The sequence below is a fragment of the Mytilus galloprovincialis genome, chromosome 14, assembly GCF_965363235.1.
Source record: "Mytilus galloprovincialis chromosome 14, xbMytGall1.hap1.1, whole genome shotgun sequence".
NCBI lineage: Eukaryota > Metazoa > Mollusca > Bivalvia > Mytilida > Mytilidae > Mytilus > Mytilus galloprovincialis.
In genome coordinates, this window is record NC_134851.1 from 69,188,155 (window position 1) to 69,260,243 (window position 72,089).

At 31.6% G+C, this 72,089-nt stretch overlaps 1 protein-coding gene and 1 long non-coding RNA gene across 2 annotated transcripts; both read left to right on the plus strand.

The window, feature by feature from the left end:
* The first annotated feature begins 1,401 nt into the window (after positions 1–1,401).
* LOC143058709 (uncharacterized) lies at positions 1,402–16,347 on the plus strand. Its single transcript, XM_076232167.1, has 7 exons — positions 1,402–1,469; positions 4,931–5,028; positions 7,578–7,670; positions 8,797–8,976; positions 10,463–10,570; positions 11,836–11,949; positions 15,612–16,347. Exons 2-7 carry the CDS (start codon positions 4,953–4,955, stop codon positions 16,298–16,300), a joined length of 1,260 nt encoding a protein of 419 aa, XP_076088282.1. The 5' UTR covers positions 1,402–1,469; positions 4,931–4,952; the 3' UTR covers positions 16,301–16,347.
* Positions 16,348–25,788: 9,441 nt separating this feature from the next.
* Positions 25,789–51,345, plus strand: LOC143058245 (uncharacterized). Its single transcript, XR_012972966.1, has 29 exons — positions 25,789–26,605; positions 27,349–27,417; positions 28,181–28,345; positions 29,089–29,157; positions 29,921–30,084; positions 30,828–30,896; positions 31,660–31,824; positions 32,568–32,636; positions 33,400–33,564; positions 34,308–34,376; positions 35,140–35,303; positions 36,047–36,115; positions 36,879–37,043; positions 37,787–37,855; positions 38,619–38,783; positions 39,527–39,595; positions 40,359–40,523; positions 41,266–41,334; positions 42,098–42,262; positions 43,005–43,073; positions 43,837–44,000; positions 44,744–44,812; positions 45,576–45,740; positions 46,484–46,552; positions 47,316–47,480; positions 48,224–48,292; positions 49,056–49,220; positions 49,964–50,032; positions 50,796–51,345. It is a non-coding gene; the product is annotated as an uncharacterized LOC143058245 (long non-coding RNA).
* Positions 51,346–72,089: the final 20,744 nt, after the last annotated feature.

Consider the following 72,089-nt stretch of genomic DNA (forward strand, 5'->3'; position numbering starts at 1 on the left):
AATGGCAAATTCACATAATTTCAATTTAAGTTTATTCATTGGTGTCAAATCAATACAAACTGAACTGTAAACAAAACATTAAGCTAAGGCTTCCTAATTCACGTACAAAACAATGCAAAAATTTCACAATGTTTTATTATAGGATAAATTACTCCATGTACAAAGTGTTACAAGTGCATATCAATACATTTACAAATCAATAAACATATGGCAACCACTTTACCGATATATAACGTTCATGGATCGACCCCGCCCACCCGATCTCCCGTGGACAGCAGTGGGCGTGGATTCCACGCTATACCGTGGACCGGTCGGTGGGCGTGGACCACAGATGTCCACCCAATGCACACGACATACCGTGGACAAGTGGACACGTGGGCGGGCGTGGACCGAAATGTCCACCCAATGCACACGCCCACCGTGGGCGCGTGGAAATGACAAAGTCCACGTGGGCTGTAGTGTACATGTGATTGCAAACAGTCTAAGTTCATCATTCTGTAACCTTTTGGACTGAGGTCTTTAACTTTGAGTATCCTCATTCTGAAGTTATCACCATAGGAAAATGCGGTATAAATAGAGGTGTTTGACATATGTTTTTTCAAAGTAGTGCCATAAAAATTATGTATTTTCTTTATCTTTATCTTCAAAATGTCTTTTTTGATGTTTCTAGATTTTTTTTTAATTCTGTAAATAGGTCTCCCTAAATGCCTCCCTCTCCTTACTCTGCTATGCCTACCCAGACTTCTACCAAACACTCTGTTCTTTTTACTTTTACTGCCCATAATAAATTCTTCTTTGATATTGTCAACACATGTAGTGGCTTCCTTTTGTCAACCTTGCTTTCCATACACGTTTTTTAACATTTTTAAATATAACTTTATTTTCACTTACCTTGGTTGCAATGTGTTTCTTACCCATATTTTTACCATTCATATTTCCATGATTTAAATAATTATTTAATTTAAAAGTAATACAAACTCACCAAAATGACACACGTGTAAACATGTCTGTTTGGTCTACATTGTATTTATTTTCCCGTTAAGGACTTAACTGTGATATCTGATGATTGTTTTTTAGATATATATATGTACTAAACAAGTATTTCAATATATAGGATCAATTCCTTACCAATCAAAGTTCACCGATTAGACAATAAACTGACATTTTCTCAATGTTTACTTCACTTGATCAAAAGATCAACCGTAGTTCTTCAAACCGGAAGTGATTTCTCTCATATAGTTATTTCTTTCGCATCAAAATTCAATGATTAAATCGATTGATTAATGTCCAAAAACTTAATTCACCTGAAATGTATAATAAAAAATATCAGTACACTCATTCAATTTTGAAAAAATGCTATTTTTGTTATATTCGAAAGTGCGGTGTGATATCAGATCATGAAATTCTACTTTCGTTTTCAGAAGAATCACAGAACACCCAATTCAACAGTTTATTTTATTGTGTAAATGGTAAAAAATGTTTTTAAATTACAGCTAAATATTCTCATACACATATGAATTTGCAAGTCATAAAGTGTCAAGGGAGATCAAGCAAATTAAACAGTTGTAAATAGTAAAAATTCAATCATACAACAACATTGTAAAAATGGCGGCTATCCAACAGCGTGGGACACTCTGTTATTCTTAACCTAATAGAAAGACAGATGACTTTTAGCAAGTTTTAGGTATAGCTCGACCTGCATTGAAACATAAAGAATACTCGGTGCCAATTTTGGGTGATATAACATTGATTTAAGAATGTTCTATTTTTTGAAAAAATGTGTGTTGTGAAGATGCATTTTCAACTTTTAACATTGGAATAGTGTATTTAATTTTAAGGTTTGATACAAACTCTGCATGGTCCCACAAATAATGGTAAAAATTTTATAATTTGACCAAATTTCACCCCTCAGTAATTTGTTTAAGGTACAAAACATGTACATTTGGTAATTGCACCACCAGATTGAAATTTTGACTTTAGCGGAACCTTAACTGATTTAGTATTTAAAAAAGACCCGATTCAAGCTCAAATTTGAAAAATCTTACCAAATATGCCGTAAAATGTCACTTTTCAGATGGCTTTTGTCAAAAATGGAAGTGGCCGCATCCGTGTTCAACCTTAACCTTTACATATCTTATGTATTATCATCAAATACAACTTACATTTTAATATCAAGGATGAACACGAATGCGGCCACTTTCGTTTTACACGGAAACCGTCTAAAATTTAACTAAAATGCTAGAATTGTGAAGATTTCAGTAATTTAGCATGACTTAATGGTGCTAGTTCCCGATATATGTGCATTATATTATCAAAACCAGCCCATATTTATGTAGCAGACGCATTCTACTGTCCAATAAATAACTAATAGTTTACATTTTAACAACTTTGTAAAACTGCTATATTTTGGGGCCAAAAAGGGGTCTTACTGAACCTACTCCTTTAATATACAGGGCTGCATTTAACAAAAATGCCTATGTTGACTGTGAAAGAAAAACAACATTTAAATGTGCATTCTGTTTTAACCAATGTTGATATAAACTTTATGAACTATTCATGTCACAAAACAAAATTTCTTTGTCGCACTTTCTATCTCTAAGAATGTAAATAAACATGCCGATATGAAACCCTTTTTATCGAAATTGTTATAATGAAAGTCAAATCTGGATAATAGCAAAGTCCAAAGAACGCGAAATAAAGCTGAAATTAAACATGCATAAAGGTTACAATTTCCAGTATATAAAGGACAAAGAGTTCGAAGATGCGAAGAATGATTTGAAGGCTTCAAATACAATATTATAGAATTAAATCACTCTGTGGTTAACCACAAATTGTGTCCAAGAAACATTCTGTGGTATCGTAATGACCTTGCGGTTTTCCTAAAATGGACAAATGTGAGAAAGGGAACATGTAAAGATGATACGATGTTTTGACGTTCTTATAAGGTATAAAGATGAATAATCCTCCTAGATGAGGAACACATATCAAACAGATTTAGAATATAATTCAACGAACTAAATAAATTAAAGAAAGAGGTAGCAGAGTGATTATGTCAGAAGAGAAAAACTTACATCAAGACACAGATAAACGATTTACGATGTTATCTGGAAGAACTGTTTTTATTATAACAAAAATTCAAATCACAGTATATAAATAGAACAGATTGTTACCCCGAGAAAACATTGTCAACTGAGGCGAAGCCAATGTTAACAATGTCTTTTCGAGGGGTAGAAATCTTCTCTATAAGCCTCTCAAATATGTGTTATTTAATTCATTATACTGAATGTTCTGTTATTACTGTCTATCAAATATCAAATTCAAAGTAATGAACTATGTGAGGAGCCTGTATTTTAGTTATTGTCGTTTGTTGATGTATTACATGTTGTTTTTTTTTTATTGTTTTTTAAAATTTGTTTTGTATATAAACCAGGCCGTTAGTTTTCTTGTTTGAATATTTTTAAATTCGTCATTTCGGGGCCTGTTATAGCTGACTATGCGGAATGGGTTTAGCTAACTGTTGAAGGCATAACGGTGACCTATAATTAATAATTTCTGTGTTAGTTGGTCTCTTGTGGAGATTTGTCTCCTGGGCAATCATACCACATCTTCTTTTTTCTATGTCGTCTTGTACATGACAATCATCCGTATTTATTAAAGCGCAAACTTGGTCAAGCGTCTGCGTGAAGAGTAAAAGAGTATTTGCCAGGGATGATAATTGTCTCCCTCGTATAAACAAATTAAAATCTGGCATTTTGACATGAAGTATCATAATATGATATATCATATATCTTAACACAAGTGATAATTTATAAACTTAGCATATTTTTGCTTATATATCAATACACCAATGATAATACATAAACAAATATAATACATCACTCGTATTTGTAATGTTCATTCCTTGTTTAGGTCTGAATTTTGCCATTAAAAAAATAGTTTTCACAATTCTGTTTGCAAATATTTCGAGGATATAAAACTTTATATTATGCAAGATCAAAAATCGAAGGATTTCCATTGAGAAAAAAGTTTTTGAAGCTATTGAATAATCAAGTTCATAAAGGTATAATTATATTTACCTTTAATAAAACTAAAAAAAAAATCAATTGCAACATAAATAAGTGATTGGAATTGGAAAAACATACCCGAATCGTCTATTTTCAGGTCTGAAATAATGTCTTCTCAGAATGTCTTTCATTTTTCAGAGCTTAGATTGCTTGATATCTTCCATTATATTTTAACAATAATTTTTCCTTCGGTTCATCAGTTGATAAGATGCCGTTTTTATAAGCCTGTCAGTATTAGATTATACACACAATCTGAATTAGGAATCTAGTAACGGCAACACTTACAAAGAAAGAGATGTTTACCATGTCTATTCACTTGGTAGAACTGTATTTTGCGTTAATGCGACCTCGATTTTAATTTTATTACTCTCTATTGACGCCAAGGAAAACAAACTTTGTTTTATACCTAAATCTTAACATTCGATGTTTTCATCACTTAGTTTTATTTTATTTTTTTAGTAAATGTATCTTTACTACAAAAGTAAAATTGTCTATAATGAAACCGGGGTTTTTTATTTAAAAAAGTAAAGCTTATGTGTTGCAAATTGATCGCGTTATTATTTCTTCAATCACTTGTTGTTGGTATAAATAATGTAATTTGCAGTCGATTCCTCCAATATGATTTAGAAATTCTTTAAATGAGATGGACTTGTCTGATAACATCAACTTGCTACTTATAAATCCGTATTCATATGCTTTATTTCGAGTGATCTATTTGATTGAAGGATAAAGTCAGATTTCAGTTGCATATCGAAGCGGAGGCTCTTTTGCTAAACATTATCTAAAATATTCTAAGGGAAAAAATATATAATAAATATATAAAAAAAAGATCTTTTGATATTTGATATTTTATTTTATATTTTCAGCCGTTCCAAAGATAAGATAATAATGTTTATTACTGCAAGTGTTATTCTTTTCGGGTTGAAATATGGTGTAACAGTCATTTGGAACCACTTGTTTTCAAGTAAGTTTTTGACTTTTTTACTAACAACCTGTAATCTATGATTCTGTTTTAAAAAAAGCTAACTATACTCAAGACGCTAAGTCTGTTATGCATGATTTTTTAAAATATTTTATGTACACTGTCATAGTCAGGAACCTGATCGTCTGTGGTGATGAAGTTTATAAGTGTTCTCGTTTTATTTTCTATATTAGACTTTAGTTTTTCCTGTTTGAATGGTTTTACGCTAGTTTTTTTGGGACCCTTTATAGATTGCTGTTCAGTATGAGCCAAGGCTCCGTGTTGAAGACAGTACCTTGACCTATAATGGTTTAATTTTACAAATCGTGACTTTATTGGAGAGTTGTCTCATCAGAAACAATACGTTATTTGACATCGATTACTTCGTCGTCTTCCTCCCATTATTCTTTTCACTCTTTTTAATTAAATATTTAAATATATAAATTGCAAAAGCAAAGGTTAGAATTTTCTATATATATTTACTGATGTATAACAGACTGAGGTTGTTCTTTTATTATTTTTTGTTTGTTTTGTATTAAATTTTTATCACTGACGCACGTCGTCCCCGAGAAAATTTTGTTTAAAAGTAGTACAACGTATAGCAACGCAGGATAATTTGTGGGAAAACGGGCAATTATACCACTATTAAAGTAATTTCGTTAAGAGATAGATTTGTAAAATGGTTACCGGAAAGCACCACAAGCAAAATAGAATAGAAAAATTATTTTGAAAAAATACGGATATTAAAGCAAAGTAACATAAAAGCAAACTTGAACTTCTAAGGAAGAAAAATAAGAAGTTAGCGTTATCCTTTATCTCCTTTTTCCGCTATATAGATGATGTTCTTTCACTTAATAATTCAAAATGTGGTGACTATGTTGAACGCATCTATCCCATTGAAAAAGAGAAAAAGGATATAACAGATACAGTTAAGTCGGCCTCATATCTTGACTTACATCTAGACAATGAGGGTCGATTGAAAACAAAACTTTACGACAAAAGAGATGATTTCAGATTTCAAATTGTGAACTTTCCATTTCTAAGTAGCAACATTCCAGCAGTACCTGCATACGGGGTATATATTTCCCAGTAGATACGATATTCCTGTGCTTTTATTTCCTATCATGATTTTCTCGATAGAGGGTTGTTGCTCACAAGGAAGCTATTAAATCAAGAGTTCCAAATGGTGAAGTTGAAATCATCACTTCGTTAATTGTACGGACTCCATTACGAGTTGGTTGACCGTTATGGAATAACCGTTTCACAAATGATATCGGATATGTTCCTTACGTGGTAACTACAATCCCCTTTCCTTTCATGAATGTGACCTACCGAATAAGACTATATACCGATCAACAAGACGGGTGCCACATATGGAGCAGGATCTGCTTACCCTTCAGGAGCACCTGGGATCATCCCTAGTTTTTGGTGGGGTTCGTGTTGTTTAATCTTAAGTTTTCTATGTTGTGTCATGTGTACTATTGTTTGTCTATTTGTCTTTTTAATTTTTAGCCATTTCGTTGTCAGTTTATTTTCGATTTATGAGTTTGACTGTCCTTTTGATATCTTTCGTTCCTCTCTTGAAAACTCAGAAAAGAATGGTTTGTTGGCATGAAAAGAAAAAATAGAAGAATAAATGAACTGGGCTATTTCGACGAACAACTATCCCTGTGTTCTTGGTGTAAACAGTGTAAAGTTAAGTGGACTCGCTTTGAATAAATCCAATATGATTTCGGAAGCTTGTTAAAAATGAAATGCAAGCAATGTAATCGTATAAGCACAGTCTACATAAGAATTTGACATCGGAATAAGGAAAAAGTTAACAAGGCTTTAAACAATGAAATGCAAACTAGGTTAGGACAAAATAAAAGAAAATCATTCATCCCGTTTCAAGGTTTTTTTTTTAATCCCATTCTGAAATAAATTATTTTCTCTAAATATACATCTAAAGAACCATATAGCACCAAAATAAATGAATGATGTGTGCTTAAGTGAAGGTGAATACAGAAAAGCGCTTCAAACACATTCAAAGTATAAAGAGTTTTTTTCTTCAACCTTTATTATTCCATATGATTTACGCTTGGGTCATCCGGGATGGTTGTGTTTTTGATGTTTTAAGTTGGACAACATGTACAAGTTGTAATAAAGAAACGGCACCATTTCACATAATGGGAAGACAAATGACGATAAACAAAAAAAATATTTTGGGAAGGGGCATATTACTTATTAAATAGATGCCATAGAAAGTCATATGTTGTGTGAATGTAACTATTGTAGCCGTTGTCCTATCAAGATATTTTTCATTTGCCCTGAAATGCCGCAGGGTTTACATTTTACCCCGAATGTTTTACTTAAAAAGACGGTGCATATATATGACTATGTATTCATGCACTGCAGACACTTTTAATGTCGACGTACTAGCAATAGCTGCAAATGGAGGCAATACAATTCTTCTAGGTATTAACGTGGTCACGTACAGTGTTAAAAATTAATTCTCGAGACTTATTTTATTTCTGGTATGTAATCTATACTCTGATATTTTTTTCTTTCAGGAAGTTTAATCAATTCACGACATTTCGGTGTTCAATGTGAAGAAGTAATGACATGCGAAATAGATACACAATGTAAACTGATAGATATAAACGGTAAGTTGATTCATCTTCAAAACAAATGCATTGTGAAGGTTTATTCGTATTAAATCACCAAATGTTTCCATTTTTAGTACGAGGTTTATACAGTAAATACTTATATATATTTTAGTACTAATCACATATAGTAAAAAAAAAACAGCAATAAAAGTACTGAACGCATGTTAGCATGGATTGAAAATGCAAAAAATACAAAATTACTACTAAGTGACAATACTCAATGTGAAAACATCAAAACACATAAAGAACAAAAACGTTTAGACGAAATCTGCCTTATGGCAATAAATATATCTGGACATTCAGTGTAATAAGATCGTCAAATTATAGAAATCCAATGAAATTCTCCATAATAGACCAAATGGCACAGAAAGTACCAACTATATGTCTACGTACAACCTTCATCAATGAGCTAAATTCATACTGCCCGGTCAGCTATAATTCACACAAAAATACTGACGGCCTGATTTATGTGAATAAATATTGAACGAAAAATAAATATGATATAAAAAAAACAACGACAACAACTTAATTACAGTCTCATGACTTTGGACAGAAACATGCATAACGTGACGGGGTTTAAATAGTTTGTTGGCACCAAATCCTCTTTTTCAGATGTTTGGCTTTCTTAACTTTGTTTTATTCGAGCGTCATTGATGAATCTTTTGTAGACGAAACGCGCGTCTGGCGCAAATACATAATGTCCATCCTGGTATCTATGATGGGTATATCTATTAACAACATATATAAAATGTGAAACAAAAATAATCCGAATATTATGGATAAGTGTGCTGATTGTATGTTTCAACTAACAAGAAAAATGTTTTGGAAACCAGAAAATCATATGCTATGTGAATATACCTTTTGTATCCTTTTGCCTATGATTATTATGGTTTTGGTCGTGGGTAGATTTGCTCTGCCTTGATAATACACAACACGATTCTATTATAAAAAAAGACCGACAAGCCCTGAATGAATTAATGTTTCGTGAGATTTTCCTATGTATAAGCTTAGTTTCTTTATTCAAAATAGTTAACGATATATGAACATCTGTTATTTATTGTTATTTCGTATGCACATATCTTAAGCTCATTTATACATATTGAATGATTTTTTTTATTTTTAGAAAAAACACCTAATACTTATGAAATAGATACAAATGTTAGGACAGATGGAAACGTAACAGTTGAAGACATTAATTTTATGAATGGCAGAAACGGCAAACGAGATGTCAAAATTCAATATCAGTTTGGAAACAAAAATAAATGCGATATGGATACGCAATGTGAACTAATATCTATAAAACGTGAGCAGCTTCATCAATATACATTATGAAAGCCATTTCTGGAAGAATAATCAAAGGCTTATATTTGTAGCTTGCTTTTTGTTTTATCTGTTTATGAGCATGACTCCGAGGTCTATCAATTAGTGAGGAAGTCTATTTTGGACACCCTTATCCATAATAATCGGGTTAATTTGTTTTCAAAGTAGTCATTAAATTTGTGTAAATGCTGTTTATTTCAAGCTCAAAATTGCAATAATAAGAAAAGAAGTTAAGGCAGAAAAAATTCAATTCTATTATTTATTTGTGTCTGCATAAAAGTTCTAGCATTTGTATGAATTTTGAAAGAGATACTGCTCAATAAGGATTTTATCATTTGTTTTTACTTCAATTTAGCAAGAATTTAACAAGACGGTAAATATGATATGTGTTTAACACTAATTTTAAATTTTAATCCTGGTATTTATGATGAGTTTATTTGCAACCACTAGTTCGCTGCCACTGCTGGTGGAGATTTATTTCCCTGAGGGTATCAGCAGCCCAGTAGTCAGCACTTCTGTGTTATCATTGATATGTCCTTAATTATAAATTAACTGTTAAAAAAACTTTGAATTTTTGAAATACTAAGGCTTTTCGGTTCTCAATGCTCTTCAACTTCGTCCTTTATTTGGCCTTTTAACATATTTTGATTCGAGCGTCACTGATGAGTCTTTTGTAGACGAAACACGCGTCTGGCGTATATATAAAATTTTAATCCTGGTATCTATGATGAGTTTATTTGCAACCACTGGGTCAATGCAACTGCTGGTGGAGATTTTTTCCCCGAGGGTATCACCAGCCCAGTAATCAGCACTAATAAGTTGACTTGAGTTATCATTGATATGTTCATAATTATAAATTTACTGTTAACAAAACTTTGAATTTTTGAAATACTAAGGCTTTTCTACCTCAGGAATAGATTACCTTAGATGTATTTGGCAAAACTTTTAGGAAATTTCGGTCCTCAATGTTCTTCAACTTCGTACTTTATTTGGCCTTTTAACGTTTTTTTATTCGAGCGATGCAACTGCTGGTGGAGATTTATTAAATAATAAAAAATAAATTTACTGAATAAATTGTTACTAAACAAAACAAAATTAGAAACCACAAAACAGAAAACTCACAACCATGTTAACACTCATCTGCGTCCAAAACTAAAGCATCGTCTCGGTGTGTTGCTTATTTGAATAGTTTAGATATATGATTTGGTTATTAAAAACATTTCTAAACTTTCATTAAATATTTCATTTTTGACACCTAGAAGTTTAAAAGAATGCAATAAATGTAAAACAATTTGTTTCGTCAAGAGATTGGCAACGCAATATCACAAAAACACTGGAAAATAACAGTAAAGTGTCTTCGTCGTTATTTGACTGGATGTTTCACGAATGTAATTTATTATTAAAGGTCCATCGGTCACTGTTCTGTCTGTTTATTTTGTTGATTAATCAATATTATAATTTTTTATTAGGTTGCCTTACCACAATGGAACAAAAATACAGAAGACGAGATATCGAGACGCAATGCATGCATGCATGTGATATGTCCCATATGGGTACACAATGTACATATTTTAGAGGTCAAGTATCCTGTTTTATCAAATGCTTAATATTTTTATGCCATTTGCAACAATTTTATTAATGAGAACGTATTAGTTTCTTATTGTTATAATAAAACGAGACGTGGCAATATTGGAAAAACATTTCGGATTTGTACCTCTTGCCTTCGTAAAAATGCTAATTGAATTGAATATTGTTGGACTTTTGAGTAAAGTTTTAGAGAGATTTTACTGTTGGAGTACTTCATTCTTCATTTTCAAATGTAACAGGAATATGTTTCAACTTTTTCGAGAGCATATATGTTAAACAACTACTTTGCCATTTCGATATATAGAAGAAGTTATGTTGTTGACCAATCACTGCCATATTTAAGTTCGTGCTAGTACACCAGTTAACACACTTCCGTTTTTTTGCCTCACAGTTAGACCTTAAATATATTTAGCATGTTTTGTCATCATAGAGTTATATCTAATCAAACTCATCAAAGATACTAGTTTAATAGTTGTGAACGCTTGACATTTTTTGTCGTCCACATTAAACTCGTCGGTTGTGCTACGACAAAACAAATTATTGTCAATATTAAGGAATTTTATGTATGTCATACAAGTGAGAGGTTTAGCTAGCTATAAAACCCGACTTAATTCACCATTTACTACATAAGGAATTGCCTGTACTATGTCCGGAATATAAAAGTTGTTTTCTATTCGTAGATGTGTTTGAGCTTTTGATTTTGACATTTGACAAAAGAATGTTCCGGTTTTAATTTCAAGCAACAAATACAAAAGAAAGTAAAATAACTATCCTCACTAAGGCGGTATTACGAATTTCACAAAACATTCTGTCGTAAAAACCATTCTTGTGGATATTGCTGGTTAAAGCGCACCATCATTTTCAAATGAACTAATTGTGAACCAATAGTCTTGGAACAACAAACAATTTTATTCCGTGAATATCTGATTTAGTTTATATCATGTGTATATTGCCACAGCCTGCTGAAACGTCTCAAAGGAAAATAATAATTTTCATATGCACTCCCAAACCAGCATTTATAAATTTTATCTTTGTGAAGAACAGTGTTAACCTTATTCTACCAACACTAAGGTTTGACAGAGTGTATAATACACGAGCAGCTGATATAACAACAATATAAAAAATCTAGGAGAACAGCCTTAGTATCAATGATTCTTTTGTACAAAATTGAGATTAAAGACCCTTATATATTTGTTTATTGATGTTTCCTCTTATATAATCCCGAATATAAAGTAAATCGGACTTTATTTTGCAGAAAGAACAACTAATACTCAAACTGCTGGTCCTATCATGAAAACTAAAGGAAAGAATACTCAGTTTCCTGAAACTAGGTCACAACTTGTACAGTGTGAAATCATATCTACAGAACGTAAGCAGCTTGTTGAGACATATATTCTAAAAGTCCTTTTCACAACATCATTAAATTCAATTTGAGTTATTCAGATTTTTTTTTAATATTCTAAAATGTCAGATCGTATTTTCCTTTTTCACTTTCCTCTAAATATGCCACAAACAGACGACACTATGTTTAATCATAACTTTTCATTCAAAGAAAGGCAAATAAAATATGAGCATATGTAGTGATCATCATCATTTCCCACCTTGAAGCCTCCAATAAATAAATAAATGAGAGCTGAATTGAACTAAGTTGGAATGTTTAACCGAGATACGTTATATGTGCGTCTTCGCAATGAGGTTTATCGATAGTTGTTGGATACTCATATGAGAAACAGTTGTGCACCTTCAAATGTATACTTTTTCTTTATTGTACCGTCACAGGTTATGGCAAAAATCTATAAAATACAAAACGTTATCACACATACCCTAGACAAAATAAGTCTTTTATATTCGTTCCCTTATTGGTTCTAATGGAACGTTGATGATTAAACCCGCCGTAGTTTCCATTACATTATTTAAATAAACGTAATTCTTTTTGTTTAAATGAAAACATAGCAATTCAGTGATGTTGTTTTTTACCAATTAACCAATTGTTGAAAAATTAACCTAATTTTTTTATAAATACATTTTTTTCGAAATTTGGGTTTACAATGATGTTTTATGACTTCACTGATTAATATCAATTCCATCTAATATTATTATTTATTTCTATAAACTTAATCGTAATTAGTATTCATTTTATCTGTGTTATACAAACATTGGTTATTGGTTAAATATAGTAAATATCAGTCCAAATTATAATTAATAGAAATATAAATACCATTTACCATGTTATCCTGATGATATAGTTTTCTATAAAAAGTTCTTATTTTCGCGGAAAGTTTATTTCCTGATTATCCCTTCCTAACCCATGTCGCGATTTTCAGATTACCTTTATGCAATTGAATAAGAAAGATACAAGTTTCACGTTTTCGCATCGATTAATATTCACGTTATGTTTTACTTGCGAAAATTTCGAAAGTAAATCGCATTCGAATATTAGTTGGTTTATACATGTTATAATTCTGATTTTCTGTATTTAAATGTATCAGTGTAACAAGTGAAACTCTAAAATAAAATGTGCCACCTTCGTCCGCTTGTGTTTTTTAGACGGTGGTGTTTCTTTGATCCCCTCAAAGTGTACTTAAATGTCCATCCCGTTCTCTGAAATTATTCGTTTTCCCTGTTTAAAGAAAAATAGGGCCATTGATTGCTTTTTGAACTGTTTAGATGTTGTCATTCCAAGGCTTTCCTTATTAAGCCAAACCATAGCCAGTAGCTATCCACATCTCTTTTCGGATTTTAAAAGACATCTGTCCTATTGGCAACATCGTTTTTTCTGTTATATCTAACTTTTATGAGCTAAGTTAAGACTTGTTATTTTTAAATTCCAGTCCCCTTAAAGGCTTTCCATTTTTGTAAAATTCGTTGTGTATTTGTCCTTTTTAAGCTCACCTAGCCAGAAAGAGCTAAGTGAGCTTTTCTCATCACTATGTGTCCGTCATTTGTTTTCTTTTAACAAAATCTAAATTACGACTTCTCCTCTGAAACTACTTTGCCAAATTAAACATAACTTGGTGTTAAGCCTCTTTAGGGTATCGAATTTAAACGATGCATCCTATGACCACGGTTATCACCAAAGATGGACACCATGGCTTAAAATAGAACATAGGGGTAAAATGCAGATTGTCTATATATCTGAAACTAAAGCATTCAGAACAAATCTGATGGGGTAAAAATGATCACAAGACTGATATCTTTCAACCCTGAAATTTTCAGACACATCAAACAATCCCTTGTTTGGTTGCTGCCCCTGAATTGGTACATTGAAGGAAGTTTTGCAGTTTTTAATGATTATCTGAAATATTATACTAGATAGAGATAAACTGTAAACAGCAAAATTGTTCAAATAAGTAAGCTCTACAAATAAGTCGAATGATCATAAATGTCAATAGACCCCCTCCGGAGTTTATGCCCTTTAAAGTAAATTTTCACAATATTTCGTAAATTTCAGTAATTTGTTTACAAAAATATTTTCCTCTGAAACTTCTGGGCCAAGTTCATTGTAGATAGAGATAATTGTGAACAGCAAGAATGTTCAGTAAAGTAAGATCTACAAACATGTCAAAATCATCAAAACAGAGAATTGTGTCATGAATTCCATTCTTGTCTGTACATGCTAGTATGTGTGCCCTTTGTTTAATATACACATAGACCAAGGTAAGCGACACATACTCTTTAGAGCCTCTAGTTTATTATATGTAGTATCATTTTTTCTTTGACGTTTATCTAACATGTTAGAACATTCATAATTCATAAACATCGTCTTATAAACAAAGTTCTTGGATCAAATATTTATCGCAGTCGGTACAACACAAATTTATGTTGTCGCCATCCTTTCAAAAAGAGGTGGCGATGATTTGTGTTTTATTATCGACGGATTTGCATGAGTGTTTAAATGAGTTCTGTTCTTGTTGATCTACTGTCCAAGTTTTGAATCTCTAGTGTAGTTTAAACATATTTCATGTATTTATTTATAGTGGATTGGGAAACAAGTTTTACAACTTATGCTAATCCTTTCCACTTTGCGGGTGCGAGTGCTGCCTTGTAACAGCATTAGCCTGCTCATTTTCGAAGTCTACAGGGGCGTCTTTTACATCCAAGAGATATGTCCCTCTCTTAACACGGGTCAACCATTTATCGTCCCTTTCTGACGGACTATCATCGTTTCATAAAGACCATACTCGTAAATGGTGTCAAGGGAGAGCCGAAAATTCAGTCCCTGAAATTTTTATCCTGTAATGGAAATCGAACCAGGAACATTTGTGGTAGTAGTCCTATGCACTAACCATTACACCACGGCTTTTGAATCTCTGTCTCAGATAGTAAGCTGTTATAATGATTAGTTCTTGGTTGACTGATTTGCGTATGAGTTAGTTATGGCCATTGTTGGTACCGTTAATTTGATCATAAATGCATGGTCTTTTAAAAAAAAAATGATGTTGTTCAAGATCTGTATCTTTGATAGTTTCGGTGAAGCTAATTCACACAATTTTAAGTTTGAAGACGATATAAAACCTGTGTTGTATTCGTAACATGTCTCTATGGTTTAAAACTTTTTTTGACATTTGCATGATTTGATATCTTTATTTTTTTGTAATAATATGCGTGGTTTAATTTACTTACATCCTACAACTTCTTCTATTATTTTTTTCTGTTGATTGTTATAGTGTTTTATAATCAGTACTTATAAGTCAGATAAGTTTTCCTTGTGAAAATTACATGTTTTCAGAAAAAGAAAATTCGATCAGTTAAAAACAATTTTTTTTTCTCATGGTAATCCATATAGCTAGGTGGTGAATTTGTGTTCCTTTTTCTAAAATGAGTTATCACAGATAGCATCAAAATTTACCTTATGATAGATTAAATATTTTCTTATTGATTCGAGTCAATTTTTGTTTTTTTAGCTAGACCTCAACACTTGTTTGACAGTTGTTTAAAGTTGACAATATGCATTCGTAGAATATAATTAATTCTTATTACGTTTTGTATTTACAATTGCAAAGACAGCATCTATATTTTGTTCTATCATAGGTGAAGAGGATCAACCTTGCTGCAACCCAGAACTCACGATAAAAGGACAGGAGCAAAGATATATAAGGCAGTTGTTATCAACAAAATTGAACTCAATGAATATTGTAATTGATCAAGACATGATTAATGATTTTGTCAAACAGAGTGTTCCAAGAGAAAACCAAACCAATCCATATACACTTGATCAAAGGTTTACGACAAGCTTGAATAAGATGGTAAAGGAGGGATATCTCCCAAACAAAATAGACGCCCCAACAAAGTTAAATTTGAACAAGAAACGAGGTGAGGTACGATTTGATAGAGATCTCAATCAGAAGTATCATAGAATACAAAATAAACTTTTACAATTATTGATTGACGAAAATATTCTAAAATTACCAAAGAACACACATTTGGACGAAGGTAGTATTAAAAAAGGCAGCAAAAGTACACCAGACTGTCCAAGTATACCAACTGGCAAGTTCTGTGACACTGTAGACGACTGCACCAAGATTTGCTTCAACAATCATTTTCGCAACACCAATGCCCTTAATCAATGTTCATCTGTTTTTAATTTGCGATTGTTAGGGGATATGTGTAAGGAAAATGATTTATTCAAAAAAACGGATTTTCACACCTGGAAAAGTCATATGCATGTGCTTGCATCTTTTGGGGCTTTATGCTGTGTCTTAAAACATTGTAATAATTAATTTTCAACGCGCACGATGTAAAAATAAAACTTTTTTTTATTTTTATTAGTTTACTTTGTCAAAAAGGTCTAGAAGGTAAAATAGCAAAAATACAGAACTGCAATGAAAAACTAGAACCAGAGTTATAAAATGGTAAAATGAAAAGCTCAACTACATCAAATAAATAAAAATACAACTGTCGTTTTCCCTGCTTGGTACAGACATTTCCTAATGTAGAAACAGTGGATTAAATGTGGTTTTATATAAACCTCACACTTATTTGATAGTTTCGTAGCATTTCACTATATAGACAACAATGTGTGAAACAAAACAAACAGACGTAATAAAATAAATAACACAATCGTGAACCTAAATTTCTGTTTGGTATTTAAGGTAATTGTAATATAAAAGTGCATCATTGTTCAAAAAAAATTAACATCGATTCTTCATGAAACTTCTATTTCTTGTTAAAGAAATAATGTCTCTCTCTTTTATCCCTTTTTTCTTCCGATATACAATATCACGATATGCTGATTAGAAGTTAACAACTTTCTGTTTCATTCTGATGTGCTGTTTTTGAGATCAGACCTTCGAGGCTAACGTCGACATGTAAATGTGAAACCGTCCCTTTCAAAAGAAGTTAAAAGAAATGAACCATTATTATTTGTTTTTGTGGCTTGTTTGAAAATAGGTTTTAAGTCTTAAGCTATATACTTTTTTGTTAATCCCGTATTAAATTCGCTATTGAAAACAAATTACACTGGTTTAAATTGTTTGGTCATTAGCTATCATATTCAAGATATGCTTGTTCGCATTTCATTGATACCTTAGGTAACAAACCTCACTCAGACTTTTTAGAGTGGAAGCAATTTGAAACTTTATACTTAAATCATTTTCTTCAAACAATTCTCATTTTTTCCTATTTTTAAAGTTCCTTTTGTTAATAACTTAAACATGATGAACTTTGTTTTCTTATACAATTGTTCGAAACAACTTGGATGAGCAGGAATAACAGTGCCATCTCAGTATAGCTCATATCACGGATGTAGCATCTCGGTATAGCTCATATCAAGTATGCAGCATCTCAAAATAGTTCATATCAAGTATGCAGCATCTCAGTATAGCTCATATCAAGTATAAAGCATCTCAGTATGGCTCATATCACGTATGTAGCATCTCAGTATATCTCATATCAAGTATGCAGCATCTCAGTATAGCTCCTATCACGTATGTAAAATCTCAGTTGAGCTCATATCAAGTATTTAGTATCTCAGTATAGCTCATATCACGTATGTAGCATCTCAGTATAGCTCATATCAAGTATGCAGCATCAAAGTATAGCTCATATCACGTATGTAGCATCTCAGTATAGCTCATATCAAGTATGCAGCATCAAAGTATAGCTCATATCACGTATGTAGCATCTCAGTATAGCTCATATCAAGTATGCAGCATCAAAGTATAGCTCATATCAAGTATGTAGCATCTCAGTATAGCTCATATTAAGTATGCAGCATCTCAGTATAGCTCATATCAAGTATGCAGCATCTCAGTAAAGCTCATATCAAGTATGCAGCATCTCAGCTTAGCTCATACCACGTATGTAGCATCTCAGTATAGCTCATATCAAGTATTTAGTATCTCAGTATAGCTCATATCACGTATGTAGCATCTCAGTATAGCTCATATCAAGTATGCAGCATCAAAGTATAGCTCATATCAAGTATGAAGCATCTAAGCATAGCTCATATCACGTATGTAGCATCTTAGTATAGCTCATATCAAGTATGTAGCATCTCAGTATAGCTCAAATTAAGTATGCAGCATCTCAGTATATCTCATATCAAGTATGCAGCATTTCAATATGGCTAATATCAAGTATGTAGCATCTCAGTATGTCTCGTATCAAGTATGCAGCATCTCAGTATATCTTATATCAAATATGCAACATCTCAGTATATCTCACATCAAGTATGCAGCATCTCAGTTTAGCTCATATCATGTATGTAGCATCTCAGTATAGCTCATATCAAGTATGCAGCATCTCTGTTTAGCTCATATCAAGTATGTAGCATCTCAGTATAGCTCATATCACGTATGTAACATCTCAGTATAGCTCATATCACGTATGTAGCATCTCAGTATAGCTCATATCAAGTATGCAGCATCTCAGTATATCTTATATCAAGTCTGCAGCATCTCAGTTAAGCTCATATCAAGTATGCAGCATCTCAGCATAGCTCATATCATGTATGTAGCATCTCAGTATAGCTCATATCAAGTATAAAGCATCTCAGTATGCTCATATCAAGTATGTAGCATCTCAGTATATCTCATACAAAGTATGCAGTATCTCAATATGGCTCATATCAAGTATGTAGCATCTCAGTATATCTCATATCAAGTATGCAGCATCTCAGTAAAACTTATATCAAGTATGCAGCATCTCAGTATAGCTCATATCAAGTATGCAGCATCTCTGTTTAGCTCATATCAAGTATGTAGCATCTCAGTATAGCTCATCTCACGTATGTAGCATCTCAGTATAGCTCATATCACGTATGTAGCATCTCAGTATAGCTCATATCAAGTATGTAGCATCTCAGTTTAGCTCATATCAAGTATGCAGTATCTAAATATGGCTCATATCAAGTATGAAGCATCTCAGTATATCTCATATCAAGTATGCAGCATCTCAGTATATCTCACATCAAGTATGCAGCATCCCAGTTAAGCTCATAATCAAGTATGCAGCATCTCAGTATATCTCACATCAAGTATGCAGCATCTCAGTTTAGCTCATAATCAAGTACGCAGCATCTCAGTATAGCTCATATCAATTATGCAGCATCTCAGCATAGCTCATACCAACTATGTAGCATCTCAGTATAGATCATATCAAGTATGCAACATCTTAGTATGGCTCATATCACGTATATAGCATCTCAGTATAGCTCATATCAAGTATAAAGCATCTCAGTATAGCTCATATCAAGTATCAAGCATCTCAGTATAGCTCATATCAAGTATAAAGCATCTCAGTATAGCTCATATCAAGTATGCAGCATCTCAGTATAGCTCATATCAAGTGTGCAGCATCTCAGTATAGCTCATATCAAGTATGCAGCATCTCAATATGGCTCATATTAAGTATATAGCATCTCAGTATAGCTTACATCAAGTATGCAGTATCTCAGTTTAGCTCATATCACGTATCAAGCATCTCAGTATAGCTCATATTAAGTATGCAGCATCTCAGTACGGCTCATATCAAGTATGCAGCATCTCAGTATAGCTCATATCAAGTATGCAGTATCTCAGTATAGCTCATATCAGGTATGCAGCATCTCAGTATAGCTCATATCTAGTATGTAGCATCTCAGTATAGCTCATATCAAGTATGTAGCGTCTCAGTATAACTCATATCAAGTATGCAGCATCTCAGCATAGCTCATATCAAGTATGCAGCATCTCAGCATAGCTCATATCAAGTATGCAGCATCTCAGCATAGCTCATATCACGTGTGTAGCATCTCAGTATAGCTCATATCACGTATGTAGCATCTCAGTTTAGCTCTTAATCAAGTATGTAGCATCTCAGTATAGCTAATATGAAGTATACAGCATCTCAATATAGCTCATATCAAGTATGCAGCATCTCAGCATAGCTCATATCAAGTATGAAGTGTCTAAGTATAGTTCATATCAAGTATGCACAATCTCAGTATAGCTCATAATCAAGTATGCAGCATCTCAGTATAGCTCATATCAAGTATGCAGCATCTCAGCATAGCTCATATCAAGTATGAAGTGTCTAAGTATAGTTCATATCAAGTATGCACAATCTCAGTATAGCTCATAATCAAGTATGCAGCATCTCAGTATAGCTCATATCAAGTATGCAGCATCTCAGCATAGTTCATATCACGTATGTAGCATCTCAGTATAGCTTATATCACGTATCTAGCATCTCAGTATAGCTCATATCAAGTATAAAGCATCTCGGAATAACTCATATCACGTATGCAGCATCTCAGTATAGCTCATATCAAGTATGCAGCATCTCAGTATAGCTCATATCAAGTATGTAGCATCTCAGCATAGCTCATATCACGTATTTAACATCTCTGTATAGCTCATATAAAAAATTCAGCATCTCAGTATAGCTTATATCAAGTATGCAGAATCTCAGTATAGCTCACATCAAGTATGCAGCATCTCAGCATAGCTCATATCAAGTATGCAGCATCTCAGTATAGCTCATATCAAGTATAAAGCATCTCAGTTTAGCTCATATCAAGTATGTATCATCTCAGTTTAGCTCATTTCAAGTGTGCAGCATCTCAAGTTATCTCATATCAAGTATGTAACATCTCAGTTTAGCTCATATCAAGTATGTAGCATCTCAGTATAGCTCATATCAAGTATGAAGCATCTCAATTAAGCTCATAACCAAGTATGCAGCATCTCAGTATGGCTCATATCAAGTATGTAGCATCTCAGTATATCTCATATCAAGTATGCAGCATCTCAATATGGCTCATATCAAGTATGTAGCATCTCAGTATATCTCATATCAAGTATGCAGCATCTCAGTATAGCTCATATCACGTATGTAGCATCTCAGTTAGGTCATATCAAGTATGTAGCATCTCAGTATATCTTATATCAAGTATGCAGCATTTCAGTATAGCTCATATCAAGTATGTAGCATCTTAGTATAGCTCATATCAAGTATGCAGCATCTCAATATGGCTCATATCAAGTATGTAGCATCTCAGTATATCTCATATCAAGTATGCAGCATCTCAATATGGCTCATATCAAGTATGTAGCATCTCAGTATATCTCATATCAAGTATGCAGCATCTCAGTATAGCTCATATCACGTATGTAGCATCTCAGTTAGGTCATATCAAGTATGTAGCATCTCAGTATATCTTATATCAAGTATGCAGCATTTCAGTATAGCTCATATCAAGTATGTAGCATCTTAGTATAGCTCATTTCAAGTGTGCAGCATCTCAAGTTATCTCATATCAAGTATGTAACATCTCAGTTTAGCTCATATCAAGTATGTAGCATCTCAGTATATCTCATATCAAGTATGTAGCATCTCAGCATAGCTCATATCAAGTATGTAACATCTCAGTTTAGCTCATATCAAGTATGTAGCATCTCAGTATATCTCATATCAAGTATGTAGCATCTCAGCATAGCTCATATCACGTATATAGCATCTCAGTATAGCTCATATCACGTATCTAGCATCTCAGTATAGCTCATATCAAGTATGCAGCATCTCAGCATAGCTCATATCACGTATGTAGCATCTCAGTAAAGCTCATATCAAGTATAAAGCATCTCAGTATGGCTCATATCAAGTATGTAGCATCTCAGTATATCTCATATCAAGTATGCAGCATCTCAATATGGCTCATATCAAGTATGTAGCATCTCAGTATATCTCATATCAAGTATGCAGCATCTCAGTATATCTTATATCAAGTATGCAGCATTTCAGTATAGCTCATATCAAGTATGTAGCATCTCAGTATAGCTCATATCAAGTATGCAGCATCTCAGTATAGCTCATATCACGTATGTAGCATCTCAGTTAGGTCATATCAAGTATGTAGCATCTCAGTATATCTTATATCAAGTATGCAGCATTTCAGTATAGCTCATATCAAGTATGTAGCATCTTAGTATAGCTCATATCAAGTATGCAGCATCTCAATTCAGCGCATAATAAAGTATGCAGCATCTCAGTATAGCTCATATCAAGTATGCAGCATCTCAGTATAGCTCATATCAAGTATAAAGCATCTCAGTATGGCTCATATCAAGTATGTAGCATCTCAAATCAAGTATGCAGCATCTCAATATGGCTCATATCAAGTATGTAGCATCTCAGTATATCTCATATCAAGTATGCAGCATCTCAGTTTATCTTATATCAAGTATGCAGCATTTCAGTATAGCTAATATCAAGTATGTAGCATCTCAGTATAGCTCATATCAAGTATGCAGCATCTCAGTATAGCTCATGTCAAGTATGCAGCATCTCTGTTTAGCTCATATCAAGTATGCAGCATCTCAGTATAGCTCATATCACGTATGTAACATCTCAGTTATTTCATATCAAGTATGTAGCATCTCTGTTTAGCTCATATCAAGTATACAGCATCTCAGTATAGCTCATATCACGTATGTAGCATCTCAGTATAGCTCATATCAAGTATGCAGCATCTCAGTATAGCTCATATCATGTATGGAGCATCTCAGTATAGCTCATATCAAGTATGCAACATCTCAGTATAGCTATATGAAGCATTTAGCATCTCAGTATAGCTCATAATCAAGTATGCAGCATCTCAGCATAGCTCATATCACGTATGTAGCATTTCAGTTTAGCTCATAATCAAGAATGCAGCATCTCAGTATATCTCATATCAAGTATGCAGCATCTCAGCATAGCTCATATCAAGTATGCAACATCTCAGTTTAGCTCATAATCAAGTATGTATCATCTCAGGATAGCTCATATCAAGTATGCAGCATCTCAATATTCTAAATTCTAAATCAAACTATAACAAGATTACATCAACTCTTTGAAAACAAATTAACGGTATAACAAGAATTTTGCACTGAATCTTCTTTTTGTGGGACATGCAGTTGTGTATCTGCTTTTTCATCTTTCGGTCCAATGTTTTCTGTGTATGTTGGGGGAGGGTAACCCACAACAATATATCACTCATTGTGTGTGTGAATCTTCTTTTTTTTTCAATTATATATTTAATTGCACTCTATTGCTGTTAACAGTATTCCTGATATCCAGGGAGAATATTTAATAAAAGTAAATTGATGTTACATTACAATATTACAATATTATAAATGATTTCATGTTTACCGGAGAATTTCACTTCCATCCGATAGTGGTTTTTAATATTACATAAATGTGAATTGTGTTTGCCATCATCCTCTTTGTGATTTGGATAAATTTAATTCATAATACTTAGACAGTTTGTCTTATTTGAAAGGTAAGTTGACCATAATTTACGTGATGTTCTAATCATAAGCGAAGTTTTCAAACTTATTTGATAATTGAGGTATTTTAGACTTAGATCATGTATAAACTATTCAGGTAAACATGATTATACACAACATCACAGTGTACAACACAAAGTTGTCAAAAATAAAATAAAAGTAAAAGTAAAAGAAAAAGACAAATAAGTGTGTATTATTCAATATTGAATAATATGTTATTTTTTGAAATATGTGTTAGATGTTAGAGTACATTATAGTCACCTGACATGCTCAAGTCATGTGACTTAATACTTGGGTCATATGACCTCAGGGATATTTATTATTATTTATGTAGTTTAGGGTTTTTATAATCAATTTACTGTTTTTTCTTTTAAGTTCATTATTGACTCCAACTATATATTTTATTTCTGCATTGAATATTTTAAAGATATCTATTTTTGATCTCTTTGAGTTAGAGATGTAATATAATTTGTAGATAGAAAAAAATATTACAGTCAAAAGGAAGTTAATTCATAGTAAGATTCATCATTTATTTTATATCCTACCTTAAGATTTTCCATATTAAAAATGCTTTCATTGAAACCTATAAACTTAAGAAGGTTCAATATTTCTGATTTAAATCACTGTTGTAATTGCAAGAAAAATAAAAATGTTCATAATCTTCTTGTATACTGCAATGATTACACTTATTATCTGTGCGTATTTTCCATTTTATTAATAGATCATTGCATGGAAGTATATAGTGAATTAATTTCCATCTAAACATGTTCAGTTTATTGTCAGGTAATTAGTGAAAAATAAAGTTTAAGCAGTTTTCTAGTTTGAAGTAAAGGTTTTTGGCAAACCATTTTTCCCATATTATAACTCCTATTGGTTTGTCTGGTTTGTTTTCATTTATAATAATGTTATAAATTTGTTTTGTACTCATTTTAGAAATGATTTCTTTGTTAAGTATGATTTTGAGACTATTTATAGTTTTATGAATATTAACTTTAGTTTTAATTGAATTATCTTGTTTTATTGTGTTAAGCCATTGATTTGGTATTGCTCTTTTAATGCAATATATCGGCGTGATCCAATCTTGTTTATTTTTTAGTTTAGAAAGTATATATGTTTCTGAAATTTGACCTCTATCATCTATGATATCATTTATGAAAAACAAATTGCTTTTTACCCACTCTTCAAAAAATAAACATTTTCCATTTATTCTGATAAAATTATTTCCCCATATAAATTGTTTTCTTATTTGTAGAAAGTCATGTGGGTATAATGACCCACCTCATTTAACACTAATCCAAGTTTTAATTAATTCTTGGTAAAATTCTGGTACACTTTTGAAAATTGTTTTATCTAGATCATTTATATTTTTTAGATTCATTAGAAATATGATCAAGTTATTACCAAGTTTATTTAAATAAAATCTTGGTATAACTGTCCAATTGTCAATTTCGGTATTAAATAATTTTGTTATCCAGCCTATGTGTATGGATTTTATAAAAATATCAATGTCTTTCATTTTAAGTCCCATTTTTTTGTACTCTGTTGTAAGAGTTGATCTTTTAGTTTTATGTCTTTTACCGTTCCATATCAAATTGTATATGAGGGATTTAAATTTTTGTAGCGAGTCTTTTGGTATTACAGTATTTGATGCTATATATGTTAAGTTTGGTAGAATTTAGTTACCACTATTCTTCCTGATATACTTTGTTTTCTTTTCTTCCAATTTGCTATTATTTTTTCACATTTCAATATTTGTTTTTCAATATTAAGATTTTCGAAACCCAGCCATTATTAGTTATACATCCCTTAATATCTGAATACATTAGTTGAATCCATTTTAAAAAAAAACATTCTTGAAAACCAAATTTATTTAGTGTTTCAAACATAAAGATTCACTCTTGAGAGTCAAAAGCTTCGCTAAAATCTAAAAATAAGACAGCTCCATGTATTTTGAGATTTTCTGAATAGTCAATAGCATCTTGTATCTGTCTAATGTTGAAACCAGTGTACCTATTTTTTATGTGTCCTTTTTGATCTGAGTGTGTTAATCTTATCGTATCAAAAGAAATATTTTTAGGACACAAAGACATATTTATTTGTTAACTACTTCTGCATTTGACACATCAAAAAGGTGCCTTTAAATGTTGTAGTATTTTGCCGGATTTACTTGCATTATTGGATAAGGTAAAAAAAAAATGGAGATTTGTGAGAAAACTTTTCATCACTTAGAACCTAATTTAACAACTTTATATGTCACAGTATGACCTTCAAAAATGAGTACAACAGATTCCCAATTGTAAGATATAACAGGCGGCTAAATGACAAATGAAAAACTGTTCATATGAGAAAGGAACTGTCTGATGTCATGAATTGTTTTTTTTATTATTATTAAAAGAGCTACGAGATTTATAAAACATATAAAATATAACTCTTTTTGTTCAATCTTTTAGGAAAGTAAAAATAGTGAAATAACAATTCGCTTCCATCAGCCAGTCTGCTTCAATTTTGTCACAATAAGGTAAAAAACATTGATGATGAATTATACACTAGTCTTGTTACTCATTGAGTTCGTATTCAGGTGAACTTCAATTCAACCCCTTCGCTAGAGTAGAGGTGGATAACACATGTATTTTTCGTGTAAAATTATTTAAAGGAAAAGAATGTCAACATAGAAAGTGAAACAAAGGTTAATCATTTGATTGACTGATTCGATCCACAAAAACATTATTGGTAAACAGTTGGGTCAGGATCCCTAATAGACCTTGAGATGAGGAACTCAGATGACGTAATTAAAAAAAAATATTAGTCCGCCATACAATTGTGGATGCTGTGATTTTAAAAATGGACATAAATGAACAATAAGAACTGTTTTATAGAGCTGATGTGATGAGAAAAGAAAGATGTAGATTTGACCTGAAATAAATTATTAGAAAGGACAATTTTTTTATTGAATTTTATGATCAGAATTTTGGGATTATTTCATGAGGAGAGTGACATTTTTCACCATCTTCCGGGGTCCAGCAATTTGCGAAAAAAGTAATCTCACTTGCCACCCCGAAAATTTAACCAGACATGTATAAATGTATCAGCTTCGATATGAGCCATCATACATGTTCAAGTAAACGATATGGACTGAGCAACGGAGGAAAACGTTACCATTACGGCCTATGGAGAATTAATTGTAAATGTATACCCAATTTAAATTAGAAGCTTAATTCCAGAAGTTTTCAGGCTGATTTATGGATGATTTCACCTTGTACACCACCGAAAAAGATGGTTAGTAGTTTTTTATTTATACCTAGTTATTATAAATGGTTTAAGATAAATATTATTGATAAAGATCAGCAAAAACTCAATGAAATTTTCGCTTTAAAATGCATTACTGGCACGGGGCTGAACACTTTTTTTAGGCACAATCATAACTTTGTTTACTTCCGAGATATCCGAAAGGAATTTGTTTACTATATTGAAAAAGGCAAGAAATAACTTTTAAATATTATTAAATTGTAAGTAAACATGACACAATATAGTCTTTGTTATGTAATTATCACTTCGGTCTACAGGAATACCTGATAATCATGGGAGATAACACACTTCATACGAGTAAAGTGAGATACATCATTGCATGTGCTTTTATCCAATGATTTGACCCCTGGTCAGTAGATATATGCAAAAAAACAGAAAACACATGTACATGTTTTAAGAAAATCATGAATTATTATTTTTAATGCACTTGAGCAAAACAAAAGATATTGTCATTTCTCAGTGAAAAAGGGGGAGGGTCAAACCTTTTTGAAAACAATATTTCTGCACCGATTCAACTATTAAGCTAGTAAGCTACTACCCATTGCTTCTAATATAAAAGGTTTAAATGAAGGTTACTAAGCCACAAGGGAGAAGCATTTGTCTTTCTTTGTAATTAAACTTTCAAGAAATAGATTTTTCTCTCGCAATAATACTTATGTATTTAAATCAAATGATAACACAGCCTGAGTAATTTTTTTTTTGTCTTATTTCAGTTCCAGACATATCATTACTTTTTAACCTGAGATGGCAAACTAGAGGTTTTAAAAAGTCCTGAATAACTGGTAAGCATTTTTTTTTGTTAGGCAAGCTCTAAATTGTTTATTTATGGTATTTATGCAATTGAAATTACAGTCGGTATGTTAAAAATATGCAAATATGAAAACTGTTGCTATGGTCTTGATATTGAATGGAAAGGCTTAGTTACAGATCGTTTCGACTCAATATTTCGAGTTAAATCTTGCGGCAACTGTTTCTCACGTAACACTGCAAACTATATTTAGCACTATTTTGATCTGTCGTTATTTAATGACGCCATAATACATGTGATGTCACAATGTTTCCTTTAAAACCTCATGTGGATTTCTCACTGATAAAAGGTTTTCACTGAAATACATGTTAAAAACATTTTTTCTCAAATAGAATTATGTGAAAGGACAAGTTTTGAAAATTTGCACTATATTGCACTCTAATTATATGATAAGGATGGCTTTCCCAGTAGTTTAGAGTGCTTTCCACAGTTTTAAATACAAGATTTCCACTAGTAAGAATAATTATTTTGGTGTTGGTTTTTTTTATAAAATCTTCATTTTTGCATAATTTCTCTGCCAAAATGCACTTTAAGACACAAGAAAATTTTATAGAATGCTTTAACAGGGTCTGTGTGTTGTAATTAAAGGTTATAATCAGAAGTTTTGTCCTTGTTTTGACTAGTGAATGTATTCTGGAAGAAAATAATTATACATACACATTGTATTCAAAATAAATGAATATAGCGACGAAAGTGTCATTGCCTTATAGTGCTAAAACAACTTTATTTTTTTTCAGAAATGGACAAAAATACACAGATTTATTCAGAATGTTATACCGATGAAGATCACATAAAAATATTTGGAAAAATCAGAAGTATTGATTTCAATATAGAAGCTTAATTCCAGAAGTTTTCAGGCTGATTTATGGATGATTTCACCTTGTACACCACCGAAAAAGATGGTTAGTAGTTTTTTATTTATACCTAGTTATTATAAATGGTTTAAGATAAATATTATTGATAAAGATCAGCAAAAACTCAATGAAATTTTCGCTTTTAAAATGCATTACTGGCACGGGGCTGAACACTTTTTTTAGGCACAATCATAACTTTGTTTACTTCCGAGATATCCGAAAGGAATTTGTTTACTATATTGAAAAAGGCAAGAAATAACTTTTAAATATTATTAAATTGTAAGTAAACATGACACAATATAGTCTTTGTTATGTAATTATCACTTCGGTCTACAGGAATACCTGATAATCATGGGAGATAACACACTTCATACGAGTAAAGTGAGATACATCATCGCATGTGCTTTTATCCAATGATTTGACCCCTGGTCAGTAGATATATGCAAAAAAACAGATAACACATGTACATGTTTTAAGAAAATCATGAATTATTATTTTTAATGCACTTGAGCAAAACAAAAGATATTGTCATTTCTCAGTGAAAAAGGGGGAGGGTCAAACCTTTTTGAAAACAATATTTCTGCACCGATTCAACTATTAAGCTAGTAAGCTACTACCCATTGCTTCTAATATAAAAGGTTTAAATGAAGGTTACTAAGCCACAAGGGAGAAGCATTTGTCTTTCTTTGTAATTAAACTTTCAAGAAATAGATTTTTCTCTCGCAATAATACTTATGTATTTAAATCAAATGATAACACAGCCTGAGTAATTTTTTTTTGTCTTATTTCAGTTCCAGACATATCATTACTTTTTAACCTGAGATGGCAAACTAGAGGTTTTAAAAAGTCCTGAATAACTGGTAAGCATTTTGTTTTGTTAGGCAAGCTCTAAATTGTTTATTTATGGTATTTATGCAATTGAAATTACAGTCGGTATGTTAAAAATATGCAAATATGAAAACTGTTGCTATGGTCTTGATATTGAATGGAAAGGCTTAGTTACAGATCGTTTCGACTCAATATTTCGAGTTAAATCTTGCGGCAACTGTTTCTCACGTAACACTGCAAACTATATTTAGCACTATTTTGATCTGTCGTTATTTAATGACACCATAATACATGTGATGTCACAATGTTTCCTTTAAAACCTCATGTGGATTTCTCACTGATAAAAGGTTTTCACTGAAATACATGTTAAAAACATTTTTTCTCAAATAGAATTATGTGAAAGGACAAGTTTTGAAAATTTGCACTATATTGCACTCTAATTATATGATAAGGATGGCTTTCCCAGTAGTTTAGAGTGCTTTCCACAGTTTTAAATACAAGATTTCCACTAGTAAGAATAATTATTTTGGTGTTGGTTTTTTTTATAAAATCTTCATTTTCGCATAATTTCTCTGCCAAAATGCACTTTAAGACACAAGAAAATTTTATAGAATGCTTTAACAGGGTCTGTGTGTTGTAATTAAAGGTTATAATCAGAAGTTTTGTCCTTGTTTTGACTAGTGAATGTATTCTGGAAGAAAATAATTATACATACACATTGTATTCAAAATAAATGAATATAGCGACGAAAGTGTCATTGCCTTATAGTGCTAAAACAACTTTATTTTTTTTCAGAAATGGACAAAAATACACAGATTTATTCAGAATGTTATACCGATGAAGATCACATAAAAATATTTGGAAAAATCAGAAGTATTGATTTCAATAAGAAGCTTAATTCCAGAAGTTTTCAGGCTGATTTATGGATGATTTCACCTTGTACACCACCGAAAAAGATGGTTAGTAGTTTTTTATTTATACCTAGTTATTATAAATGGTTTAAGATAAATATTATTGATAAAGATCAGCAAAAACTCAATGAAATTTTCGCTTTTAAAATGCATTACTGGCACGGGGCTGAACACTTTTTTTAGGCACAATCATAACTTTGTTTACTTCCGAGATATCCGAAAGGAATTTGTTTACTATATTGAAAAAGGCAAGAAATAACTTTTAAATATTATTAAATTGTAAGTAAACATGACACAATATAGTCTTTGTTATGTAATTATCACTTCGGTCTACAGGAATACCTGATAATCATGGGAGATAACACACTTCATACGAGTAAAGTGAGATACATCATCGCATGTGCTTTTATCCAATGATTTGACCCCTGGTCAGTAGATATATGCAAAAAAACAGAAAACACATGTACATGTTTTAAGAAAATCATGAATTATTATTTTTAATGCACTTGAGCAAAACAAAAGATATTGTCATTTCTCAGTGAAAAAGGGGGAGGGTCAAACCTTTTTGAAAACAATATTTCTGCACCGATTCAACTATTAAGCTAGTAAGCTACTACCCATTGCTTCTAATATAAAAGGTTTAAATGAAGGTTACTAAGCCACAAGGGAGAAGCATTTGTCTTTCTTTGTAATTAAACTTTCAAGAAATAGATTTTTCTCTCGCAATAATACTTATGTATTTAAATCAAATGATAACACAGCCTGAGTAATTTTTTTTTGTCTTATTTCAGTTCCAGACATATCATTACTTTTTAACCTGAGATGGCAAACTAGAGGTTTTAAAAAGTCCTGAATAACTGGTAAGCATTTTGTTTTGTTAGGCAAGCTCTAAATTGTTTATTTATGGTATTTATGCAATTGAAATTACAGTCGGTATGTTAAAAATATGCAAATATGAAAACTGTTGCTATGGTCTTGATATTGAATGGAAAGGCTCAGTTACAGATCGTTTCGACTCAATATTTCGAGTTAAATCTTGCGGCAACTGTTTCTCACGTAACACTGCAAACTATATTTAGCACTATTTTGATCTGTCGTTATTTAATGACGCCATAATACATGTGATGTCACAATGTTTCCTTTAAAACCTCATGTGGATTTCTCACTGATAAAAGGTTTTCACTGAAATACATGTTAAAAACATTTTTTCTCAAATAGAATTATGTGAAAGGACAAGTTTTGAAAATTTGCACTATATTGCACTCTAATTATATGATAAGGATGGCTTTCCCAGTAGTTTAGAGTGCTTTCCACAGTTTTAAATACAAGATTTCCACTAGTAAGAATAATTATTTTGGTGTTGGTTTTTTTTATAAAATCTTCATTTTCGCATAATTTCTCTGCCAAAATGCACTTTAAGACACAAGAAAATTTTATAGAATGCTTTAACAGGGTCTGTGTGTTGTAATTAAAGGTTATAATCAGAAGTTTTGTCCTTGTTTTGACTAGTGAATGTATTCTGGAAGAAAATAATTATACATACACATTGTATTCAAAATAAATGAATATAGCGACGAAAGTGTCATTGCCTTATAGTGCTAAAACAACTTTATTTTTTTTCAGAAATGGACAAAAATACACAGATTTATTCAGAATGTTATACCGATGAAGATCACATAAAAATATTTGGAAAAATCAGAAGTATTGATTTCATATTAGAAGCTTAATTCCAGAAGTTTTCAGGCTGATTTATGGATGATTTCACCTTGTACACCACCGAAAAAGATGGTTAGTAGTTTTTTATTTATACCTAGTTATTATAAATGGTTTAAGATAAATATTATTGATAAAGATCAGCAAAAACTCAATGAAATTTTCGCTTTAAAATGCATTACTGGCACGGGGCTGAACACTTTTTTTAGGCACAATCATAACTTTGTTTACTTCCGAGATATCTGAAAGGAATTTGTTTACTATATTGAAAAAGGCAAGAAATAACTTTTAAATATTATTAAATTGTAAGTAAACATGACACAATATAGTCTTTGTTATGTAATTATCACTTCGGTCTACAGGAATACCTGATAATCATGGGAGATAACACACTTCATACGAGTAAAGTGAGATACATCATTGCATGTGCTTTTATCCAATGATTTGACCCCTGGTCAGTAGATATATGCAAAAAAACAGAAAACACATGTACATGTTTTAAGAAAATCATGAATTATTATTTTTAATGCACTTGAGCAAAACAAAAGATATTGTCATTTCTCAGTGAAAAAGGGGGAGGGTCAAACCTTTTTGAAAACAATATTTCTGCACCGATTCAACTATTAAGCTAGTAAGCTACTACCCATTGCTTCTAATATAAAAGGTTTAAATGAAGGTTACTAAGCCACAAGGGAGAAGCATTTGTCTTTCTTTGTAATTAAACTTTCAAGAAATAGATTTTTCTCTCGCAATAATACTTATGTATTTAAATCAAATGATAACACAGCCTGAGTAATTTTTTTTTTGTCTTATTTCAGTTCCAGACATATCATTACTTTTTAACCTGAGATGGCAAACTAGAGGTTTTAAAAAGTCCTGAATAACTGGTAAGCATTTTGTTTTGTTAGGCAAGCTCTAAATTGTTTATTTATGGTATTTATGCAATTGAAATTACAGTCGGTATGTTAAAAATATGCAAATATGAAAACTGTTGCTATGGTCTTGATATTGAATGGAAAGGCTTAGTTACAGATCGTTTCGACTCAATATTTCGAGTTAAATCTTGCGGCAACTGTTTCTCACGTAACACTGCAAACTATATTTAGCACTATTTTGATCTGTCGTTATTTAATGACGCCATAATACATGTGATGTCACAATGTTTCCTTTAAAACCTCATGTGGATTTCTCACTGATAAAAGGTTTTCACTGAAATACATGTTAAAAACATTTTTTCTCAAATAGAATTATGTGAAAGGACAAGTTTTGAAAATTTGCACTATATTGCACTCTAATTATATGATAAGGATGGCTTTCCCAGTAGTTTAGAGTGCTTTCCACAGTTTTAAATACAAGATTTCCACTAGTAAGAATAATTATTTTGGTGTTGGTTTTTTTTATAAAATCTTCATTTTTGCATAATTTCTCTGCCAAAATGCACTTTAAGACACAAGAAAATTTTATAGAATGCTTTAACAGGGTCTGTGTGTTGTAATTAAAGGTTATAATCAGAAGTTTTGTCCTTGTTTTGACTAGTGAATGTATTCTGGAAGAAAATAATTATACATACACATTGTATTCAAAATAAATGAATATAGCGACGAAAGTGTCATTGCCTTATAGTGCTAAAACAACTTTATTTTTTTTCAGAAATGGACAAAAATACACAGATTTATTCAGAATGTTATACCGATGAAGATCACATAAAAATATTTGGAAAAATCAGAAGTATTGATTTCAATATAGAAGCTTAATTCCAGAAGTTTTCAGGCTGATTTATGGATGATTTCACCTTGTACACCACCGAAAAAGATGGTTAGTAGTTTTTTATTTATACCTAGTTATTATAAATGGTTTAAGATAAATATTATTGATAAAGATCAGCAAAAACTCAATGAAATTTTCGCTTTTAAAATGCATTACTGGCACGGGGCTGAACACTTTTTTTAGGCACAATCATAACTTTGTTTACTTCCGAGATATCCGAAAGGAATTTGTTTACTATATTGAAAAAGGCAAGAAATAACTTTTAAATATTATTAAATTGTAAGTAAACATGACACAATATAGTCTTTGTTATGTAATTATCACTTCGGTCTACAGGAATACCTGATAATCATGGGAGATAACACACTTCATACGAGTAAAGTGAGATACATCATCGCATGTGCTTTTATCCAATGATTTGACCCCTGGTCAGTAGATATATGCAAAAAAACAGATAACACATGTACATGTTTTAAGAAAATCATGAATTATTATTTTTAATGCACTTGAGCAAAACAAAAGATATTGTCATTTCTCAGTGAAAAAGGGGGAGGGTCAAACCTTTTTGAAAACAATATTTCTGCACCGATTCAACTATTAAGCTAGTAAGCTACTACCCATTGCTTCTAATATAAAAGGTTTAAATGAAGGTTACTAAGCCACAAGGGAGAAGCATTTGTCTTTCTTTGTAATTAAACTTTCAAGAAATAGATTTTTCTCTCGCAATAATACTTATGTATTTAAATCAAATGATAACACAGCCTGAGTAATTTTTTTTTGTCTTATTTCAGTTCCAGACATATCATTACTTTTTAACCTGAGATGGCAAACTAGAGGTTTTAAAAAGTCCTGAATAACTGGTAAGCATTTTGTTTTGTTAGGCAAGCTCTAAATTGTTTATTTATGGTATTTATGCAATTGAAATTACAGTCGGTATGTTAAAAATATGCAAATATGAAAACTGTTGCTATGGTCTTGATATTGAATGGAAAGGCTTAGTTACAGATCGTTTCGACTCAATATTTCGAGTTAAATCTTGCGGCAACTGTTTCTCACGTAACACTGCAAACTATATTTAGCACTATTTTGATCTGTCGTTATTTAATGACGCCATAATACATGTGATGTCACAATGTTTCCTTTAAAACCTCATGTGGATTTCTCACTGATAAAAGGTTTTCACTGAAATACATGTTAAAAACATTTTTTCTCAAATAGAATTATGTGAAAGGACAAGTTTTGAAAATTTGCACTATATTGCACTCTAATTATATGATAAGGATGGCTTTCCCAGTAGTTTAGAGTGCTTTCCACAGTTTTAAATACAAGATTTCCACTAGTAAGAATAATTATTTTGGTGTTGGTTTTTTTTATAAAATCTTCATTTTCGCATAATTTCTCTGCCAAAATGCACTTTAAGACACAAGAAAATTTTATAGAATGCTTTAACAGGGTCTGTGTGTTGTAATTAAAGGTTATAATCAGAAGTTTTGTCCTTGTTTTGACTAGTGAATGTATTCTGGAAGAAAATAATTATACATACACATTGTATTCAAAATAAATGAATATAGCGACGAAAGTGTCATTGCCTTATAGTGCTAAAACAACTTTATTTTTTTTCAGAAATGGACAAAAATACACAGATTTATTCAGAATGTTATACCGATGAAGATCACATAAAAATATTTGGAAAAATCAGAAGTATTGATTTCAATAAGAAGCTTAATTCCAGAAGTTTTCAGGCTGATTTATGGATGATTTCACCTTGTACACCACCGAAAAAGATGGTTAGTAGTTTTTTATTTATACCTAGTTATTATAAATGGTTTAAGATAAATATTATTGATAAAGATCAGCAAAAACTCAATGAAATTTTCGCTTTTAAAATGCATTACTGGCACGGGGCTGAACACTTTTTTTAGGCACAATCATAACTTTGTTTACTTCCGAGATATCCGAAAGGAATTTGTTTACTATATTGAAAAAGGCAAGAAATAACTTTTAAATATTATTAAATTGTAAGTAAACATGACACAATATAGTCTTTGTTATGTAATTATCACTTCGGTCTACAGGAATACCTGATAATCATGGGAGATAACACACTTCATACGAGTAAAGTGAGATACATCATCGCATGTGCTTTTATCCAATGATTTGACCCCTGGTCAGTAGATATATGCAAAAAAACAGAAAACACATGTACATGTTTTAAGAAAATCATGAATTATTATTTTTAATGCACTTGAGCAAAACAAAAGATATTGTCATTTCTCAGTGAAAAAGGGGGAGGGTCAAACCTTTTTGAAAACAATATTTCTGCACCGATTCAACTATTAAGCTAGTAAGCTACTACCCATTGCTTCTAATATAAAAGGTTTAAATGAAGGTTACTAAGCCACAAGGGAGAAGCATTTGTCTTTCTTTGTAATTAAACTTTCAAGAAATAGATTTTTCTCTCGCAATAATACTTATGTATTTAAATCAAATGATAACACAGCCTGAGTAATTTTTTTTTGTCTTATTTCAGTTCCAGACATATCATTACTTTTTAACCTGAGATGGCAAACTAGAGGTTTTAAAAAGTCCTGAATAACTGGTAAGCATTTTGTTTTGTTAGGCAAGCTCTAAATTGTTTATTTATGGTATTTATGCAATTGAAATTACAGTCGGTATGTTAAAAATATGCAAATATGAAAACTGTTGCTATGGTCTTGATATTGAATGGAAAGGCTTAGTTACAGATCGTTTCGACTCAATATTTCGAGTTAAATCTTGCGGCAACTGTTTCTCACGTAACACTGCAAACTATATTTAGCACTATTTTGATCTGTCGTTATTTAATGACGCCATAATACATGTGATGTCACAATGTTTCCTTTAAAACCTCATGTGGATTTCTCACTGATAAAAGGTTTTCACTGAAATACATGTTAAAAACATTTTTTCTCAAATAGAATTATGTGAAAGGACAAGTTTTGAAAATTTGCACTATATTGCACTCTAATTATATGATAAGGATGGCTTTCCCAGTAGTTTAGAGTGCTTTCCACAGTTTTAAATACAAGATTTCCACTAGTAAGAATAATTATTTTGGTGTTGGTTTTTTTTATAAAATCTTCATTTTCGCATAATTTCTCTGCCAAAATGCACTTTAAGACACAAGAAAATTTTATAGAATGCTTTAACAGGGTCTGTGTGTTGTAATTAAAGGTTATAATCAGAAGTTTTGTCCTTGTTTTGACTAGTGAATGTATTCTGGAAGAAAATAATTATACATACACATTGTATTCAAAATAAATGAATATAGCGACGAAAGTGTCATTGCCTTATAGTGCTAAAACAACTTTATTTTTTTTCAGAAATGGACAAAAATACACAGATTTATTCAGAATGTTATACCGATGAAGATCACATAAAAATATTTGGAAAAATCAGAAGTATTGATTTCATATTAGAAGCTTAATTCCAGAAGTTTTCAGGCTGATTTATGGATGATTTCACCTTGTACACCACCGAAAAAGATGGTTAGTAGTTTTTTATTTATACCTAGTTATTATAAATGGTTTAAGATAAATATTATTGATAAAGATCAGCAAAAACTCAATGAAATTTTCGCTTTTAAAATGCATTACTGGCACGGGGCTGAACACTTTTTTTAGGCACAATCATAACTTTGTTTACTTCCGAGATATCCGAAAGGAATTTGTTTACTATATTGAAAAAGGCAAGAAATAACTTTTAAATATTATTAAATTGTAAGTAAACATGACACAATATAGTCTTTGTTATGTAATTATCACTTCGGTCTACAGGAATACCTGATAATCATGGGAGATAACACACTTCATACGAGTAAAGTGAGATACATCATCGCATGTGCTTTTATCCAATGATTTGACCCCTGGTCAGTAGATATATGCAAAAAAACAGAAAACACATGTACATGTTTTAAGAAAATCATGAATTATTATTTTTAATGCACTTGAGCAAAACAAAAGATATTGTCATTTCTCAGTGAAAAAGGGGGAGGGTCAAACCTTTTTGAAAACAATATTTCTGCACCGATTCAACTATTAAGCTAGTAAGCTACTACCCATTGCTTCTAATATAAAAGGTTTAAATGAAGGTTACTAAGCCACAAGGGAGAAGCATTTGTCTTTCTTTGTAATTAAACTTTCAAGAAATAGATTTTTCTCTCGCAATAATACTTATGTATTTAAATCAAATGATAACACAGCCTGAGTAATTTTTTTTTGTCTTATTTCAGTTCCAGACATATCATTACTTTTTAACCTGAGATGGCAAACTAGAGGTTTTAAAAAGTCCTGAATAACTGGTAAGCATTTTGTTTTGTTAGGCAAGCTCTAAATTGTTTATTTATGGTATTTATGCAATTGAAATTACAGTCGGTATGTTAAAAATATGCAAATATGAAAACTGTTGCTATGGTCTTGATATTGAATGGAAAGGCTTAGTTACAGATCGTTTCGACTCAATATTTCGAGTTAAATCTTGCGGCAACTGTTTCTCATGTAACACTGCAAACTATATTTAGCACTATTTTGATCTGTCGTTATTTAATGACGCCATAATACATGTGATGTCACAATGTTTCCTTTAAAACCTCATGTGGATTTCTCACTGATAAAAGGTTTTCACTGAAATACATGTTAAAAACATTTTTTCTCAAATAGAATTATGTGAAAGGACAAGTTTTGAAAATTTGCACTATATTGCACTCTAATTATATGATAAGGATGGCTTTCCCAGTAGTTTAGAGTGCTTTCCACAGTTTTAAATACAAGATTTCCACTAGTAAGAATAATTATTTTGGTGTTGGTTTTTTTTATAAAATCTTCATTTTCGCATAATTTCTCTGCCAAAATGCACTTTAAGACACAAGAAAATTTTATAGAATGCTTTAACAGGGTCTGTGTGTTGTAATTAAAGGTTATAATCAGAAGTTTTGTCCTTGTTTTGACTAGTGAATGTATTCTGGAAGAAAATAATTATACATACACATTGTATTCAAAATAAATGAATATAGCGACGAAAGTGTCATTGCCTTATAGTGCTAAAACAACTTTATTTTTTTTCAGAAATGGACAAAAATACACAGATTTATTCAGAATGTTATACCGATGAAGATCACATAAAAATATTTGGAAAAATCAGAAGTATTGATTTCATATTAGAAGCTTAATTCCAGAAGTTTTCAGGCTGATTTATGGATGATTTCACCTTGTACACCACCGAAAAAGATGGTTAGTAGTTTTTTATTTATACCTAGTTATTATAAATGGTTTAAGATAAATATTATTGATAAAGATCAGCAAAAACTCAATGAAATTTTCGCTTTTAAAATGCATTACTGGCACGGGGCTGAACACTTTTTTTAGGCACAATCATAACTTTGTTTACTTCCGAGATATCCGAAAGGAATTTGTTTACTATATTGAAAAAGGCAAGAAATAACTTTTAAATATTATTAAATTGTAAGTAAACATGACACAATATAGTCTTTGTTATGTAATTATCACTTCGGTCTACAGGAATACCTGATAATCATGGGAGATAACACACTTCATACGAGTAAAGTGAGATACATCATCGCATGTGCTTTTATCCAATGATTTGACCCCTGGTCAGTAGATATATGCAAAAAAACAGAAAACACATGTACATGTTTTAAGAAAATCATGAATTATTATTTTTAATGCACTTGAGCAAAACAAAAGATATTGTCATTTCTCAGTGAAAAAGGGGGAGGGTCAAACCTTTTTGAAAACAATATTTCTGCACCGATTCAACTATTAAGCTAGTAAGCTACTACCCATTGCTTCTAATATAAAAGGTTTAAATGAAGGTTACTAAGCCACAAGAGAGAAGCATTTGTCTTTCTTTGTAATTAAACTTTCAAGAAATAGATTTTTCTCTCGCAATAATACTTATGTATTTAAATCAAATGATAACACAGCCTGAGTAATTTTTTTTTGTCTTATTTCAGTTCCAGACATATCATTACTTTTTAACCTGAGATGGCAAACTAGAGGTTTTAAAAAGTCCTGAATAACTGGTAAGCATTTTGTTTTGTTAGGCAAGCTCTAAATTGTTTATTTATGGTATTTATGCAATTGAAATTACAGTCGGTATGTTAAAAATATGCAAATATGAAAACTGTTGCTATGGTCTTGATATTGAATGGAAAGGCTTAGTTACAGATCGTTTCGACTCAATATTTCGAGTTAAATCTTGCGGCAACTGTTTCTCACGTAACACTGCAAACTATATTTAGCACTATTTTGATCTGTCGTTATTTAATGACACCATAATACATGTGATGTCACAATGTTTCCTTTAAAACCTCATGTGGATTTCTCACTGATAAAAGGTTTTCACTGAAATACATGTTAAAAACATTTTTTCTCAAATAGAATTATGTGAAAGGACAAGTTTTGAAAATTTGCACTATATTGCACTCTAATTATATGATAAGGATGGCTTTCCCAGTAGTTTAGAGTGCTTTCCACAGTTTTAAATACAAGATTTCCACTAGTAAGAATAATTATTTTGGTGTTGGTTTTTTTTATAAAATCTTCATTTTCGCATAATTTCTCTGCCAAAATGCACTTTAAGACACAAGAAAATTTTATAGAATGCTTTAACAGGGTCTGTGTGTTGTAATTAAAGGTTATAATCAGAAGTTTTGTCCTTGTTTTGACTAGTGAATGTATTCTGGAAGAAAATAATTATACATACACATTGTATTCAAAATAAATGAATATAGCGACGAAAGTGTCATTGCCTTATAGTGCTAAAACAACTTTATTTTTTTTCAGAAATGGACAAAAATACACAGATTTATTCAGAATGTTATACCGATGAAGATCACATAAAAATATTTGGAAAAATCAGAAGTATTGATTTCATATTAGAAGCTTAATTCCAGAAGTTTTCAGGCTGATTTATGGATGATTTCACCTTGTACACCACCGAAAAAGATGGTTAGTAGTTTTTTATTTATACCTAGTTATTATAAATGGTTTAAGATAAATATTATTGATAAAGATCAGCAAAAACTCAATGAAATTTTCGCTTTAAAATGCATTACTGGCACGGGGCTGAACACTTTTTTTAGGCACAATCATAACTTTGTTTACTTCCGAGATATCCGAAAGGAATTTGTTTACTATATTGAAAAAGGCAAGAAATAACTTTTAAATATTATTAAATTGTAAGTAAACATGACACAATATAGTCTTTGTTATGTAATTATCACTTCGGTCTACAGGAATACCTGATAATCATGGGAGATAACACACTTCATACGAGTAAAGTGAGATACATCATTGCATGTGCTTTTATCCAATGATTTGACCCCTGGTCAGTAGATATATGCAAAAAAACAGAAAACACATGTACATGTTTTAAGAAAATCATGAATTATTATTTTTAATGCACTTGAGCAAAACAAAAGATATTGTCATTTCTCAGTGAAAAAGGGGGAGGGTCAAACCTTTTTGAAAACAATATTTCTGCACCGATTCAACTATTAAGCTAGTAAGCTACTACCCATTGCTTCTAATATAAAAGGTTTAAATGAAGGTTACTAAGCCACAAGGGAGAAGCATTTGTCTTTCTTTGTAATTAAACTTTCAAGAAATAGATTTTTCTCTCGCAATAATACTTATGTATTTAAATCAAATGATAACACAGCCTGAGTAATTTTTTTTTGTCTTATTTCAGTTCCAGACATATCATTACTTTTTAACCTGAGATGGCAAACTAGAGGTTTTAAAAAGTCCTGAATAACTGGTAAGCATTTTGTTTTGTTAGGCAAGCTCTAAATTGTTTATTTATGGTATTTATGCAATTGAAATTACAGTCGGTATGTTAAAAATATGCAAATATGAAAACTGTTGCTATGGTCTTGATATTGAATGGAAAGGCTTAGTTACAGATCGTTTCGACTCAATATTTCGAGTTAAATCTTGCGGCAACTGTTTCTCACGTAACACTGCAAACTATATTTAGCACTATTTTGATCTGTCGTTATTTAATGACGCCATAATACATGTGATGTCACAATGTTTCCTTTAAAACCTCATGTGGATTTCTCACTGATAAAAGGTTTTCACTGAAATACATGTTAAAAACATTTTTTCTCAAATAGAATTATGTGAAAGGACAAGTTTTGAAAATTTGCACTATATTGCACTCTAATTATATGATAAGGATGGCTTTCCCAGTAGTTTAGAGTGCTTTCCACAGTTTTAAATACAAGATTTCCACTAGTAAGAATAATTATTTTGGTGTTGGTTTTTTTTATAAAATCTTCATTTTTGCATAATTTCTCTGCCAAAATGCACTTTAAGACACAAGAAAATTTTATAGAATGCTTTAACAGGGTCTGTGTGTTGTAATTAAAGGTTATAATCAGAAGTTTTGTCCTTGTTTTGACTAGTGAATGTATTCTGGAAGAAAATAATTATACATACACATTGTATTCAAAATAAATGAATATAGCGACGAAAGTGTCATTGCCTTATAGTGCTAAAACAACTTTATTTTTTTTCAGAAATGGACAAAAATACACAGATTTATTCAGAATGTTATACCGATGAAGATCACATAAAAATATTTGGAAAAATCAGAAGTATTGATTTCAATATAGAAGCTTAATTCCAGAAGTTTTCAGGCTGATTTATGGATGATTTCACCTTGTACACCACCGAAAAAGATGGTTAGTAGTTTTTTATTTATACCTAGTTATTATAAATGGTTTAAGATAAATATTATTGATAAAGATCAGCAAAAACTCAATGAAATTTTCGCTTTTAAAATGCATTACTGGCATGGGCTGAACACTTTTTTTAGGCACAATCATAACTTTGTTTACTTCCGAGATATCCGAAAGGAATTTGTTTACTATATTGAAAAAGGCAAGAAATAACTTTTAAATATTATTAAATTGTAAGTAAACATGACACAATATAGTCTTTGTTATGTAATTATCACTTCGGTCTACAGGAATACCTGATAATCATGGGAGATAACACACTTCATACGAGTAAAGTGAGATACATCATCGCATGTGCTTTTATCCAATGATTTGACCCCTGGTCAGTAGATATATGCAAAAAAACAGATAACACATGTACATGTTTTAAGAAAATCATGAATTATTATTTTTAATGCACTTGAGCAAAACAAAAGATATTGTCATTTCTCAGTGAAAAAGGGGGAGGGTCAAACCTTTTTGAAAACAATATTTCTGCACCGATTCAACTATTAAGCTAGTAAGCTACTACCCATTGCTTCTAATATAAAAGGTTTAAATGAAGGTTACTAAGCCACAAGGGAGAAGCATTTGTCTTTCTTTGTAATTAAACTTTCAAGAAATAGATTTTTCTCTCGCAATAATACTTATGTATTTAAATCAAATGATAACACAGCCTGAGTAATTTTTTTTTGTCTTATTTCAGTTCCAGACATATCATTACTTTTTAACCTGAGATGGCAAACTAGAGGTTTTAAAAAGTCCTGAATAACTGGTAAGCATTTTGTTTTGTTAGGCAAGCTCTAAATTGTTTATTTATGGTATTTATGCAATTGAAATTACAGTCGGTATGTTAAAAATATGCAAATATGAAAACTGTTGCTATGGTCTTGATATTGAATGGAAAGGCTTAGTTACAGATCGTTTCGACTCAATATTTCGAGTTAAATCTTGCGGCAACTGTTTCTCACGTAACACTGCAAACTATATTTAGCACTATTTTGATCTGTCGTTATTTAATGACGCCATAATACATGTGATGTCACAATGTTTCCTTTAAAACCTCATGTGGATTTCTCACTGATAAAAGGTTTTCACTGAAATACATGTTAAAAACATTTTTTCTCAAATAGAATTATGTGAAAGGACAAGTTTTGAAAATTTGCACTATATTGCACTCTAATTATATGATAAGGATGGCTTTCCCAGTAGTTTAGAGTGCTTTCCACAGTTTTAAATACAAGATTTCCACTAGTAAGAATAATTATTTTGGTGTTGGTTTTTTTTATAAAATCTTCATTTTCGCATAATTTCTCTGCCAAAATGCACTTTAAGACACAAGAAAATTTTATAGAATGCTTTAACAGGGTCTGTGTGTTGTAATTAAAGGTTATAATCAGAAGTTTTGTCCTTGTTTTGACTAGTGAATGTATTCTGGAAGAAAATAATTATACATACACATTGTATTCAAAATAAATGAATATAGCGACGAAAGTGTCATTGCCTTATAGTGCTAAAACAACTTTATTTTTTTTCAGAAATGGACAAAAATACACAGATTTATTCAGAATGTTATACCGATGAAGATCACATAAAAATATTTGGAAAAATCAGAAGTATTGATTTCAATAAGAAGCTTAATTCCAGAAGTTTTCAGGCTGATTTATGGATGATTTCACCTTGTACACCACCGAAAAAGATGGTTAGTAGTTTTTTATTTATACCTAGTTATTATAAATGGTTTAAGATAAATATTATTGATAAAGATCAGCAAAAACTCAATGAAATTTTCGCTTTTAAAATGCATTACTGGCACGGGGCTGAACACTTTTTTTAGGCACAATCATAACTTTGTTTACTTCCGAGATATCCGAAAGGAATTTGTTTACTATATTGAAAAAGGCAAGAAATAACTTTTAAATATTATTAAATTGTAAGTAAACATGACACAATATAGTCTTTGTTATGTAATTATCACTTCGGTCTACAGGAATACCTGATAATCATGGGAGATAACACACTTCATACGAGTAAAGTGAGATACATCATCGCATGTGCTTTTATCCAATGATTTGACCCCTGGTCAGTAGATATATGCAAAAAAACAGAAAACACATGTACATGTTTTAAGAAAATCATGAATTATTATTTTTAATGCACTTGAGCAAAACAAAAGATATTGTCATTTCTCAGTGAAAAAGGGGGAGGGTCAAACCTTTTTGAAAACAATATTTCTGCACCGATTCAACTATTAAGCTAGTAAGCTACTACCCATTGCTTCTAATATAAAAGGTTTAAATGAAGGTTACTAAGCCACAAGGGAGAAGCATTTGTCTTTCTTTGTAATTAAACTTTCAAGAAATAGATTTTTCTCTCGCAATAATACTTATGTATTTAAATCAAATGATAACACAGCCTGAGTAATTTTTTTTTGTCTTATTTCAGTTCCAGACATATCATTACTTTTTAACCTGAGATGGCAAACTAGAGGTTTTAAAAAGTCCTGAATAACTGGTAAGCATTTTGTTTTGTTAGGCAAGCTCTAAATTGTTTATTTATGGTATTTATGCAATTGAAATTACAGTCGGTATGTTAAAAATATGCAAATATGAAAACTGTTGCTATGGTCTTGATATTGAATGGAAAGGCTTAGTTACAGATCGTTTCGACTCAATATTTCGAGTTAAATCTTGCGGCAACTGTTTCTCACGTAACACTGCAAACTATATTTAGCACTATTTTGATCTGTCGTTATTTAATGACGCCATAATACATGTGATGTCACAATGTTTCCTTTAAAACCTCATGTGGATTTCTCACTGATAAAAGGTTTTCACTGAAATACATGTTAAAAACATTTTTTCTCAAATAGAATTATGTGAAAGGACAAGTTTTGAAAATTTGCACTATATTGCACTCTAATTATATGATAAGGATGGCTTTCCCAGTAGTTTAGAGTGCTTTCCACAGTTTTAAATACAAGATTTCCACTAGTAAGAATAATTATTTTGGTGTTGGTTTTTTTTATAAAATCTTCATTTTCGCATAATTTCTCTGCCAAAATGCACTTTAAGACACAAGAAAATTTTATAGAATGCTTTAACAGGGTCTGTGTGTTGTAATTAAAGGTTATAATCAGAAGTTTTGTCCTTGTTTTGACTAGTGAATGTATTCTGGAAGAAAATAATTATACATACACATTGTATTCAAAATAAATGAATATAGCGACGAAAGTGTCATTGCCTTATAGTGCTAAAACAACTTTATTTTTTTTCAGAAATGGACAAAAATACACAGATTTATTCAGAATGTTATACCGATGAAGATCACATAAAAATATTTGGAAAAATCAGAAGTATTGATTTCATATTAGAAGCTTAATTCCAGAAGTTTTCAGGCTGATTTATGGATGATTTCACCTTGTACACCACCGAAAAAGATGGTTAGTAGTTTTTTATTTATACCTAGTTATTATAAATGGTTTAAGATAAATATTATTGATAAAGATCAGCAAAAACTCAATGAAATTTTCGCTTTTAAAATGCATTACTGGCACGGGGCTGAACACTTTTTTTAGGCACAATCATAACTTTGTTTACTTCCGAGATATCCGAAAGGAATTTGTTTACTATATTGAAAAAGGCAAGAAATAACTTTTAAATATTATTAAATTGTAAGTAAACATGACACAATATAGTCTTTGTTATGTAATTATCACTTCGGTCTACAGGAATACCTGATAATCATGGGAGATAACACACTTCATACGAGTAAAGTGAGATACATCATCGCATGTGCTTTTATCCAATGATTTGACCCCTGGTCAGTAGATATATGCAAAAAAACAGAAAACACATGTACATGTTTTAAGAAAATCATGAATTATTATTTTTAATGCACTTGAGCAAAACAAAAGATATTGTCATTTCTCAGTGAAAAAGGGGGAGGGTCAAACCTTTTTGAAAACAATATTTCTGCACCGATTCAACTATTAAGCTAGTAAGCTACTACCCATTGCTTCTAATATAAAAGGTTTAAATGAAGGTTACTAAGCCACAAGGGAGAAGCATTTGTCTTTCTTTGTAATTAAACTTTCAAGAAATAGATTTTTCTCTCGCAATAATACTTATGTATTTAAATCAAATGATAACACAGCCTGAGTAATTTTTTTTTGTCTTATTTCAGTTCCAGACATATCATTACTTTTTAACCTGAGATGGCAAACTAGAGGTTTTAAAAAGTCCTGAATAACTGGTAAGCATTTTGTTTTGTTAGGCAAGCTCTAAATTGTTTATTTATGGTATTTATGCAATTGAAATTACAGTCGGTATGTTAAAAATATGCAAATATGAAAACTGTTGCTATGGTCTTGATATTGAATGGAAAGGCTTAGTTACAGATCGTTTCGACTCAATATTTCGAGTTAAATCTTGCGGCAACTGTTTCTCACGTAACACTGCAAACTATATTTAGCACTATTTTGATCTGTCGTTATTTAATGACGCCATAATACATGTGATGTCACAATGTTTCCTTTAAAACCTCATGTGGATTTCTCACTGATAAAAGGTTTTCACTGAAATACATGTTAAAAACATTTTTTCTCAAATAGAATTATGTGAAAGGACAAGTTTTGAAAATTTGCACTATATTGCACTCTAATTATATGATAAGGATGGCTTTCCCAGTAGTTTAGAGTGCTTTCCACAGTTTTAAATACAAGATTTCCACTAGTAAGAATAATTATTTTGGTGTTGGTTTTTTTTATAAAATCTTCATTTTCGCATAATTTCTCTGCCAAAATGCACTTTAAGACACAAGAAAATTTTATAGAATGCTTTAACAGGGTCTGTGTGTTGTAATTAAAGGTTATAATCAGAAGTTTTGTCCTTGTTTTGACTAGTGAATGTATTCTGGAAGAAAATAATTATACATACACATTGTATTCAAAATAAATGAATATAGCGACGAAAGTGTCATTGCCTTATAGTGCTAAAACAACTTTATTTTTTTTCAGAAATGGACAAAAATACACAGATTTATTCAGAATGTTATACCGATGAAGATCACATAAAAATATTTGGAAAAATCAGAAGTATTGATTTCATATTAGAAGCTTAATTCCAGAAGTTTTCAGGCTGATTTATGGATGATTTCACCTTGTACACCACCGAAAAAGATGGTTAGTAGTTTTTTATTTATACCTAGTTATTATAAATGGTTTAAGATAAATATTATTGATAAAGATCAGCAAAAACTCAATGAAATTTTCGCTTTTAAAATGCATTACTGGCACGGGGCTGAACACTTTTTTTAGGCACAATCATAACTTTGTTTACTTCCGAGATATCCGAAAGGAATTTGTTTACTATATTGAAAAAGGCAAGAAATAACTTTTAAATATTATTAAATTGTAAGTAAACATGACACAATATAGTCTTTGTTATGTAATTATCACTTCGGTCTACAGGAATACCTGATAATCATGGGAGATAACACACTTCATACGAGTAAAGTGAGATACATCATCGCATGTGCTTTTATCCAATGATTTGACCCCTGGTCAGTAGATATATGCAAAAAAACAGAAAACACATGTACATGTTTTAAGAAAATCATGAATTATTATTTTTAATGCACTTGAGCAAAACAAAAGATATTGTCATTTCTCAGTGAAAAAGGGGGAGGGTCAAACCTTTTTGAAAACAATATTTCTGCACCGATTCAACTATTAAGCTAGTAAGCTACTACCCATTGCTTCTAATATAAAAGGTTTAAATGAAGGTTACTAAGCCACAAGGGAGAAACATTTGTCTTTCTTTGTAATTAAACTTTCAAGAAATAGATTTTTCTCTCGCAATAATACTTATGTATTTAAATCAAATGATAACACAGCCTGAGTAATTTTTTTTTGTCTTATTTCAGTTCCAGACATATCATTACTTTTTAACCTGAGATGGCAAACTAGAGGTTTTAAAAAGTCCTGAATAACTGGTAAGCATTTTGTTTTGTTAGGCAAGCTCTAAATTGTTTATTTATGGTATTTATGCAATTGAAATTACAGTCGGTATGTTAAAAATATGCAAATATGAAAACTGTTGCTATGGTCTTGATATTGAATGGAAAGGCTTAGTTACAGATCGTTTCGACTCAATATTTCGAGTTAAATCTTGCGGCAACTGTTTCTCACGTAACACTGCAAACTATATTTAGCACTATTTTGATCTGTCGTTATTTAATGACACCATAATACATGTGATGTCACAATGTTTCCTTTAAAACCTCATGTGGATTTCTCACTGATAAAAGGTTTTCACTGAAATACATGTTAAAAACATTTTTTCTCAAATAGAATTATGTGAAAGGACAAGTTTTGAAAATTTGCACTATATTGCACTCTAATTATATGATAAGGATGGCTTTCCCAGTAGTTTAGAGTGCTTTCCACAGTTTTAAATACAAGATTTCCACTAGTAAGAATAATTATTTTGGTGTTGGTTTTTTTTATAAAATCTTCATTTTCGCATAATTTCTCTGCCAAAATGCACTTTAAGACACAAGAAAATTTTATAGAATGCTTTAACAGGGTCTGTGTGTTGTAATTAAAGGTTATAATCAGAAGTTTTGTCCTTGTTTTGACTAGTGAATGTATTCTGGAAGAAAATAATTATACATACACATTGTATTCAAAATAAATGAATATAGCGACGAAAGTGTCATTGCCTTATAGTGCTAAAACAACTTTATTTTTTTTCAGAAATGGACAAAAATACACAGATTTATTCAGAATGTTATACCGATGAAGATCACATAAAAATATTTGGAAAAATCAGAAGTATTGATTTCATATTAGAAGCTTAATTCCAGAAGTTTTCAGGCTGATTTATGGATGATTTCACCTTGTACACCACCGAAAAAGATGGTTAGTAGTTTTTTATTTATACCTAGTTATTATAAATGGTTTAAGATAAATATTATTGATAAAGATCAGCAAAAACTCAATGAAATTTTCGCTTTTAAAATGCATTACTGGCACGGGGCTGAACACTTTTTTTAGGCACAATCATAACTTTGTTTACTTCCGAGATATCCGAAAGGAATTTGTTTACTATATTGAAAAAGGCAAGAAATAACTTTTAAATATTATTAAATTGTAAGTAAACATGACACAATATAGTCTTTGTTATGTAATTATCACTTCGGTCTACAGGAATACCTGATAATCATGGGAGATAACACACTTCATACGAGTAAAGTGAGATACATCATCGCATGTGCTTTTATCCAATGATTTGACCCCTGGTCAGTAGATATATGCAAAAAAACAGAAAACACATGTACATGTTTTAAGAAAATCATGAATTATTATTTTTAATGCACTTGAGCAAAACAAAAGATATTGTCATTTCTCAGTGAAAAAGGGGGAGGGTCAAACCTTTTTGAAAACAATATTTCTGCACCGATTCAACTATTAAGCTAGTAAGCTACTACCCATTGCTTCTAATATAAAAGGTTTAAATGAAGGTTACTAAGCCACAAGGGAGAAGCATTTGTCTTTCTTTGTAATTAAACTTTCAAGAAATAGATTTTTCTCTCGCAATAATACTTATGTATTTAAATCAAATGATAACACAGCCTGAGTAATTTTTTTTTGTCTTATTTCAGTTCCAGACATATCATTACTTTTTAACCTGAGATGGCAAACTAGAGGTTTTAAAAAGTCCTGAATAACTGGTAAGCATTTTGTTTTGTTAGGCAAGCTCTAAATTGTTTATTTATGGTATTTATGCAATTGAAATTACAGTCGGTATGTTAAAAATATGCAAATATGAAAACTGTTGCTATGGTCTTGATATTGAATGGAAAGGCTTAGTTACAGATCGTTTCGACTCAATATTTCGAGTTAAATCTTGCGGCAACTGTTTCTCACGTAACACTGCAAACTCTATTTAGCACTATTTTGATCTGTCGTTATTTAATGACACCATAATACATGTGATGTCACAATGTTTCCTTTAAAACCTCATGTGGATTTCTCACTGATAAAAGGTTTTCACTGAAATACATGTTAAAAACATTTTTTCTCAAATAGAATTATGTGAAAGGACAAGTTTTGAAAATTTGCACTATATTGCACTCTAATTATATGATAAGGATGGCTTTCCCAGTAGTTTAGAGTGCTTTCCACAGTTTTAAATACAAGATTTCCACTAGTAAGAATAATTATTTTGGTGTTGGTTTTTTTTATAAAATCTTCATTTTCGCATAATTTCTCTGCCAAAATGCACTTTAAGACACAAGAAAATTTTATAGAATGCTTTAACAGGGTCTGTGTGTTGTAATTAAAGGTTATAATCAGAAGTTTTGTCCTTGTTTTGACTAGTGAATGTATTCTGGAAGAAAATAATTATACATACACATTGTATTCAAAATAAATGAATATAGCGACGAAAGTGTCATTGCCTTATAGTGCTAAAACAACTTTATTTTTTTTCAGAAATGGACAAAAATACACAGATTTATTCAGAATGTTATACCGATGAAGATCACATAAAAATATTTGGAAAAATCAGAAGTATTGATTTCAATATGGGTCAGGATCCCTAATAGACCTTGAGATGAGGAACTCAGATGACGTAATTAAAAAAAAATATTAGTCCGCCATACAATTGTGGATGCTGTGATTTTAAAAATGGACATAAATGAACAATAAGAACTGTTTTATAGAGCTGATGTGATGAGAAAAGAAAGATGTAGATTTGACCTGAAATAAATTATTAGAAAGGACAATTTTTTTATTGAATTTTATGATCAGAATTTTGGGATTATTTCATGAGGAGAGTGACATTTTTCACCATCTTCCGGGGTCCAGCAATTTGCGAAAAAAGTAATCTCACTTGCCACCCCGAAAATTTAACCAGACATGTATAAATGTATCAGCTTCGATATGAGCCATCATACATGTTCAAGTAAACGATATGGACTGAGCAAAGGAGGAAAACGTTACCATTACGGCCTATGGAGAATTAATTGTAAATGTATACCCAGTTAAAAACGATGGTTAAAAGACTAAAAGACGGGCGAAAGATACCATAGGAACAGTCTAACTCATGAATCGAAAATAATATGAAAAAGACAAAAAGACAAATAATAATACACAAGCAACAACATAGAAAACAAAATATAAAAAAGAGGTTGTGGTATGATTGCCAATGAGACAACTATCCACAAAAGACCAAAATGACACAGACATTAACAACTTTAGGTCACCGTTCGGCCTTCAAAAATGAGCAAAGCCCATACAGCATAGTCAGCTATAAAAGGCCCCGATAAGACAATGACAAAAGACTGAGCAACAAGAACCCAACCAAAACAGGGGATAATCTCAGGTGTTCCTAGGGGGTAAACCCGGCGTGTTGCGCATGTTATCACAAAGCCGGTAAATAGTCTAATTCGGTAGGTCACATCCGTAAAAAGAACATTGTAGTTACGACATAAGGAACATATCCGATATCATCGATGAAACGGTTATTCAAAAATTGTCAACCAACTCATGATTGCGTCCGTAAAATGTACGAAGGGATGATTTCAACTTCACCATTTGGAGTTTCCTTGTGTGCAGCAACTCTCTATCAAGTCTATTATGATAGAAATACAAGCGCGGGAATATCGTATCAATTGGGAGATATACACTCCTTATGCAGGTGCTGCTGGAAAGTTGCTACTGAGAAATGGTAAGTTCTCAATTGGAAAGCAGCAATCATCTTTTTTGTCGTAAAATTTTGATTTCAATCAACTCTCGTTGTCAATTTCTAGTTGTAAGTCAAGAAATAAGGCAAAATCAACTGTATCATTCTGTTTTTAATTATCTCTAGTTCGATGGGATAGATGGGGTTAACCTAGGACTACTATACTATTGCTAGTATAATAGTCCCAAGTTAAACATAGTCACACATTTTAAATTATTTAATGAGAGATCATCAACTTCATAGTTGAAAGTAAACGTAAAGGATATTGCTAACTTTTCGTCCTTCTTCCTAAGAAGTTCCTGTATGAAGTAAGCTTATTAATAATAAAAGAACAAGTTTTGCAAGAAGATGGACACAATTGATTCCCATTGGAACTGACATTCTATTGAAAACACCTCATCAAAACGTAACACATATGTTGTCAATTAAGAAATCATTTTGATAATGTCAGTTTCAGAGAATTTTTTGGTTTGAATCTGAGTGATTCTTTACAAAGTAGGATTTATACCTTCCTGAATCATGATATCTACGTTGGCTATGAAACAAAGCATGCATTAGCGACTCTTTTAAATTGTCTTTTAGTTTTGAATGGAAAATCCTTTTGTGAAGTGTAAAAAAGTCAAATGTTTTTATACTGTTGCAAGATGCAAGAGTCTTAGATTGATTGTACTTTGGATCTTTGGAATGTTTTAGTATTCACATTTGATTCACGCCACCTCTAGAATCGGTAGCATCACAATAACTTTGAAGCCCGGATAAAATACATGTGAATGATTTAGAAAGAGGTTTCGTGGAGGACTTGAACGACCCAGCAATATAGCGTTGTCTGTATGTATTTTAGGTATTTGATACAGGGATGGACTATCCAGTCTTAATTATAATTGGTTGAAATTCCAAAAGAACATAGAACAGACCTATAATTATCTAGAATTTCCTCTTTGTTAAGCGTCTTGAGGGTACATGGTGAGTTTTAAGTGAATTGTCAATACCTAATTGATTTACAAAGCAGTTTATGTTATGAGATTTACACTCAAAAACGATGTTGTTAGGAACTTTATCTGCAGGGACAACGCTATATTTTTCATGAAGGTAGTGCAAGTATTTTGCAACATTTTGGGTCTTTAACAATTGACGTAGCATAAGTATTGATAGACCCATTCAGTTTCTAAATTATAATTTGTATCCACGACATCACAACCTTAATCCATTTACAAAAAGTATCTACGTCTTGTTTCTTACATTTAATCAATTTTATGCAAGAATCCTCCAATGAATCCATCAGTTTTTTTAAGTTTTATTTCCAATTGATGGGTTTAGACTTACGACATTTCGCATGGAAGTGTTATTGATCCTGTTCAGGTTACCAATATCAACATGACTTGTCGGATTATATGTGAATTGGTGCAATCAGGTGGTTTAGACTTGAAGTCGTCAATATGGAGATCCTGCAAAACGTGTTTGTAATTGACAATTTTAGTTGCAATTTGTATGGTATAGGTATAAGAAATAATTGGTACAGACTGGTCTTTAAAATAAGGAGGAATTTCGATTAAACTAATTAATGATGAAGGATATTGCTCAAGTTAAGGTCATCGAGACCTTTGTTGGCAAAGGAAAGTTTAAGAAAAGATCTTTTCTCTTTTTCATCTTTTCCAATGTGAACTGGTATGTAAAGTCTGTGACTCTCTGCAATATCCTAAATGATAGCTGTGAGTTTGCATTGGTTTGGTGGGGCTCGTGTTGCTAACTCTTTAGTTTTCTATGTTGTGTCTTGTGTACTATTGTTTGTCTGTTTGGCTTTTTCTTGTAAACCATGGCGTTATCAGTGTATATTACATCTATGAGTTTAAGTGTTCCCCTGGTTTCTTTTGCCCCTCTTTTCCAAGGCTAAGTTTAATTTCTTTAAATTACTTTCTAATAATGAATTATAAGGAAAGTTTGTTCTGATGATATTTTATCAATAAAGTAAGGGTCTTTTAACATGTTTAACAATAATTCAATTGAAAAAGAAATTGAAATAGGGCCAATTTTTGAAACTCCTTCGTTGATCGCATTTTTGCTGGACGTATAATTTAAATAAAGCTTAAACGATCTTTTTTATAACGATAAAACGGCTCAGTTTTCAAACGACCTAGCTATCCATTGACGTTAACTCATTTTCCAAAGCAAACCAAGCTTATAATTAAGAGTTAAATATGACTCTAATTGAATTAAGTATTTGTATAGGATGACAAACAACCTAAAGCAACACTACTGTCTACATGACGCTTATACGTATTCCTTAGACTAATCATTTACATAAACATGATAAAAGCAGGTGTCAATTGAAAAGAACAGATGTTTTCCGGAAAGACAGTATGAAGGCTACAAAATAAACCAATATATGTGCGTTTACGCAACAAAAAAACAAATGACCAGATATATATACCATGTATATAGACATAAAAAGAAATGCAAAAAAGAAATACACGAATACAAAAGAAACCGCGAATGGTATGAAAATAAGAGGTCGGCAAGGAGAAGCACACAGTTTGTTTTTAATGCAAAAATCTCAATTAAACAAACATGCTTGTCACTTGTATTCACCGCCACAGAAAGGCGCAAACAAACTGTCACAATCGGAAATAGGTCCCAATCAGTGAAATAACAGAGTTTGGATATTTAAAAACCGTAAGATGACAATCGTGCTTTCGTTTTAATTTAACCTGTTGATATAATTTGTAATGCATTTTTGTCATTTACTGTTAACATATTTATATGTCTCGCCTAACTATTTTTAATATTTTCTACCTTTAAAAAGTGTTTGGTACGACGATAAATTTTCACTTCTGTTCTCGTATTATAAACAACAAAATTATTTATTTTGACATATTTATTTCCAATCCCCATTGTATAGCTTACTACATAAATATTGTATTTACCTGTGTACGTAAGTTTCTTTGCGGGTTTTTTCTCAAGGTTTTGGTTGTCTTTCTGATTATTTTTTTTACATCTAACACCTTAGTTTTATTAATTATGTAGTTACATGTACAATGTGTCATAGTTCAAATGTATTCGTTCAGTGTATGTTCACTTGTTTTTGTTAATATTTCTTTTGGTTGAGCCATTTCAATTGATATGATATAATGTGTCTTTCTATATTCTCTTGTAACACTATTGTTTCAGGTTGGGTGAAGGTTGGCGCCTCTTTAAGCGTTTAAACCTGTTTCATTTGTTTGAACATGAAATAAGTCAGATATTCAGAAGTTGACGTTTGTTGATGTGAATCATAACTGTTTTTCGTTCTCATTTCAATATAGATTACACCGATAGATTTCCGGTTTGAATGGATTTACACTAGTCATTTTTGGATTCATTTATAGCTTGGTGTTCGATGTGAGCCAAGGCTCCGTGTTGAAGGTTGTCCTTTGACCTTTATTGGTTTACTTTTACAAAATGTGACTTTGATGGAGGATTGTCTCATTAGCACTCATACAACATCTTAAGCCACCATCATACAAGACCAAGTCCCGGAAGACAAACTACTATAAATTAGAAAATAAGATCGTTGTATGGTCGACTTGAATATTTAATATTTCATAGATTTAACTATGGTTAGGACGTCGTTGGGTCGAACTGAGGACGACATGAGCATAGCAGCAGTGTATTATAGTCTTCGTCATCGTAGTATAGTCGTACCAATATCTTAGTTGAGGCGTAATAAAGCCGTAGTGAAATCGGGATAGTCGCAACGATATCGTAGTGAGGTTGCAGCGAAAATATTTCCATTGACTACGATACGATGCTTTTACGCCCATCCCGATCTGACACGTCTTAATTACGACCATCCTACACTTCTTATTTGGCTATAAAAAAGAAGATGTGGTATGATTGCCAATGAGACAACTGTCCACAAGAGACTAAAATGACACAGAATGAGCAAAGCCCATACCGCATAATCAGATAAAAAGTCCCCGAAATGACAATGTAAAACATTTCAAACGAGAAAACTTATTTATGTACAAAAATGAACGAAAAACAAATATATAACACATAAACAAACGACAACTACTGAATTACAGGCTCCTGACTTGGGACAGGCACATACAAACATAATGTGGCGGGATTAAATATGTTAGCGGGATCCCAATCCTCCCTCTAACCTGGGACAGTGGTCTAGCTAGTTTTGGCGGCAACTGCACTACGTATGTGTTGAGCATAAGTATCTTTATAATTCAGCATTACAGATTTTAAGTGTTATAGGTGGAGATAATATGGAAATACACTCATATGCGGCTTAGCTTAGCGAAAGGTAGTGCGACGTAATCAGTCAAACAAACTTTATTAGATTAACTCTCTAAGGAACGATCGTTTCCATTGGTCAATTCAAACTTTCGACCTCACACCTTCGAAAATAGAACACACATACTATAACGTTGAATGGACTGATTAATATTCACGTATCTGGTCAAGGTCGTTTAAAGCTTCCATCGACATATTCTCATACATGATTCCAATCACAATTCTAGCTTTTATAAATGTGCATGTGAAATTCATTGGTTTTATAGTTTTCTGCAATTGGTAGTAAAGTTTAAACTTTAAAATCTTAACAGTTTTCACATCTAAATATTCAATTTAAATGTCTCCTCTAGATCAAGGGACGACATCAAAAGTTCAATGTAGGATAAAAAAAAACTCAATTCACATATTTTTTCATTTATTCCCCCCCCTCCCCCTTGCTTATCCTGCATTTTCTTTTACTCGATGGACTCGATGAATTAACGTTGTACTTGAAAAATGAAACCGTACTTTTCTACAAACACTTCATATTCTTTTCCAAGTTTAATGTATTCGACATAGGATAGCGATTTTTTTCTGATTCCGTTTACTTGAAGAAAAAAAAATCCCGAAACTGTAAGTAAATTCATAACATGTAACCAACCATGCTTTGTTAAGAAAAAACGGAGATGGCCAATCATGGCACAGTGGATGATTAAATGTAGTTTATAAACTCCAACGATATACTTCATTAGGTTTTGCTATTCTCGATTGAAAAACGAACGTAAATTATATATTGTAAATATTTATAGACCGTTGGTTTAACCGTTTAGATGGTTTTACACTAGTAATTTATAGCTTGTTGTTCAGTGGCTCCGTGTTGAAGGCCGTACATTGACCTATCATGGTTTACTTTTATAAATTGTTATTTGGATGGGGAGTTGTCTCATTGGCATTCACACCACATCCTCCTATATCTATGTAAATAGACACAAACAGTTTTTAAAAAAGTGTTTATTCATTAAATCATTTAAATGTATCGATAGAAAGGTGAGTTTCTTCTTGTGCATGCATTTAGTCATCCTTAATTTCTTGATATTTTGTTTATCAGTTTATCATACACGTTTCGTTTTGTATTTCATTTTAAATACGAATACATACTACATATACTTTAGCGGAAAGTTCAACAATGTTATGCAGCTCTATTCTTACAGTATAAAATTGAAAGATAAAATCGAAAACAGTACATTTATATTTAAAAAAAGAAGATGTGGTATGATTGCCAATGAGACAACTATCCTCAAGAGACCAAAATGACACAGAAATTAACAACTATAGGTCACCTTACGGCTTTCAATAATGAGCAAAGCCCATACCGCATAGTCAGCTATAAAAGGCCCCGAATTCAAACAAGAGAATTGTTCCTTATAAACTACGATTTCTCACAAGTATTAATTTATTATTTAGTTCCACACATGCATAAGAAATAATCTTCGCCGATGTAACATTTCAATTTATTACAACAACATGCCTTCACTGAATTCATTCAGATGCACCAATGATACGATTAAAGTTATTTTTTTTCTATCTTTGGGGGACAATTTCCTCCGTTTATGGTACGCTTATAGCTACATTTTTGTACTGTGTGTATGTTTTATAGCATGAAAATAATAAAAGAGGAATGTCAGTGCAACCACTGATTAATGATTGTAATGGATCAGTATTATGAGATACTTATTATAAGTGACTACGACATTGTTAGGATTATAACTAGTGTTGTCAACGGTTAACCGGTTAACCGGTCGAACGACCGAATACCGAATACCAAAAACGCTAACCGGTTAACCGGACTTTTTTTCAATTTTGATAGATTTGATATAAATTTGTATTGAAATCATTAAATAGTTAGGTTTTATTTAAAAATTGTCGTCGTGGTAATTAATTTCACATCAATTGTTCAGTAAATTGATTGCTATTGTTAATCATATAAACATAAAATTAATTAGAACTTGTTTCTCAGCTCGGGGCAGGATCTTAAAGAAACATAATTAGTATACATGTTTTTTTAACAGTAACTCTAAATCAGTAATGCGATTAAATTTTAAGATTTACTTCATTATTTCGTTTCTGATCTAATATTGTATAAACCTACATCTAATGTGCAACCTCCGTCGTGCAAGGCTTAGTCTTACTTTAAATGAAATGCTAACTCAAAAATTGTGAAATGCAAACCAATGTGAATGTACTCAATGTATCCATAATAGTACGAGTAACATGCAAACAAAGTAAAGAAACAGGACGTACGGTGACCTATAGTTGTTAATTTCTGTGTCATTTTGGTCTCCTGTGGAGAATTGTCTCATTGGCAATCATACCACATCTTCTTTTTTATAATTAATCATTCAAACTGAAACACTCCACATCATTTTCGGAGACAACAAGTGAAAAGGAAAGAATAATCAGTTTCAGACATATTCAATCCTAAGAGATCAAGAAGTCTTTTTTTTTATTTTTCAATCTAAAGTTGGTATAAACGCTTTTGTTGATACGGTGTAGTTGGTTGTTAAAAGTCAAACTTCGCCAGAAATCCTCACAGACAAGCCTTATAATGCCAGAGGACAAACTTCAATTCTAAAAGCGTAAATTTATGACTTGGATGAAAGGTTGTCAAATTGACTATCATACCACATCTTATATCTAAGTGTAGGGTACTACAAGCACCAACTCAAACTACCGGTTAACCGGTTAATCGGTCGAACGATTATCCGAGTAACCGGTTAGTCAAATGTGTACGATTTGACAACACTAATTATAACCTATCGTCAGTATGAAAGAAATTGAAAGTGGTTCATATATTCATCCGTATAAAAGCGGCACATGTATTTTATTTTATCCTTATATTTCTCATCATGCCGGGTACAAGATAATTGAGTTGCTGCATGCAAAGAACTTAGAATATTACTTAAAACAAACTATCAGTATAATATTTCGACCCCACTATTTGAAGTTAATAACTATCAGTATAATATTTCGACCCCACTTTTTGAAGTTAATAAAACATTTATTTATTTCTTTTGACCAAAGGTTTGTAAACTATACAAATCAATGTTTTTACGTTCGTAGTAACATAGTAAATTCCATTGTGGGTCACCTGTGTCAATTCACGTGAACACTTATTACATTGTTGTTGTATTTAAATCTTTCGGCCAATGAAATGAGACGTAACAAGTTGTTTGTTTGTGATACGCCAGAATGTTATCAATGAACTATCAAACGCTAAAGTCGACTGCATTTCAGTATAATTGTGCAAATCGTGATACAAGCATAAAATTTGGTATAAAGGTCGACTAAACGATAATTAAAAAAAAATCAGCTGCTGGCCATAAAAAAATCCATTTTTTCAAGATAGCCACCGCTCATTTTGCAAATGACGTCATATCCAATAGACTACATTTCGTAAATCCTTTGAAAGCTGTGTTATAGGTACATTTCAAATTAAGTTTTAATAAAACGTACATTACAGTTCCTAAAGTTCGATAAAACAATGCATAAATGACGAAAAAGTGACTTCCAGTTCCAAAATGGCAGCAAAAACGTTACAAATGGCTACATTTCGTAAAGCATTTGAAAGCTGTGTTTTAGGTATAATCCAAAGTAAGTTTTGATAAAACGTAAATTACAGTTCCTAAAGTACGATGAAACAATACATAAATGACAAAAAAATAGTGACATCTGGTTCCAAAATGGTGGCCAAAACGTTGAAAATGGCTACATTTTGTAAATCCTTTGAACACTGTTTTGTAGGTAAAATCCAAAGTTAGTTTTGATAAAACGTAGATAACTAAAGTACGATGAAACAATACCTACATGAAGACAAAGTTACTTCCGGTTCCAAAATTGCGGCAAAAACTTTTTTTCATTTTCTTCTAATTTACAAGAGATATCACTTACTTTCTTAAGTTCAAATACCTAGTTTGGTTAGAAAAGACAGGTTGCATTGCTTAAAATGATGTACCTGTTGGATGTTGTGCTCAGGAAGAGAACCTCTGGTTGGCGGAATAGCAGGGCACGGCTTCCTGACAAATGTTAACACTTTCCCACAAAATGCCTTTTCTCGGTCAAGCTTTTAAATTATTAAATTAGTAAACATCAATTACAATGTCTACTCTTAAATACTTATCGGTGAATAATTTTATGTAAGGCAGCATGACATCATTTGCATAATCATCAAATATATTTGCACGTGGTGGCCTGGAATTAACCATTGCTGGCCAACCAACGAATACAAATCGCACAAAGTATCAAGTATACCAATTTACTGTGATCTAATATCACTGTTTAATGTGACATCCTTAGACAAAGACAGAGGAGTAATTTGGTTGTCGTGGATAAAGAAATCTTCCAAGTCAAATTGTCCACATTGACAAGAAATGAAAAGTCTAGATATGCATTGATTGTTAGGTACGATATCTGCAGTTATCTGATGCGAATGTCTAGTTCTAGTTTCATTTTAATATACATGAAAATGATATGACGTTCTAGGTGTTGCAGTATCAGCTTCAGTAAGGGCACAGGTCCATCCACTTCCATGCAATATATCATAATTTTTTAAAACAAGCCATTCCAATGTACTATCCACCAAGCATTACGATAAACTTATCTTCCCCGTACAAATCTGGCCATTCCCAATGAATTTGCCTAGCCAATACCAAAAGTGGGGGATCTGCAGCTATATTTGTATTATGCCTTATTTCTTAAGCACTTTTTTAACCTTATCCATCGAATGCTTGATCAATACAACTTAATGGGCATGTTTTCACACAGTGGCATCATAGAAGTTACACTTATTTTATAGAAGAGCATAGATTTTTAAAGGAATTAAATGACGACCAAGTTATGTTTACGAATTTCAAATCCTCGTCTGTAAGATGAACTACGCTTTACATCATTGTGCTCTGGTAATGGGTGAAAATCACTCTGTATGTCTATAAATAGTTTGCGCATGCGCAAACTTGATAAACGCATTTGTTTCATAACCTTAAAAATGTTATCAAACCAATTAATAATATCATTTAAAATCTAAAAGCACCAAGAAAATAGTAAATAGTTCAAATGTTTATGTGTGAATTTTGTTACATTTTCGGGCATGCGCAAACCATGAAGAGTCAATATTTATTTCTATCAAATACGTTACATTCAAGGAATGTTGCAACCAAATCTGATAATATTTTTCACTTAAGGTAGATAGGGTGTCTTCCTCCATCTTGGATTTTGAAATACTGGAAAACAAGGTCTAGATCTTTGATGAAATGTGCAAATTTTTATAGTAGTAGGTAATTCATGTGTAAGAATTTTCATTATAATATAGAAAATGCCATGTTTGATCATATTTATGATAGTATTTTACAAAAAAAAAGAATTATTTTGTTTGATTCATTTTTCTCTAACTTTGTCAAATAAGGGGAGGCAACTCAAATGCAAGGGCAGATAATTCAGATAGTGTTACTTTTACAATAGAATGTGTTAGCAATTTACCCATTTTTACATATAGCAAGAAAACGAGTTCGGTGACCCCATTTTTTCTTTTTCTCATCTGAAAGCATAATATTGGAGCTATCTTCTCATATTTTATCTCAAAATTCTATGGTGTGGTTTGCGTTTTATGGCGGAAAAATGGGTTTTCTATGCATAATCTATACAAAATCTTGACAATTTTGCACAACCTGTAGTGTGAAAATAAGTCCGGTGACCCATTCTTTTTATTAATGTTTTTAAACAAGCAGGATATGAACCACATTTTGGCAAATTATTAAAAGATTCTACGGATTATAATTTAGACACCCCATCTACCTTAAAGATGGTAAAAGAAAAAGTTTTCCAGAAAAATAAGTATTTTCGAAATGGAAAAAAAACAGTCATTTTTGAAAAAAAACCGTGGCCATCTTGGAAAAAGGACTTTTTTTCATGCCCAGTAGAATAATCCATGTTCTCTATTCTGATTGGCTTTCGTTAGATCTATCAACAACCATTCATACTGTTAACATGTGAAATACTGGTTATGAAAGAGGTAGACCTCCGATTTTACTTTATTACCGGGATTCGTTTTTGTTTTATGGAATTATGACTTTGGAACAGCGTAATACTTCTGTTGCCTTTATATTCCATAAAATGAATGTTATATATCTACGTAACAAATGTCAATTTACCAGTGGAAAGCATGAACTCCGACCTTGAGATGTTATCAAACATATCAATTATTTTAGATTGAAACGTATAGAGAAGCCATATCAGTTTTATTCTTGTGAACTATAGTGCCTAACAAGATTTTGTGAGGTAGACGAAATTGACTTTAAAACGATCGTATTGACTTTTGATGTGCAGAAATAGGCAGATCGGACATATTTTGACTTTAGTTACTTACTTCTTAAGTTTGGGATTAATTGTAATCAACATATTCCAATGAGACTGAAAAATGCTTTTTTTTATTATGATAAATAATAATTTTACCTGCCGTAGTCGTGCGTAAAATATATTTCGGTATTTCTCTTACGAAAATGACTTGTTTAATGGCACAAAACGTATTATTTGTAAACTTTCTCTTTACTCTTCACAATAGGCTTTTAAAAAATAACCTTTCCAACTGTATATTCCGAAAATTTTGTGAAAATCGAATAAGTGGCAATTCTTACCTTTCATACCTTAACTTTCATTGATAAAACATAATATTGACTCGTCCAGTGTCCAGTTTGAAGGTCATTTTAGTTACCGGTCACATTCATGCACGTTCTAATTAATCAATAGTCATGTATGAAAAGCATAAACAAGTTTGAAGGTAAACTAATAACAACTTAATCCAATCAAATTGCCTACGATTCAATAACAATGACCAGTCCACATCATAAAAAAGTATAGGGGTAAACTGGGTAGGGAGAAAATGTCAGATATATTAAGTTCATTATTTTGCCATAACGAGTAAAAATTTGTTAACCAATAGATTTGTTATAATTTCATAATCATGTCGTTATGTATTGGTATAGTTTTTGGATCTTTCATTAGCGTATTTAAGGCTGTAGAAAGTTTGGCCTTCAAAAGTCAACATAATCATTGACTTTATAAAGAAAATTCGCCTTTTTAAAACATTGAATGTTTCACAAATAATACGCGACAACAAAGCAAAATCATTTCTTAAAACACTGCAAAAAAAATAATTCTGATTGATGCAGTGGTATTGTCATAAATTGCACTGGAGTGAACAGTGGTACATCAAACGTCGAATTCCCTCACACAATGTTATCACACACTATAATTGATATCAAAAATAGAAATATTAGATAATTAATCTTATTCGTAGTATTGCAATGTTAATCAATAGTTAAGTGTTGCAGACTTGAAAAAAAGTATGTAAAGTTAATATCATTACTTTTATAAATTATTTCAATTTTACCATTTTGCCCCACTTCTTGGATTCTATAGCTTTGGCCCAACTGCATAAGTTCTATAATGTCATTCACTGGAAAACAAGTCATCGCATAGTTTGTTAATTTATTTCATTAGATCGTATTTCTATAGAGTTTGTTATCAATGATAAATTAATATCTCTTTATTGAATAGATAAAATTGAGAAAGGAAATGGGGAATGTGTCAAACCGAAAACAACCCGACCATAGAGCAGACAACAAGCGAATGCCACCAATGGGACTTCAATGTAGCGAGAAACTCCCACACCCGTAGGCGTCTTTCAGATGGCCCCTTAAAATATGTATACTAGTACAGTGATAATGGACGTCATACTAAACTCCGAATTATACACAAGAAACCAAAATTAAAAATCATACAAGACTAACAAAGGCCAGAGTTTATTTTAATTGCAATTGATAATACAATGATTAAAAAGCCTTATGCGAGTTTATATTACTAAAATTGAATAGCTAAATATGATATAAAGCGATGTCCAATTATTATGAGTATTCACGCCTATTGTAAACATTATTTTTGTCACACTTCATTTACGGTAAAAAGATTTTTTTTATTTCTTATATACTGTTCAATGTATTAAAACTAAAATTCAGAGAAAGCAAAAAATGGCTTGACTATATTCATCTATATATATATAAATGTTATCCAAAACGAAGAAGGACATTTAAGATTCATAAAGCAAATATAATAGAACGTTATCCTCGTTGTAAAAAAACTGGGGGAAACATACGAACAGTAGTAAAACTATTGAGTCTTCAATTTTTAGGTAAAGTACTGATTTGTCCTGTTGAAAAAGTATGTCTGAAGCTGTTACATTAAATACAGACCTCCTCAACCCAAAAATTAAGTCCACACTTCTTACCCATAAATATAAGAGCTGTTAAGGTTAAAGTTTGCATTTCTTATTACAAATGTAATTGCTTGTGTCTTTTTGTCCATTGAAATGTTAAAATGTTAGGAAAGTTATATACCTCATTATATGTTTCGAAATAAGCAAAACAGGAATGACAATCTTATTTTAAACAAATTGTTGCATATAGACGAACTAAGTAGTTAATATCAATGACCAAACACGAGATTAGATACATGATGTTTGATTTGTATCATTATGACATAGTCTCTGATTACGTGTAGTTGTGTGGACTTAGAGCATCATGACTACAGTACATACATGTTATTTCTATAAACATGATAACAATTCATCTTAGATCTAGATCATTCACACTACATATACTGTGAATTATATAATAAGCGACCTACTTATATTCCCATCATGAACACTGATTATATAGAAGGAATCCCATGTTGTGCTTATCCTTATCTAAGTTATCATGTCGTTTAGTTTTAGGAAGTTTTTCATCATAAAATCAATTTCTCGCAATGAACAAATCCATTGATCAAAAACAAGTGCATGCTAAAAGTTCGAACACTTTGGATTCAGTCTTTGTTATCATGTAGTGATCAGGTTAGATGCATTTGTTATATGTCAATTATGTATTTGAGAATTATACATTATACAGTTAAACCTGCATGGAAAGGCCAAACACAGAAATCCTACCTTTAAAGAAGGATGTTCTTTGAATCGAGGTTTATATTTAGTATATAACAAAGGCAAACTTGTAAAAACCTGTTTTTGATAAAAGACGTTGTCTTTACAGCAGGTACAACTGTACACTTCTTTCGATTTGAGGTTAAATGCATTCATTACATTGTGCCGTCAAACTCATACATTACGAATTTTTCCTGTTTATTTAGCGTCAGTCTTATTAGATTATATAAGGACATTCCATTGAGAATTTAATTCGGAGTTCGGTATATTTGTTTTTTCTTTTTTTCTTTTTAGTGCATACTTCATAAAGTCACGGGTTTTAATACTGATTATGATGACTCACTAGTATATGGCCAAGTATCTATAGCTATAACATGTATCACATACATCATCAAACAGCGTAAATGCATTGTACACTGAATATCAGTCATCGTTTGTTGTACCCTTATCGGGTTTTTTATTGACTTAGAAGGACGATAGTTCTGACATCTCAAAGTATTCGTATTGTTTTAGAGAATGGTTTTTTTTTTTGTGAAATATTTTATTGATAATTTATTCTTAGATACATGATTATTCATATAAGTTGTTATTAGCTTTGAACTAGCTGTCAGTGATTGCGGGTACTCTCATGTCTATTCTAAGTGTATTTTTGTTGTTGGGATTTACAAGTACCCTGTAACGTTCACTCTTTGTTTTTGTTATATGTCTTTATATCCATCTAATCGGTTAAGCCTTTTTCAACTGATTTTATAGTTCGTTCATATGTTGTACTGTTACACTACTGTCCCAGGTTAGGGCAGGGTTTGGACTCGGTTACATGTTTAACCCCGCCACATTCTGTATGCATTTTTTTTTTCTCATTGGCAAACATACCACATCTCCTTTTTTATATTTATGATTTAGTTTGGTTGTAAAATCGTCAGTTTATCTTTGAATTATTTGTTTTGTTCTCTTCGTGTCTCCGCGTATTTTCCGTTACAGGAAATGACAATTTATATGCATAAATTACTTAAAAATTTCAAATAACGCTTTCAAAAAATCAACAGATATTATCAATATTTTCATACTTGGGTTAAGGTATTAGGATTAACACATGATAGAAAAAAAAATCCATTTTTATCAAAACTGTTACTCAGTATCTCTCGTATGTTTGTGTTTCAACGGAAACCTTTGCGAAATAACTCAAATGTTTGCGTTATTACGAAAACATTTGTTTTATTTTATGTGTTTTTTAAATTTAAAACGAAGCAAATTTCTTTAATGGAGGAGGATGCTTTTATAAAAAAAAAATTACCGCTTGTATTCCTTGCAATGTTTAGAACTTATGGACAAATAATGAGCAGGATAATATATGAATATATAACACAAAGAAAATTTAGTATATTGAGGTTATAATGTATCAAATGAAGATGTTTTATTATTATAATTATGTTCCCTACATTCAAATTGTCACCTAAGCACCTTAAATAGCTACCTATCTATATTGAAATAAAATTCCATTATTTTTATCAAAGAATCTTTATCAAATTCTGAGATTTTAATCAAAAGTGTCCTTCGAAATTTAAACAAGTGGTTTTTTTTTAACAATTTATTTTAAAGCAGAAAGATTCTTTTGTCTATTTGACATGAAAGTTTCAAATTTGTATGACATAATTTTTGTTGCTCTTTTACACTATTGTCTTTTCAATTGAAATATGTCTTTACCATATTCACATTCTTGCTGAATTATATAATTTTCTGATACAACCATCATTCTTAGTTTGTGTGTAATTGCACTACAAGTATTCATATATTTCTTTTTATTCATTATATTGATTTGGCCTATACGCGTATACTCATACGGTCCGACCGTACGCGTATGGTCGGACCGTACGAGTATACGTATACGGTCCGGACCGTACGCGTACGGTCCAAATACTCATATGGTCTGCAACATATACATATTTGTCTGCATTGCATCTAAACTTACGTCTATAAATTGGGAATTATGACACTTCAAGAAAAAAAACCTATCAGTATATCCCTTTTGAATTTACCATTTCTATTCAGCAAAATTCATGCAGTGCTTACATATTATGTATATTCCTCCCGATAGACACGCTATTACAGAGCGTACGATCTTATCATAATAATTTTGATATAGGGTCGCTGTTTTCAGGAAGGCTTTAACAGCAAGAGTTCCATGTGATAAATTTAAAGCCCACACGAGTTGGGTTGAATGTTTCGCAGATGACGCACTATCTAATTAAGAAGTGGTTACCACTGATCACCGAATTTAAACTCACAGGTACAAAACAAAAGGTGATACAAGAAGATAAGTATATACCTACGCTTCTAGAGTTCAAGAGATTTCACTCAGTTTTTGTCCTTGGTTTTTCTATGCTATGTATTCAGACAGTTGTTTGATTTTTATTCCTTTCTATATCATTATGTCTACGACTTGTTCTTTGAACATGTCTTTGTCGTGTTAGTACTCTTAAAATTATCCTCTATATGCAACCTAACGCAAATAAAATTCATGAGTTGATGTCAGGAATCTGAGAATCTTTGTTCATATCCTTTTTTTTTAAACTTGTTTTATTAAATAAATCAAATAATAAATTAAATGTTCACCAAAATCGTTCTGTGTGAGCACCTCCTGATAAAAAAGTCAACAATACTGTTGTTGGTTTATGTAAGCACTTCAAATTCTGCATTACCTGTGAATCCAGATAGAGTCAAACTGTAACGGTTGAAAGAAGGACCCAATATGTAAATTAACAAATAGGGCAACGAAGTTTGATCTTACGATCTAAGACAATATAAGTAGTTTGAATTTATTTCAGAAATAAGATGATAAAGACAACTATGCTTCCTGTGATTTTTGTTAATTTATGGTTGTTTGAATCAGCACATGCTAACCAATCAGAAGGGTTCAACGACTGTCGACATTTTGGTTTATCAGAATGAACCACCACAGGTACTTCCTGAAATGACAAAGACGTCCAAATGCCTTTGTCAGAGATATAATAACAAATATCATTTCGCTACATTGTATGATACAGCTATGAAAATTCCCGTTTACAGTGCATACAAAATAGAATTTTTTTTGAGACCTGATTATGATGATGGCAAGAGAAATTATCGCACCGCGGGTAACGTGATAGGTTTAAAGACGTCACATGGTGACCCCCCTATGAGACCGTAGGGGGTTAGTAAATTTCATAGGGGGTTCATGACGCGTTAATGGTGACGTCATCTATTGATGTTGTTGTGTTTTACTGTTTATTTTTCAACAAAACGCAGCAAAAAAAGTATAACGTGCGATACATTCGTTATACGGTTAACTACTGACCCCCTATGGATTTTACTTACCCTCTATTGATCCGTACGTGGTCAGTAGCGAGCCATATAACTTATAATGGAAGAAGAGTGGGGATCTAAAGCGAAATGAACAACCCCTACTCAGTGACTACAATGGAGTGCAGGCAAAACAACTTAATAGAGGACATTTAGCTACGAGATATTATTTCCCCACTTCTGAAAGAAGGAGTGCTGCAGATGTACTGACCAATATTGCACCACAATATGAAGACTTTAATTAAAACACTTGGTATAGACTTGAAAAAGATATTATAAAGCCTCAAAAGAACATTGCAACACTAACGGTGGTAAAAGTTATTTCATTACTGGTGTTCTTCCAAGTTCGGACGAGTTCTTCAAGGACAAAATAAATATACCAAGTTATTTCTGGACAGCTGTTTGCTGCAATACATAAGTAGCACGGAATGACAACAGATCTAAAGGTTGGTCATTTGCGTATATGGTTAGAAATGTTAACAACAAGAAAAATTATATAGAAATGTTTACCGTTGCGGATTTTGTTAATCATTCGCAAATAAAGAATAGATACCGCAAATTATTTAAAGATATAACAGTCCACAAAGAAGGAGAGGAACAGAGGAATGTCAACAACTGTTTGTTTGATTCTGAACAAGCTGATGAAATAATTCAGAGTATAGTTAAGAATAATCAAAAAGACCTCTTTAATTATAACAGACCATCTTTCAAACGTGTTCCAGTAAACGATTATTTAACAAATACTTTTAAAAAAAGGAAAAACAATTAAGAAAATATTTTCGTCGCATGTAAATAAATGAATGTAACATAATATGCTTCCTGTCTTTGAACTTTAAAATTCACGGCAAGTGAAACTTAAAGATTATTCTCTATACAATGTCGCCGCGGGATAAATAAAAATGTTGTAGTGATTAACTACTAAACTTTAACTTTAAAGTATTCTAGAATGATTTAATTTATTATCAGAATAGTTTCACACAGGTTTTATAAATTGTATGTCAGAAAACATGCACATAGGGCAAGCTGACATTTATTTAAGTCTTGTTTTAAAAAACAATTAGAAATAGGGGTGGAGGTATCAAATGTACTGTAAAAGAAAAGTTAAAGCAAAAGCAATGATTTCCTTTAGGCTATGATTTTGATAGTTAACTATTATTGTGAAAAAAGTGTTTTTAAGAGTTTTCTATTTGAATAAATGTTAGTATATGTTGCATCGAACTGATGAATACAAATAATACAAAGAACAAACCGGCTGGGACATCGCCCGGGTTACCAAGGTCCTCTTTTGCTGCTCGAACACTGTAGCATTTGATTTGTGTGTTCCATGGAATCCTCTTGGATACCCCTGATTTGACTTATGTTCAGCCAGAAGGTAGTTACCATTTTCAAAATTCAGATACCTTTCATAAATTAAAGCCATGTTGCGTCAATATTTTCGACTGTTTAAAGACACCTGCTACAAGTGAATCAACACCTATCATTAATTCTTGTAAACATAAAAAAGGAAAAAGGAGCACGTGTAAGACATGCAATATGTTAATCAAGACTCCTACTTTTACTAGTAATTTAACATCTAAAACATATTATACTAAATCTTTCGAGCCTCTGGACTGTTCCACGGACAATGTCGTGTACGGAATCGAATGTACAATGTGTGGACTACTTTATGTTGGTGAAACTCGTCAAACTTTGCGTAAAGGAATGAATCAACACCGGTCTGATAATAAAGATCCGCAATTTAGGGTTCTATATAACCATTTTAATCAACCGGACCATGATCCTTCTTTATCTATGAAAGTACGCATCATCGAAAAAATTTATCACCACACAAATAGCCCTGTACTAAGTACTCCTTTCAACAAAGATAGAGAAAATTTCTGGATAAGGGAATTAGGGACTGCAATGCCATATGGTTGCAATGATAATATCACAGGAGTAGGAAATTTGTCAAGTCCTGCCTGCAGTGATGTTAATGTAATGAGTTTTTAAATACTACCTTACGACAACAACGTAGTCATGGGCAAAAATATTACCATCGGCCTAATGTAAAAAAAGTTTTCCAAATCTAGATCACCCTCTGGGAGCTTTGGTGACCTTCTTTCACATCTTCATCATCCACTAGGTTACATTACATTAGAACTATTCTCTTTTCACTGCCAGTTAATTTTATAAAAAATTTGAGAGATTATGCACTTGACAAAAGAGTCACTAATACATTTTCTTCAATATTCAGACTAGTCAGTATTATTTGTGATGTAGCTCTTTTCCGTCTTTTCAAACCAGTAAGATCGGAACCTTTACATCAGGAAAAGAGGAAATTCCTTCCTGTTAACTTTGCCAATAGAGGAATTGATGCAATCAACATCTGCAACGTTCTAGATCACAAGGAGGTAACATCTAAAATTCCTATTTATTTTCAAAATCAGTCTGTTCCTATTGTATCTTACAGTTACACCAAAACCATTGCACCTAAAATATTTAACTATACACAAGCATTGCAGGACCTTGACTTAGAAACATACATAAAAAAACCTCCGACATGTAACTGTTCCCAATCGCCTTATAATTACAGCCCCTCTGGTCATGTTATAACTGGGGATCTAAACATAATTCAACATGAAAATCGACGAAAGTTGATTTCTCATGGTCCTAAGTTTAGAGAATCCCAACACATCAATTGAAACCATAACTTCAAAATAATTATGGATTCCATTGAGGACTACTAAGCGAGAAAAAGTTGAACTAGACACTTTGTTAGAATGGGTTAAAACTAACAGGTCTCTGATAAAACGTTGCATTCACAAGTTGAAAAACTGTGTGAACGATCGACCAAAGTCCGTTTTCAGAGACAAAGAGGCCATGAAATGTCTATCATCACTTCATGATAAGTATGTTGTTGTTCCTGTGGACAAACTTCAAATACTATTGTCTTTGTATGTAAATCGTATTACTACGAATGTCTTGTTAAAGAATTAGGTATAAATGAGCACTCAGGTAATCCCACATACAAAGACACATCATTTGACAAGGACGAAATTTTAGCAAATCATAAGTCCTTCATGGCTTCAATAAACGTTACATTGAACACCAAATCGGAGGACTTACCTTGTTTGTATTGGATACCAAAGCGTCATAAAATTCCGTACAAACAACGGTATATTGCTGGCTCATCTTCATGTTCCACTAAAGAATTGTCCATTACATTGACTAAAATTCTGTCCGCAGTGAAAGAGGGTCTTCAGAAATACTGTGAAACTGTTTACTCGCGTAGTGGTATTAACCATATGTGGATTCTTAAAAATTCTAAAGAACTTCTAGACAATTTTAAATCTCGGTCTTTTTCTGAAATTAGTTCTATCAAAACTTTTGATTTTCCAACCCTGTATACCACCATTCCCCATGTGAAATTGAAAAATCGCCT

What these genes read in the sequence shown, in the direction of transcription:
- LOC143058709 (XM_076232167.1), top strand. Translation starts at nt 4,953, where the DNA reads ATGTTTATTACTGCAAGTGTTATTCTTTTCGGGTTGAAATATGGTGTA. An exon ending in TGAACTAATATCTATAAAAC is followed by an intron (nt 8,977 to 10,462) that starts GTGAGCAGCTTC and finishes ATTTTTTATTAG; the next exon opens with GTTGCCTTACCACAATGGAA. An exon ending in TGAAATCATATCTACAGAAC is followed by an intron (nt 11,950 to 15,611) that starts GTAAGCAGCTTG and finishes GTTCTATCATAG; the next exon opens with GTGAAGAGGATCAACCTTGC.